At 39.4% G+C, this 72,089-nt stretch overlaps 1 long non-coding RNA gene across 1 annotated transcript; it reads left to right on the top strand.

Annotated features, from left to right (window-relative positions):
* Window positions 1-40,603: 40,603 nt before the first annotated feature.
* On the top strand, window positions 40,604-51,269 carry LOC116866741. The gene is made up of 3 exons (XR_004382452.1): window positions 40,604-40,710; window positions 42,878-43,054; window positions 50,829-51,269. It is a non-coding gene; the product is annotated as an uncharacterized LOC116866741 (long non-coding RNA).
* The last annotated feature ends 20,820 nt before the right edge of the window (window positions 51,270-72,089 follow it).

The following is a 72,089-nucleotide window of genomic DNA, read 5'->3' as shown; positions in this document are numbered from 1 at the left end:
CCTATCCACATAGTCAAACTTCATTGGCACCCAAGAGTCCTGTGTTTTTCCACCAAAATCCTGGCTTAATTTTTAAACCTCTCATCTCTTAAAGCGAACCCCACAACTGTTAAGAGAGCCATCAGCTTATGAGTGATCTACAGCTTCCCACGATAAGGCACAGGGGCACCTGCCTACTTACACACAACTGCCTGATCATCTCCCGGAACCTGGCTCATCCCATGTGAGTGGAAGCCCCAGTATGGGTTTGAGTCAATGGGGAGAGGCCTGTAGAGAGACTGTCCAGTTGTCCTAGGCTTCGCTTCTGTACTGCACTGTGGGCTGGGGAAGCAGGAAGACCATAATCTCGAGAGCTGGAGTTGAAGGTGAAGGGGGTGACATGGGGTAAGGGTGGGAAAAGAAATCCTGCCCTGAATGGGTGGCCTATAGCTCAAGCCAAGAATTAGGGTGGGCAAGTCAGGGATGAATAAAAGTCAAGGACAAGGTGGTTGCCAGTTGAGTGTGGGTGTGGAATTGCGGGGGCCTGGGGGTGGGGTGGGGGAGGCAGGTGGGGCTGGTTGGCTGCTTCAGAAGGAGAGGCTGAGGAGGAGTCCGGGCTGTGAGATTTTATTAGGAACCAGCATCTGTGAAAGAGAAGGAAGGAAGCCAGATTGGGCAGGGGAAGAAGTCACAGTGTGATGCAGGTCTGATAAAACCCTGACTAGCTCACTGGGAAGTTCTGGAGTGAATCCTGCCCACCAGCATTGGCCCTGTTAGGCAGAAATGTCTTGGTCTTTATACCCTGCCTCATTTAGTGGATACAGGCTGCCCTGGGAAGGGTGTGACCTTGGGTGGCATGGACTTCTACAGTTGAGGCAGACCCTGAAGGCACTGAGAACTGCAGGCTGTGTGCTGACCATGCTTCCCACAACTGGACCAGCAGTCTTTCCTGAAAGGGAGTCTGGGTGCGCATGTCCATGACGACCCTTGGCTGCTGTAGGAGGAACAGAAAATGAAGGGGAAACTTCTATTTTAAATTAGGTGTGATTTCAGATTTAGGAGACCCAGATCTGGTACAGATCCTGGTGCAGACTTGCTGCTGATTAGTTGTGTGACCCCAGGCCCGTCTTTGCCTCGCCCCAGACTCCTCCTTCCCACCTGCAAAAGTGAGAGAGCCCAGTAGGAGTTGGAGCCAACCTTCAAGCAAGGCACTCCCCAGCTCAAAGTTACCTGGGCTAGGCAGACTTTTCTGCCTCCTATGGTGGGTTGAATTAAGCATTTTTGCTTTTGGTTGGGGATATTTGTCACTGGCTGTTCAAAGTAAACTAGAATACCCCCTGGAGAATAATGTTTTAAATGGAACCACAGAAAATTTACTCTGACTGTTAAGTGGCTAAAGAACAGAGAATCCCTAGGGAGTGATCAGACGCCACTTGTCACACTTGGAAAAGATTTAGCCTTTCCATTAATGGGAAAGGGTGTAGAGTTGTGGTTAATAACTGCAGTGTGCCGTCCTTAGCATTTACTGACAACGTTTTTGTGTCTTTCCTGTCCTTTGGATTTTACTTCCTTCCTGAAAACCTGTCACTGGCCTCTTTTGTGTCTTGTAAGCATCAACTTTAAATTGCACATTTGACGTGGAAGGCTTGTTTTTTTTTTAACCGAATGGATTATCTGTAGCTTTCCATTATTCTTATCTCCTGTTCCTGAGGTAATTAAAAGATGGCTGTGCCATTGAGTGATTTCAAGCGCTTCATCCCTTTATCTACAGTTTTTATCTTCCTCTGTGTGGCTGAATATCCTCTTTCCTCTAGCTGAAGAAACGTTGGCATCTTCACTATTTCTGGCAGATTGCTGGTGGGAAGGATGGCAGGTCATCCTGGGACCTGTGAGTTCTCTGGGCAGTCAGGTTGAAATGAGGTTGAGGTGGGAGCTTTGGCTGGCATCCTAGAACATTCTGTCCCCTGTCTCCCCTGAGAACAGGTGGAAGATAAAGGGGAAACCAAGGACTTTGGGAAATGGAAGTCTCTGCAGCATGTGGAGTTCTGCTGGGGAGAGATTCAGGGAGCTGAGATTCCTGCCAGGTTGGGGAGAGTAGAAAAAGTCTCTTTTGGTGGAAGGGCCACCTCTAGTGCTGCTGGTCTTCAGTGATGGGAGGGGAGAAAGGAAGCCAAAAGTGGGGGCATGTCCAGTTGATAATTGTCATCTGTATGTTAATCCTAGGTTTCCTGGAGGTGAGTTGCAGGCTGGATTTTGAGGAAGAGGAATGTAGACTAATAAAAGGGAGTCAGGCAAATGACATAAAGAAATACCAGTCGCAGGACCCAGCAGTCACTCATATATGTTGGAAAATGTACCTTAGCAGTCAGCAAAGCCCAAGGGGGCACAGAACATGGATGAAATAGGACAACCATTCTGACTGTAATCAGAAGTCCTTTCTCTCCATTTTCTGCCAGGAATCTGAGAGGTTGAAGTGGGAACCACTTGAGGTTCTTGAACCAATGGGAACATACATTTGAAGCGTGATTCTAGCAGTCTCTTGGGAATGGACTGCATGTGGAAAAGACTGATGGGTAGCGGAGTGGCACACAAGGGAAAGTGGTAGAACATAGCTAGGAGAAAAGGGAAGGGGAGGTGCTGCACGAATGTGTCCACTCTTGCTTAATGTCATCAATACCTTCAAAGCTGGACCTCAAACCCTGGTAATATCCCAAAGAGCTCCGTAATGAACCATATCCAATTTCACTGCCCTGACACTAATTGAGTCCATTAATAATGTGATTTGGACTCTTCTATGGGCTTCCTACCTTCCTGCCTCAACTCCTTCTTCTGATTATGACTTCTTCACAATGTCTGGAGCAGTCTTCCTAAAATACAGCTGTGATTTCTCCCCTCTGGCTGACAACCTCTTCACATCTCCCCCACCCCTTCAAGTGTGGCTGATTTCCTTAGCAAGCACTAAGCCCTCCAGATTACTTTTTTCTTCTTAGGTCCTGTATGCTTTATCCCCCTAGTCTTACAGAAAGTCACAATTTTAATTTTGCTGCTTCTGTGTCCTAATTTATAGCTTGTCCTCTGGATTAGAACCCCCTTTTTCCTCCCTCCCTCCAACCTCAGCTATAGAACTCTTACCATCCCTAAGGGCAAGTTCTTATGATACTTTTTTTTTAAAGATTTTATTTATTTATTTGACAGAGAGATCACAAGGAGGCAGAGAGGCAAGCAGAGAGAGAGGGAGGAAGCAGGCTCCCTGCTGAGCAGAGAGCCCGATGCGGGGCTTGATCCCAGGACCTTGAGATCATGACCTGAGCTGAAGGGAGAGGCTTTAACCCACTGAGCCACCCAGGCGCCCCAGTTCTTATGATACTTTATTCAAACAGCTGACCAACTTCTCTGGGCAGAATTCGTTTTCTTTTTTCGCTCCTCTGTTGCCATAGCACTATTTTTGCATGTAGCCCAGTTTGCTTTGTTTATTGGTTCTTTTCTCTCTCCTTCACGAAGTGCTGGTAATTAAGGACAGGGCTGGTATCTGATTGATCTCTGTATGCCACACAGTATCTGGGGTCTCTGGGACAAATCATTATAACTGTTACTACTCTCTGCCTTGAAACTTTAGCATCATTTATTTTTGTCCTACATGCTATTCGTCTTGGGGACCAAGGTCCCTTCCACAAAGTCCTGATTCTCCACAGGGCCAATGCTACTATGTTTCCAGTGTTCCCTTGTATGTATGATAAGAGATTATATCTTTAGCCTCACATGGTAGCCCACCAGGGTCAGAAGGGATGAATCACTGGACAAGGACCCTATCCCCAATATGCAGATGTTAAAAATGGACATCGGTAACTGCTTCTCAATGGGATTAAGGATAACAATAAATTTATGGGCAAACAAGCACTTACAAATAAAAGTTTAAACCTCAAGATAAAACATTTAGATGATCCTTTGCTCATCATTTGATTTTTGGGTGCTGTTGAAAGTATTCACCTCTATTTATCATCTATAACGTTAGAATTCGGGATCCTCAGGAGAATTGTCTGACCCCCTCTGGAGAGTGTGAGGGGTGGACAGAAGTTAGGGGGCTGGCCCAAGGTCACAGAGCTAGTGGGTGTTGCACTATATACATGACACAGCATTAACCCAAATACAGAAAGAAGGAAGTTCTGATCGAAGCTAGCAGTGCTAACGTCAAGATTTCCTTCCCAAACAGTTAGATCTGGCGTCTTCTCAACAGGTTATTAAGTTGATTGCTGAGGCCATGGCTATTGATTAAATGGGTCACTTGACTCACCTGTACCTCTTTCCAAACTGACACAACTATTTAGACTCAGGCTTTGGGGTATCATGACGCAGCTAGCTTACAAAGCTGCTGCCACGGATGACAGCAGTGTGAAAAGGCATGGCCAGGAAGACATAAGCTCTCCTGTTGAGCCCGCTTGAAGAGTTGTTGAAAGGTGAAGAGGTAGTGGGTTCGAAATGCACTCATCAGCTCCCAACAGAGAGTAAGCATTTAATGAATGTCACCCACTGTTCTGTTTTTTCACTCCACATTCCAGAACTGTAGTGTGAACTACTTTTCTATCATCTCAGAATATGGAGCTGGAAGAAACTTTTGAGATCTAGTTTAACCTATTCAAAGAGGAATTCCTAGCAGATGGTCTAGAATAGAGTCTTGCTATCCATTGAATCAGACCTATTGCATTTTAATAGGATTTTTAAAATAGGAGATCCAGTTAAAACAGTCTAGACACCCTTGAGCAGGACAGCGGTTCTAACTACTCCCCCACTGGTTGGCTTTGTTAGTTCCTCCTTATGCTGAGTCTAAGTCTTCCTCTAGTGATGTGTACCCCTTTGGTTAGGGTTTGGCCTTTTGGTACCACACAAACATGGTCTTCCCTGCTTTCTTCAAGGGCAATCTTTCAGTTATTTGGCGACAACCATCATCTTTCCCCTGAGTCATTTTTCTGCCTAAAGGAGGCTGATCCCTTCAGTTGTTCATCATGACCCATGACTTCCTGAGCCTTCACAATCTTCCTTCCCTTCCTTTGGATAATTTTTAGGTCCATAATTAATGCAGAGCCACCTTCCTAAAAGGATTAGAAGTGGTTTGTGATGACATCAGTTAAAAAATGCTATAAGGTTAGGTTTTATTCCTATATTAAAGGGAAACCAGGATAAAGGGAAATGAGGAAAACAATATGAGAGCTCTAAGGACTAAAGCAGCTGATGTAACCCAGCATAGAATTTGGCTCTGGGCATCCGAACAGCAAAAGTAAAAACAAAAGGACAATAAATTGTGGTTACTTATTGTTAGAAAAGAAGGAAGCATACAGAACTCTCTTGGGAGATGTGTTTTTTTAAACTGAAAACTTCTTACCCAAGCCTTTTCTTTCTAAAGTAACTTAATTTTGGAATAACTTTAGATTTACAGAAAAGTTGCAGAGGTAGTAGTGTTCCTGCAGTCTCCTCACTCAATTTATCCCAACTTTCACATTTTATATAATCATGGTACATTTGCCCAAAGTAAGGAATTAACATTGGTACTGTGGACCTTAAAAGTAAAACAGCCAGTTATTTTATCAGGAAAATGGGTTTATTTGGGACTAGTAGAGGAATTGCAATTTGGGACAATCAATCTACAGTAAAAGCAGGGAGTTGGGAGGGGTAATTATAAACAAAAAGTCCATTGGGATAGACTAGAAGTTTGAAATGTAGTGACTTTTCTTTGGCTGAGTTGTGACAGTTTCTCACTCTTTTTGCTGGTCAAGGAAAAAGTCTTCTTTCATTCTGTTGGGGTAGTAAAGTAGCAGCTGAATATCGGTTGAAGATTTTGCCCAGAAAGAGGATAGTAGCTGATCCAATAAGGACAAATGACCAGTACCTCCAGACTCAGCCATAATGCTGTCAGAGATGGAGCAAATAAAAGATGTCAAGGGATCATTTAACTCACATGGTTGGCTATTTTGATTATTACTGTCAAATTCTAGAATTGTTATCTCCTTTTAGGAGAAAGAAGTTACAGCACAATATTTTTCTAAGAAATCTGGACCCAAGAAATGAATAGTGGCAGAGGAACTAAGGGGAAGAAGGTGGATATCTCTCAAAGGGCATAAACCAAAGGGAATAAGTTCAGAGACAGGACCCTGTTGAGGTTTATTAGAGAACTCCAGTTTTTGGGCCATTTTAGTACTCCAGTGCAGGGGTTGCTTTGTAGAAGTTAGGTTGAGCATCAGGAGTATAGCTCCAGTGTCAGTAAGACACCAAGAGATAAGAGAGAGATTAATTCCCAATCTGGAGATTTGTTTCTCCACGTTGATTAAGAGGGAAGATTGGGAAAAGCTCTTGTTGTTCCTCAAATTTCATCATTGGGAATTAGGAGGATGTTGGAAAGGCTGGTTAGAGGGTTGAAGGCTCCTCTTTTTCCCAGTGTCCTGGAAGTTTTGCAATAATGGTGGAGATGATGAGGTTTTTGGCTTTATTTGGGGTCTCCATTTGCCAGAATTGAAAATTAAGAATTTTGGGGTCTCCCTTTTAGTTGAATCATCTAGGGTGTGGGTGGGGTGATTTGTCAAATTAACTAAATCTGGAGTGGATATAATTTCCTATTCTATCCTGGTCCTTTTAACTAAAAGACAAAGATCCTGGTTTAGCCTCTCAATAGACAGAGACCTAAGCTTCCACAGGGAATTAAACATTGAAAGGAAGACTAGATTTGTAATTGTCATGAAAGCTTCATCAGGCTTTTGTGTCCAAGCCTGAATTTTGTTTCAATCAAGGCTTAGGGCAAGGTACTGTTAATTGCTTGCTGGAGATTTCTGGCAAGTGTTCTAGCAATTTGCCAAAAGTTAGGGGTCATTTTCTTTAAATCCCTTTGAGGATATTCCCACTGGGGCTAATTTCATCTGATGTTTGGCCTGACCCTTACAAACAAGCATGTAGACTAATTAATATACTCTAAGAAACCATGTTGGTAAGTTTGACTATGCTGAATTCTTCAGCAAACCTGTGGGAGTCCTTAGTTACTTTTGGACACTCTTGATGACTTACAGTTCAGCTTTAGTCGAGGGAGCACAAGTTTGGGATTTATTTGGATCCTCAGAAGACTTAACTCTAAAGGAACAGGTTTTAATGGGTTCAGGAAAGGAGGAAGCCGGGCGAATTTTGGAGGAAAAGGGAAGTTTGGTGAAAGGATTAGAATGAAGGAGTGGGGTTATAGAAGAAGTGGGACAGTGCAGAGGAAACAGAGAAAGTGGCATCAGAGATGGGGTGTGAGTACAGGATGACTGCTGCAAGGGAAGGGGAAAGGCCTCAGGAGCCATTTTGATGATGACTACTTCTTCTTCTCCTCTCCCTCCTCCCCATCCCCATCTTCCTCCTCCTCCTCCTTCTTCTTCCTCTTCTTAGCATTTATTTATTTATTTTATATATAGAGAGAACAGGAGTAGCAGCGAAGGGAGAGGAAGAGAGAGAATCTCAAGCAGACTATGCATTGAATATGGAGCCCAACACAGGGCTCTATCTCAGGGCCCTGAGATCATGTCTGGAGCCAAAATCAAGAGTCAGGTGTTTAACCAACTGAATCACCCAGGTCCCCCTTGACTTCTTTTGATTATTTATTTGTCTCAGTTAATTTAGAAATAGCATTTTGCAAAGAGGCAATTTAGAATCCTGAAAATATTTGGGCTCCTCAATGTACCAATAAAAATAGGCATCCCTTTCAGTGTGTGTATGTGTGTTTAATTTTGGAGCTTTCTAATTTAATTTTGAGAAAAACAAGTTTGGGGAGATCAAAAGTTCCCCATAATGGTCATTTAAGTTCTAAATCATCTTTAGCCAAGTTGGTCTATTTAGTTAAGTATGAACATGAGGAGGGACCATTGTTTTCAAACATAAAGCTGGTCAATGCCCTGAAGGGAGATGCCCTCAGAGCATTTAGATGACTGGGATTTTCTCTAGGGTTTCCCAGGAAATTATGTTTTTCTCTAGAGCAAAAGAAAAACTAAACAGCCTGGTTCCGAGGGAGTGAAGCCAAATATCAGCATAGTTCCCACAGGAACAGCCTGATTCCAAAGAAGTAAGGCCAGTGTGAAATGAGTACTCACAAAAAAGACAACACCCTTAATTCCCCACCCTCCTCTGCCCCCAAAACAGGTCCCAAAATAAAGCCTGGAGAGCTTAGATGCGAAGAGGTCAGGGCTTGAATTCAGAAGAAAAATTATCCTCAAATTCAAGAGTCTATGAGAAGGAAGTGAACTCAGTGGGCTCAGTGGATACTGCCACCTGTTTGCTCACTGGCCTCAGAGTTGTTGGGGGATCTTCTCTGTAGGCTCTAATACCATTATTTGGTAAAAGCAAAACATCCAGCTGTTTTACCAGCAAAATGGGTTTACTTGGGAATAGCAGAGGAATTGCAATCCAGGAAAAGCAAGCTATAGCAAAAGCCATGGGCAAGTTCAAAGAACAAAAGAGGATGTCCTTCTATAGAGGAAATGGGGATGTTGGGAGGGGCTGCTATAAACAAAAAATTCTTTGACATAAACTAGGAGCTTGAAGTATAGCAGCTTCTCATTGGCTGAGTTGTGAGAGTTCTTCATTGGCTGGGCTATTGCCAGGCAAGGAGAAAATCTTCCTTCCTCCTGTGGGATAGCAAAACATAGACCTCCTCCTGTTGAGACTGCAAAGGGCTGCAACATGTGGAAAGGTGTGAGAGCTCCCCTTCCTGGCCTCTTGACTCCATTTTATTTGTTTATTTATTTATTTAAAAAAATTTTAAATTTTTTAATAAACATAGAATGTATTATTAGCCCCAGGGGTACAGGTCTGTGAATTGCCTGGTTTACACACTTCACAGCACTCACCATAGCACATACCCTCCCCAATGTCCACAACCTCATCACCTTCTCCCTACCCAACTCCCCCTGGTCACCCTCAGTTTGTTTTGTGACAGTAAGAGTCTCTTATGGTTTGTCTCCCTCCCGATCCCATCTTGTTTCATTTATTCTTTTCCTAACCCCCTTAGCCCCCCATGTTGCATCTCCACTTCCTCATATCAGGGAGATCATATGATAGTTGTCTTTCTCCAATTGACTTATTTCGCTAAGCATAATACCCTCTAGTTCCATCTACGTCTTGACTCCATTTTAAATGAGATTTCCTATATTCATTTTCACAGTACATAACTATTAACTAAACTCCAGAGTTTGTTTGGGTTTCACCAGTTTTCCTAACTAGTATCTTTTTGTTGTTGTTGTTCTGTTTCAATCTTGAATATCACATTGAATTTGGGGATCTGGTTTCTCTAGTCTTCTCTGGTTCATGAATTTCTCAGGCTTCATACAGGGTTTTTATTGTTGTCGTTGTTACTAGAAAAGTTGAATAATTTCCTTAATAACAAGATTTTAATAAAAAGCAGAATCACATTTCATATAACACCTCTTGTAATGATGTTCAATAATAGTTGATGTTAAAACACTTAAGTGCACTTCAGTGAAGATGATTCTGTAGCTCAGGTTAATGGGTGCCAAGTAGAAAGACTTTTGCTGGTTTGACCTGAACAATAGGTAGACTGAAGTTAGCTGTGGATGACTCTAAGCCTTCTTTAAACATCACATCTCTTAACAAGACTTTCTAAAAGAGTCAGAATATGTGATTCAAGATTATATTCTCTGACAACGGGCTGCAGTGGTGGTGTCTATACTACTGAATCCTCATCTTTTGAAAAATCAGAGAATAATATGGTAGCTTTTCATCATGCTGATATAAAATCTATCCTATTGGTTAAGTTTTAAAATTCACTCTATGCTGCTTTTCTTTCTCTCCTTCAGACTTAGGAAATGAATATTCTCTTCCAAAGTGTTTTTTTTTTTTTTCCAAGTTGCTTTCACCTCAGCATGAGTGAACAATGAGAATTAATGCCAAATCTAATTCCCTGTAGGAGACAGGTCATGGAAATTATATGGTGGTGATGTGGCAGTTGTTAATCAGGCTGGAAAAAAAGGGTTTCAAGAATAATGTACTGTAATGGACTGGAAAATGTGGAATATTCAGAGAAACTGACACTGTGGTCTGGTTGAAGGAATCCTCTGGCAAAGCAGCCAAGTGTTTTTGCCGGAGTGAGAGTCATTCACTGCTGATAGCATGTATTGGCTTACTTCACATGGTTTGTTATAGAATTTTGTGAGTTTGACAATATGAATGAGTTCTTCTGGTCTAGATGAACAAATGTCAAGTATTGGATATGCAGTCTGGTTTCATTTTGGCCAAAATATTCATATGCAGAAACTGGAGTAATATTCCAATCTCAAATGGCTCTTGAAATCTAATATTACATGTAAAATAATAGAAAATTCTTTATTATCATGTGAGTTGTACATTAAATACATTGATTTAATTCATTAAGTAATTGTTTTAGTCCTGTAGGGCTGCTATAATAAAATATCATAGACTGCATGGCTTATAAACAACAGAAATTTATTTTTCACAGTCCTGGAAGTTAGAAGTCCAAGATCAAGGCACAAGGAGATTCAGTGTCTTGTGAGAAAAGGTTTCCAGGTTAATAGGTAACAGTCTTGCTGTGTCCTCATATGGCCGTAGGGGCAAGGAAACTCAATGGGATCTCTCTAATAATGGTACTAATCCCATTCATGAGTATTCTGCCTTCATGACCTAATCCCTTCCCAAAGGCCCCACCTTCTAATGTTATTACACTGGGGATTAGGTTTCAAATATATGAATTTTGGGGGGCACAAAAATTTGATCTATAGCAGTAATCATGGAACATTTGTGGGAGGATTGTTAAAAAAAAAAAATAGAGGGGCGCCTGGGTGGCTTAGTCAGTTAAATGTCTGCCTTTGGCTCAGGTCATGACCTGAGGGTCCTGGGACTGAGCCCCACATCGGTCCCCTTGGCTCAGCTGGGAGTCTGCTTCTCCCTCTCCCTCAGCCTGTTTCCCCCAAATTGTGCTTTCTCTCTCTGAAATAAATAAATAAAATCTTTAAAAAGAAGTAGAAATTTCAGTCAGTTGGAAACTGTTTAGCTCAACAAATAATATTTTGTGGACATATCAAGTGGCCAGCATTATGCTAGGCACTGGAAATACATAAATGAATAAGACAAAGTCCTCCATCTTGAGGAGCTAACGGTTTAGAAGGAGACAGTGCAACTGAAGTTCAATACGGTATGAGGGAAACATGATGAGAGGGGCATTTACGAAGTGCTGTGAGAGTACTCATGAAGAATATTCAAGCCAAACTGGAGGTTTATGGACAGCTTCTTAGAGGTGATACCAGAGCTAATCTTGAGATAAAAGAAAACTTGGAAGTGAGATGTAACAGCATCAGTAAGACTACATTGGTGTTGGAACTACAAGCAGTTCTTTCCTATTCAGGTGTAAAATATGTATCTGTAATTGGTGGAATGAAACTAGAGCTTGCACCTTGTCTGTGGCTGATGGAATATCACGAAGGGTTCCATCAGGGTGTGTTTTTATGTGTTAGACAAATGTCTCTGGAGACCATTTGAAAGATAAATTCCATGGAAATAAGACGGGATGCAGAGGACTCTGGAAAGATGTTGGCTGGAGTGCACTTTTATGACCGCTTGTCCCCTTCTCTCTGCTGGGATCATCAACTAATAAGAAAATTGTGTTTCACTTCTGGAGCCTGGAGGGGAATCCCAAACACATCTGGAGCCCTGAGTATGGGAAAAAGTATGGGTAGGGACACTATTATTTGCAATATTGGAGAAAAGCTGAAGGGCTTGTGAGAAAGCCAGACTTTCTAGCTAAGGCAAAGCCTGAGCCCACTGATCCAAAGGGCTTAGACTTCTGGTTCCATTAATCCTTGTCTTCTTCAAAGGGAACTTCTTTCCTGGTTGAACTGTTTTCTCCCCACATAGTTGTGTGAGGACTCTACCTCCTGTAGTTTCTGAGAAATTGGGTACCTCCTCAGGTGCCTCAATCAAGAGGTGCCTGGGTGGCTCAGTCAGTTGAGCATTTGACTCTTGATTTTGGCTCAGGTCATGGTCTCAGGGTGGTGAGATCAAGCCCTGAGTCAGGCTCCGTGTTGAGCAGGGAGTCTGCTTGAGATTCTTTCTTTCCCTCTCCCTTTGCCCCTCCCTCTGCTCACACACACACTCTCTCTCTCCCTCTCTCTCTAAATAAATAAATCTTAAAAATTTTTTTAAATTTATTTTTTATTTTAGAAACAAGGAGAATGCCTGATAAAGAATGTATGTATGTAGTGTTCAGTGATTTGCATATAACACCCAGTGCTCATTATAACATATGCCCTCCTTAAAAGATGTCCCGGCATGCCAGGCCATTTGACTCAGCCATGTAGAAGAACTGGTTCCTTCCTAAGCAGCCAGCTCCCCACTGCCGGCAAGAGCCCAATATCCTAACCTGCATTAAGTGATGCAAATAGACAAGGAAAGCCCCTAAATTACTTAAGGGGCTTAGTAGCTTGAAGACAAATCTGACCAAAGCCTGACGTGGTTCTGATTAAAACTTAGGAAGAAACAAGAGATTTAAAGAAATTATATAAGTCTTATGGAGATATTAGACTATATTGCAAAGGAATGTTCAAAGAGCCAAAAAAAAGTTCCTGGAATGATAAAATTATTCTAAACTGAAGAAAGTGAACAGAATACCTGAAAAAATGGAAAAACATGATTGATTTCATAATCTGAAAGATCAAAAGGGGAACCAGATCTATAGATTATTGTGATCCCTGCTCAGCTGTCACGTGATTAATAGGGATTTTTTTTCAAAGGGAAAAATAGTGGGCCATATTATTCATATGTTTTTTACAAATTTATAAACCCATTTACGATTTTAACTGACACCTTACTGCATTATTGTTCACCTTCTCAAAGGATGTATATGGGTGGTATTTTGTGATTTCATCTCTTATAACATTTCAGTGAATAGATTTCAGTTCTTCTAGGTCTATATATTTACATGTCATTGGTATGTTATTATATACATTTGTTGAGTTTTTTTTTGCATTCATCATAGTTAGTTTTTTTAAAAAAGATTTTATTTATTTATTTGACAGAGAGAGAGATCACAAGTAGTCAGAGAGGCAGGCAGAGAGAGAGGGGGAAGCAGGCTCCCTGATGAGCAGAGAACCCGATGTGGGGCTCGATCCTAGGACCCTGAGATCATGACCTGAGCCGAAGGCAGAGGCCTAACCCACTGAGTCACCCAGGAGCCCCCATCATAGTTAATTTGTATTGTAGTGTCTGGAAAACTGGTGGAGTGAAGAATAGGAGAACATTTTATATCAAAACCAGTTGGAAACAGTAAAACCAACATTCAAAGGAGTATTTGTACTTTAAAATATGTTGTATTTTCCTAGCTTACCAAGAAGGATGGATGGCTTGGAAGTGGTTCAATGAAGCATCAAAATAGAAGTGAAAACAATAATGTAAACACTACAATTCAAATGTAGAATGTACTAGAACAAGTAAAACTGCACAATTTGTTAGAAGAGAGGTGCAAATAAGAAGTATGACAATAAATTAGAAATTGGATTTTGTTGGGCAGGTAATCCATTTCCCCCCGGTCTTTAATATGTTGTCTGCTATGAAACTTTGTCAAGTAGTGCTATAGAGCCACTAAAATTCTTGCAAATGAAAATTAGAAACTTCTTTAGTAAACCTCCAACTGATTGATTTTGATGCAAAAGACAGAAGAGAGACCAAATCTAGAGGCATCTTTCAGAAATGCAATCATAGCAAAAAAAAAAAAGTATTACATTTAAAAAATATATTTTTATTAACATATAATGTATTATTTGCCCCAGGGATACAGGTCTGTGAATTGTCAGGCTTACATACTTCACAGCACTCACCATAGCACACATCCTCCCCGATGTCCATAACCCAACCACCCTCTCCCTACCCTGGTATTAGTCACATTTTTTTTTTTTTTAAGATTCCATCTATTTATTTGACAGAGAGATCACAAGCAGGAGGGGGTGGGGGTGTGAAGCAGGCTCCCGCCAAGCAGAGAGCCCAGGACCCTGAGATTGTGACCTGAGCAGAAGGCAGAGGTCCAACCCATTGAGCCACCCAGGCGCCCCAGTTACATTTTTGATGGGACACTTGTAAAACCAGCCAAAAGCTGATGATAAATATGCCGGGAGAGAAAGCATACCAAGTTATTGAAAAATTCATTTTAAAAAATCCTGCTGTTGAAAAAATTGATGCTGTTGGACATCAGAGGCAATGTGAAAAAGCAATTACCATCATGTATGGTTGGATGAAACTACTGATGTATAGAGTATGAAATAGCTCTTGGTATAGGTGTGATATACACATAAGGGAGAAGTGCTTTGAGACTTCTTGTCATCTGAAAAACACATGCTGCAGAGGAGATTTTTCATTCCATAGCTAATTAGTTCATGAGTGATGGTTTAGATTGGAAATGAAATATTGAGACCTTCTCTGAACATACTTAAGTAGGTGTAAAGCAAGAAGGGGCATTCATTGCTTGCAAAGAAAAGGGTTTGCTTGGTAATGTCATCCACACATTGCCCTATTCACTGAGAACAGCTGGTGGCCAAGTGTTTGCATCCTGTGTTAAGCATGTCTTTCATTTTCTGTTTGCTGATGCTTTGACATCTCAGGCCTTGCTAACACTGGAGGGACCATCCCTCCCAGGGCTAGCCAGTTCCTTGAGATAGAAAATGACTCCCCTGTGACCATGACTTTCAGATGCAAACCAACCAATCCAAGTCCTTACTCTCAACCACCTCGCTTACTAGGCTCTCACACCTTGGGGGCACTATACACCTGCTAACCACTCCAGGACCAGCTAGCAGACAACTAGGGATAGTCCCTATCCCCAGAGCCTGATGAAATTATTCTAGCTAGCCAATCCTGCCTGGTTTACCCTGCCTTACCTCTTCCTTCCCATGCAAGCCACAATAAAGGCTCTTGCCACATTCCCCTCCCTGCCTTACCTTTGCTGCATAACCAACCCTGGTGCTTCTTCATCTTCCCCCACTCTCCCTGTAACTGTATAATAGTCTGTCTTTTCAATGGCAGTTTTCTCCTGATCTGTTGGCTTCACCATACCTGAATAATCATAAAGCCTACATTTTCAAACACAACTTGACCTTGATTCAAGGTTAATAGAAATAGTGAAAGTGGTAAATCCATCCAAATTATGCCCACTGGCAGCATATCTTTTTAATGTGCTATGTCAAGAAATGGGCTTCTAGTACAAGAGTTTTTCCACACTGAAGTACCCTAGCTGTCAGAAAGCAGCTTTCAAGAGCTTTTGAAATCAGGAATAAAATAAAAATATTTCTTCAGGACACTGATAATGTCATAAACTCCATTTCTAAGACTTCAAGTGTTTTGCTCAACTGTGTTTCTCTGCAATGTATTTATTGTCTTTAAAGCCTGAGCCTATTGCCTAAGGGCTGAATGATCATGAATTTTAATATTGAGGATAAGATATCAGAATGTGTCCGTGATGCAAATAGCTCAGTTGCAGAAATTTTGTCTTTTTTCCAGCACTTGGTGATTTTCTTCTCAGGGAGAAAGAAATCAATGACATATTATTGGGCATATTTTTAAAATTACCTCCAAGGGTTGCAATGGAGCATGAAAAGCTACTTTCCAAAGAGTAGATTAGGAATCCATTCAGCACCAATTCCCAAGCTGAGAGTCATTCCTCCAGCTTTTGAGTGTGATGTGCTTATTGACTTAGCATCTGATGGAGAGCTGAAAGACTTCAGTGAGTCATCTCTTCATGATTTTTGTGTCCCTATTCAACCCAAATATCTAGCACTATCTGACAGAGCCAAACTCTTGCTGCCATGCTCAATAACATCATTGAAACTTAGAATTTTATAATTGGGTGGGAATAGAGAGAAGAAACCAATTAGATATAGAATATGGTGGCACCAAACCAAAAAGTCATCAAACCAAAAAGTGAAAGATTTCAAGTCGTTATCCTTTTCAATTGATCTGAAGAAACAGTATTGATTTTAAAGGTTTAATTTTTATTATTAAAATTATGATGACTCTCTTTAGAAATGATCTCAAATTTGGTGCATTAAGTAGTATGTGGATTCCCAAAGTCAGAGAAATCCTGATTTAGTGTAACAGCTCCTTAAAGAATTGCTCTTCCATTCCTTACTGGGTTAAGTACATTTCCTTATTCCCCTAGAATCATTTCTCTTTCAGGTGGGCCTGTATTAGGGTTCTCCAGAGAAACAGAACAAATAGATTGATTATTTATTTATTTATTTATTTAGGAATTGCTCACATGATTATGGAGGCCCAGAAGCACCTAGATCTACAGTCTGAAGGCCTGAGAACCAGGAGAGTCAGTGGTGTAAATTCCAATCTGAGTCTAAAGGCAGGAGAAGGCTGACAGCCCAGCATGAAGACCATTAGATAGAGAGAAAGCTGATTCTATCTTACTCAGCGGTTTGTTCCATTCAGGCCCTCAGTGGATTAGATGAGACCCACCACATTGGGGAGGGCAATCTGCCTTACTCAGTCTGCTGATTCAGATGCTAATTTTACCCCATACACCCTCACAGACAAATTTAGAATAATATTTAACCAAATATCAGGGTACCCCATGACTCAGTCAGGTTGACACATAAAATCAAGCATCACAAGGTCCTCAGCCCTCCTGAACAGAGTATTATGTGTGGCCATTCCATTAGTCTGCCACAGAAGATATGATGGAATGCAGCAGGGAATAGAGCTTAAATTTTCTTTCCAAGAGGCACCACAGCCCATATAATTCCTGTACTAATAGGCTTCTGTCATGACTGTGCCATCAGCTTCTTAGGTATGTCCAGAACCGAGATGTTTCTGGATTTCTCCTTCTCAGGAAAGACTTATATATCAAAGTGCTTGATTGTAATCAATAGAAATTGATTCTGATTGATGTTAATGGCAAAGTCACCTATTAAAATGATATTGGGAAGGGAATTCTTGTGTACTATTGGTGGGAATGTAAATTGGTGTAGTGACTATGGAAAGCAGTATGGAGGTTTCTCAAAAAATTAAAAATAGATTTACCATATGATTCAGCAATTCTACTTCTGGGTATTTATCAAAAGAAAACAGTCACTAGCTCAAAAAGATACTGCACTTCCATGTTCATTGCAGCATTATTTATAGCAGCCAAGACATGAAAACAACCTAATGTCCATCAATGCATGAATGGATAAAGAAGATTTGATATATATATATATATATATATATATATATAGAGAGAGAGAGAGAGAGAGAGAGAGAGAGAGAATGGAATATTATTCAGCCATAAGAAGGAGGTCCTGCCATTTCTGAAAACATGGATGCAACTTGAGGGCATTATGCTAAGTGAAATAATTCAGACAGAGCCAGACAGTACTATTTGATCTCACTTGCATGTGGAATCTGAAAAACAAACCAACCAGAAGTCACAGATAGAGAGCAGGTGGTAGTTGTCAGAGGCAAAGGTTTGGGGTTGGGGTGGGGGAAATGAGTAAAGGTTGTTGAAAGGTACAAACTTCCAGTTATAAGATAAATAAGTCCTGGGGATGTAATCTACTGCATAGTGACTATTAATTAATAATGTATTATTATTTGAACATACTGCTAAGACAGTAGATCATAAAAGTTCTCATCACAAGAAAAAATCATAATTATGTATGGTGTTGGATGTTAACTAAACTTATTATGGTGATCATTTTGTAATATATATATAAATAATATATACATACATATATATATATATATATATATAATCATAATGTTGTATACCTAAAACTAATATGTCAGTTATATATCAATGAATAAAGAAAAGAAAATATAAATAATAAAATAATAATTCTAAAAGAATGATACTGGGTAGCTCAGAGAAGCCCTGGGCAAGGAAGGGCTTAGAAAACTAGGCTTGTAGGCTACAGAACCAGGAGTCATGATCAAAATTATGCCTTAGATCTATTTGTGACTATCACTGCTGACTTACCATCAAGCACTCATATGTAGGTAATGCTACTAACACTTTTGACAACGGACAGAGCAATAGGACTGCTGCCATGTGGTTCAGGAGCTCTATTGATGCAATGCCTCTGTCTCCAGACAGAATTCCCCTTGGTTTTTACTTCTTTGCAAAGTGCCTCTGGCTCAAAGTTTGGTGCAGATGCTTCAGATTGGTAGAGTCTAGATTCTGTGCCCGTGACTATTGCGGGCAGGGGGGTGGGTCCTGGGAAGTAAATTTATGGAATTTTCGAAATGCTACTAAAATGGCAGTTGGGTTCTGGCTTCTACCAGAAACCACAATATGGCAAATGTTTTGAGTATGGCTAATATAATGAGGACAACATAGAGTAGTAGTTAAGGGTGTGGACTCTGGGGTCAAACCCTCCAGGTACAAATTCAGGGTCTGCCACTTACAAAGGGTATGGCTTTGGTTAAATGATATAACATCCCTCTGACTGAGTTACCTTCATCTGTAAAAGGTGGAGACTAGTAGAACATACCTCATAAGGTTGCCATGAAGATTTTATCAGTTAATATAGGTAAAACATTTGAAACAGTGTCTGATATATGATAAGCACTTAATGAATGGTAACTATAAAGATTGGGAGTTCAAATGCTATGTGGCTAAAAAGTTGAATGTCCATCAGGGTCCACGAGTTTTGTTGTCCAGGATCACATACACACACCCTTCTTCCTATATTTATATTTCCAAAGGTAAATTTAAGACCTCCAGGCTCACATAATACAGCAATAGTACAAGAGAAAATGCATCCGTCAAAGAGGATTGACTCAAATACTCATCAGTGATCACATCTAGTTCTATTACAGGATCTTGGGATAAGAGCCATTCTTATAGTCTATCCACTATTAATCCTATATAGTTGGCAAGGAAAAGGGAGAGGGACACCAGGATAAATTAATTAAAGCACAGTAATGTTTATTTGACATGTCAGAGTAGAAGATATGGAGAGATGTCATAGTTCTTGTTTCTAAATTACTCATGAAGCTGTGGTTGATAGTTAGGACTATCCTTCTATTGCACCATCCACTCTTTCTTCTCTTTGTTGTTGGCCTGCTAGCACTTCAGTTGATTGGGACTTGTCAATCAGCAGACTGACCTAAATCTTCATTCCTGAGAGCCTAAAATTTTGGTAGCCTGTTTAGGGTAGCTCTGGTCCTCCATTAACTTAAACCACTGTACATATGTATTAGGATGATTTGTCTGCAAGTGCTAGAAAACCCACTTAAGTGGCTTACAAGAAGATGACGTTCACTCATTCAGTCATTTGAAAAGTGTTGATTGCATGCTAACTGTATAGTAGGTACCCATCCAAGTGCCAAGGATTAGCAATGAACAAAATTTCCTGCCTTCATGAAAAATTCTGGTTGGAGGAGGTTGGAAGGAAGAAAATAAACCAATAAATTATATATATAGGTTATTAAGTAGTGATAAGTGCCAGGGAGAAAAACAAAGCAGGTAGGTATTTTAATAGTTATTTAATAGTTATTTTTATTTCCTATTTTTAGTAGTGTGGTCAAGGAAAGATTCCTTGATTAGGTGACATGTGAACAGAGACCTGGAGGCAATGAGGGAATGAATTATATGAATATCTGGGGGAAGGGTGAGTTAGACTATTCTGACAATCTCTGGTTCTGAAAATAACTGGAAATGTTGAATTAATTTTTTAATATAAACTTCTCATTTTAAAATAGTTTTAGGCTTACAGAAAAATTGCCAAGCTAGGACACAGAGTTTCTGTTTACCCCCATCCAGTTTCCCTTATTGTTATTATCTTTCATAAGAATTGTACATTTGCCAAAACTAGGAATCCAGCATTGACACATTACTATTAAATAAACTGTAGATATTTTTCAGGTCTCATCATTTGTCTTAAACTAATATCCTCTTTCTGTTCCAGGATCCAATCCAGGGTACTACATTGCATTTAGTTCTTATGTCTCTTTCTGATCTTGTCTCCACCTGTTCAGGTTGGTTTAACAGATTACTATAGACTGGGTAACATAACATAGATAACAGAAATTAATTTTCACTGTTCTGGAGGCTGGGGTTTCCAAGGTGAAGGCACTGGCAGATTTAATGTCTCATTAGGACCCAGTTCCTTGTCCATAGACAGCTGACTTTTTGCTGTGTCCCCACATGGTGGAAAGGGAAGGGAGCTCTGTGGGGTCTCTTTTGTAATGGTGCTAATCCCATTCATGAAGGCTCTACTCACCACCTAGTCACCTCCCAAAGACCCCATCTTCTAGTACTATCTCTATGGGGGTTAGGATTTCAGCATATGAATTTGGGGGATTTGTAAAAGTCTTCCTTTGTTTTTCATCACCTTGACAGTTTTGAGGAATACTGGTTAGGTATTTTGCAGAATGCTGCTCAATTTGATTTTGTCTGATGTTCTTGTTACAATTAGGCTGGGTTATTGGTTTTGGGAAAGCATACCAAAGAGGTAAACCATTCTTCTTGTCCTATCATATCACAGGGTACACAATATCAACATGATTTATCTCTGGTGATGTTAACCTTGATCAAGGTAATGTCTACCAGGTTTCTTCAGTATTGATTTGCCTTTCTCATCCCCCTTTCCACACTTTGATCTTTGGACTCAAATTGTATATACAGTCCAAAGTGGGTTCCAGGAGGTGGGGGCAAAGATTACAATGGTTGATTAAACTCCACCTCTTGAAAGGGGTATCATCTAAATAAATTATTTGGAATTCTTCTGTAAGGAAGACTTGCTTCTTCTTTCCCATTTATTTATTTATGAAATGACTTACCTTTTTGTTTTGGGTTTATAAATTTTATTTTACTTTTTCAGTGTTCCGAGATTCATTGTTTATGCACCACACTCAGTGTTCCATGCAATATGTGCCCTCCTTAATACTCACCGCCAGTCTCACCTAACCGCCTACCCCACTCCCCTCCAGAACCCTCAGTTTGTTTCTCAAAGTCCACAGTCTCTCATGGTTCCTTTCCCCGTCCGATTTCCCCCAACTAGCTTTACTTATTTTTAAAAAAGATTTTTAAAATCTCTCTCTTTTTAAAGAGAGAAAGACAGCTAGTGAGAGAGAGCATAAACTGGAGTGGGAGAAGCAGGCTCATCACTGAGGAGCGAGCCCAGATTGAGCTCAATCCCAGGCTCAATCCCAGGACCCTTGGATCATGACCTGAGCTGAAAACAGATGCTTAACCAACAGAGCCACCCAGGCAACCCTGAAATAATTTACTTTAGATTATAATGCAGTACTATGATTGCTTTAGCTTTGGCCAACTGCTCAGACTTTGGCCATTGGGAGCTCCTTCAGCTTGGCTCTTATGACCCTTTGACATGTCCTCTTCTCTTATTTTTTGAACATTTCTTACTTTTTGGCACAAAAAGCACAAGATACTCCAGATTCATCTGGTGTTTTCCTTGCCTCAGCCTTAGAATAAGCCATTTCACTAGGAATTCTGGTTCCTTTTAATGGAGAATGGTATTTAGGAAGCAAGATTTGGTGCTGGGTGACCTTGTTTCTAGTTGGATGTTACTGCTTTTGGGCTCTTCCACAGACAGAGCCAGGAAATGTATGTATATATACTAGCTCATGTGTGCACATGTAATCATTTCTATATGTGTAGTATGTATCTGTATCTGTAATAAGGTTGATACGAGTTCATACCAATGTCTTCAACTTTAATCCAGTATCTTTATTCTAGTTTTCCTTTCTAATCTGTAACTTCTCTATGCAACAACAAGAAACCCAGCTTCCAGTGGCTTGATCCAGTCCTACATTTACTGCTTTCCTCTGATGGAGCTGGGCTCACCCAAGGTCACTTGCTAGGTGGTTCAGAGAATGTCTTGTTCATAGGCACTTCAGCCCTCATGGCCTCCTGGGGCTCCATGTCTGGTGTTTTATTCCTCAAAAAGAAATGTTATGTACTAAATGAGGTTTTGCCTCATGACTTTGGGGCTGCTGCTAAGATTCTCCACCTTGGGAGAATAATGCTGTGGTAAACATTGGCCTATCAAGTGCTTAATTTAAAATTTTAAATAGCTAATATAGTCATATGGTTCAAATACAAAAGTATAGGTACACAGTGGAAAATCTTGCTCCCACCTAGGCTTGCAGCCATCCAGTTCCCTGCGATCTTTGTTATCAGTTTCTTATGTGTTCTTCTGGAGATAGATGACTTTCTTTCCAACACAAATGACAATTACTATCCTATATGCACTGTTCTGCACCTGCTTTTGAAATTTTTCTTTTCTTAAAGTCCTAAATTGAGAGATATTTCATTCTTTTTTAATAGTCACACAGGATATCATTGTATGGGCATATCATACTTTATTTAACTAATCTTTATTGATTGTCATTTAGGTGGTTTCCAATCTTGTGCTTTGGAAATGCAGCTGCAATGAATAATCTTGTACAAGTGACATTTTGTGTATATGAATACATTTGTATGATAAATTCCTAGAAGTGGAATTAGTCAACAGATATTACATGAGTAATGTGTATGTATATAACTGAATGGATATAGATAGATAGCTATATATATCTCAAAATTACTCATATCTATATATGAGTAATATATTTAGTCCAATTGCCCTCCAGGGAAGTAGTTTGAATTTATGCTCCCATCAGCATGTATATGAGAGTGCCTGCCTACATAGCCTTGCCACACTTTGTGTTATCAAAGTTTTTGATCTCTTCCAATCTGTTGGATAAAAAATGGTTTCTGATAACCACAGAAAGACTTGTATAAGAATGTACATAGTAGTCTTACTCATAACAGTAAAAACCACATGTATCAGTTTAAAAAGGCTATGAAAGTCATGTAGCTCCCAGAAGACCATCTTCCCCAGTGTCTACCTCAGAGAGGGCTGTGGAGGAGAAGGGGCAGGGAAATTTCTCTCAGAGGCCAGGACAAGAGGTCACAGAGGACAATGGACAAGGAGGATCATTCTAAGGCAGAACCAGGGATTTCTAGGTTAGCAGAAGACACTCTTCTGCCAGTGAGTGTCTGTTCTATTCATCTTCAGGGGAATATGGCACATGTGATGGACCAGTGACTGCTTTATATTTTCCATTTCCTCTTTTCAGGAAAATGTTATTCACTTATCCTATTCCTTCTTTATCACTATTTTATTTGGTGAATTCAATAAGGTGTTTTTAGCTTATAGGTCATAAGACCTTGAGAAAGCACATTTGGGTCTAAGATCCTAGACTTGGACCCAGTAACTGGATCAGATATTTGGAAGGTGATTGGTCTTATGTATAGACTGTAGCAGACATTGTTAGATCCTTGATAAACATTTACTCCACTTCCCTTTGGCACTTTCTTTATTGCTTACAGAGCTCTAATTTTGTTGAGGAGGTTGGGGGAATGGGGGAGATTACCCAACTGTAAATATGAGTCATGATGGGTTCACTTTAGTCCAGAGAACTTCAGGGAAAAGTTTGGCTTTCCTAATAAATAGAACAGATACACTGGTGCAGTCCTTTCCCTCTTTCTCCACCTAGATGCAGACAAGATGCCTAGAGCTACAATAGCTACCTTGTGACAATGAGGTGATGAGTAAGGATGATGGGGCAGAACATGATGAAGAAACCTGGGTCTTTGGTCTCACTGGAGTTCTATATTAGCACTGTAATTCTTTTTTTTTTTTTTAATTTTATTTATTTGACAGAAAGAGAGCACAAGCAGGGGAGCAGCAGAGGGAAAGGGAGAAACAGGCTCTCCCCTGAGCAGGGAGCCTAGTGTGGGACTCGATTCCAGTACCCTGGGATCATGACTCAAGCCAAAGGCTGATGCTTAACTGACTGAGCCACGCAGGCACCCATTCCTGTAATTTTTGTTTCCAGATTTGTTTTTATATGATATAATTAAAACCTTTATTGTTTAAGCTACTATTGATATGGTTATTCTCTAACTTCCAGCTGAAAGCTTTCTTAATGGATACACATGGACTGCTTAAGTCCCATTCATTAGCAATAGTGGGATTTTTTTTTTTTTTTTTTTTTTTTTTTTACTGTCTTAGGTTCTGACCATTTCAGATAACCAACCCCTCAGAGTCTTCTCCTGGTTTCCCGGATGGCCTATTGCCCAAACCACCCTGCTTCTTGTGTCAGTTGTCAAGAACTGTGAAAGATGTGAGATTTTGCTTACTTGCAAGCTAATAAGTCAGCTTGCCCATGGATGCTGGCAGAGGACATGAGACCTCTGGGTCAGAGACAAGGACTACTACTCACTGCGATGGCAATATCCAGAATATCAACATTTATACTAATTCTTAAGCCTCAATTCTCATAGGATAATGTAAAGAGATCCAGATGATATCTGCAAAAACAGTGGGATACACTTCAAGAAAGGAATCCCAACTTTAAATAAACTGAATCTTTTATAATGGATGTGAGCCTGCCTAACTTTTGCCCTGGAGGGAGGCATTGTCTTCATCATACCAGACAATAACAAATCTGCCCTGCCTTCTGCTCCTGAGGAAGACCCTATGTTTTCCAAGGCTGTTGACTATACAAACATCCTTGAACAAAAGTCTGTATTGAGTCAGAATCTCTGCTCTAAGACATGCAAAAATAAGGGAGAGCCATGAACAATTGTGTCTTGTCATCATTATACATTCTTAGTTACAAGTTGACTCTGGCTGGTGTCAGCAGGAAAATAAACTTGTTAAAATGATATAAGATACAGTCACTTTAGAGGACTAGGTATATGACAATATCTCGTAGACTTGGAAATGTTCATATGGTATGACCAAGCAATTTTACTCCTAGAACTATATCCTCTGGGAACCTTTGTACATCCACACCAGGAGATATATACAAGAGGGTCTGTAGGAGTATTATTTATATTAGCATAAAATTAGAATAACTTACATGTCTGCTTATAGGGGGATATATAAATTGTGGTATATTCATTGAGGGAAGTTCTATAGGGTCACAGCAGCACAAATGAATGAATATCGAATAAATATTGAATGAATATATATACAAATATATATAGTCCTGGTAGAATTCCATAATCACAACACTGAGTGAAAAAAAGCCAGTTGCAGAAAGACATATATAGTAAGATACCATTTATATAAAGTTAATATATAAGATGATCACTCTCTAGTGCTTAGGGCTACATACATATGTAGTTAAATATTAAAGATGCATGAGATTGCTAATACCAACTGAGAGCAGTGTCTTTTCCTCCCTGGGGAAAACCAAGTGGGATTTAACTGAATTGTCAAAGTTTTACTTTTAAGGTATTACATTTTGCTCTCTAAATTAAAATTTTATAAGAAATATATTGGTTAGTTCACTGGAGTGGTAGAGGCATACAGACGTAGGCTCAGAGTCTGCCAGGCCAAGACCGAGACCAAGGGCTAAAACCCCAGTATGTCCCAGTACAGAGCTGGCCTGAGGAGGGCACCACTGGGGGCCTGTTGAGCACCGGGCTATCTATTGCAGCATCAGAACCATTGGCTCTGGACACAGGCAGCCGCCACTAGCCCTGTACCACTCCTACTCTAGAATTTCAATCTTGTTTCGTTTTCAGACAGAATCATCTGTGGTCTTTACCTCACTTGCTCCTGTTTTAAAGTCTAGAGTGAGTATACCTGATTGACAGAGCTTGGCTATATTTCCATGTTCTAGTTGCATGGGAGGCTAAAGAGATTACCAGCTGGCACTTTCAGCCTCCATAGTGGGAGGTACACTCTGCTTCTCACTAAAATTTGTAAAGTTGGGAATTCCCTAAAAGTTGGATGAAGGTTCTTATTCTGGATGATCCAAAAGTCAAAATGTCCATGAGAAAGCTTTAAAACAAGTGGTCAGGTAGAGTTAGTTTAAAAAAAAAAAAAGCATCCTAGGAGAGGAAAATAGAAGAAATGAAAATATTTAAGTGGTGTTTTTCTAGAACATAAAAAATAGTAGGATTTTATTAATTAAAATAAATTTAAAAATAGTAGGATTTTATTAATTAGCATTAATAGTCTAAATTTTGCCTGGTTATAAGGAGTACTGAAATCTCAACTTCTCTGTTTTTTCTGATTAGTCATCATCATTTTTTTTTTTTTTTAACCCAAGTGATCTTCCCATTAGACAACAGTCTCTTTAAAGTCAAGGACCATTCCTTACCTTGGAGAGACACCATGTTTGCTATGGAAAGTCTATTGGCATTCAGGTCAGATGGAATTAGCTTGAATCCTGGGCCTACTGATTAGTAAATGATAGTGGTTGTGTAAGGCAGCCTCCTCTCTGTGACGTGGCATTCTTGTGAATAAAAGGGAGATTGCACCACTTTTCTATTTGGTAAATACTATACCCAGTATAGGTAGGATTAGAGAGTAGACGTTCAGTAAGTGTTTCCTTCACTACCTTATGTTTAGGCCCTTTCTGTTCCTCCTCAGGTCCTTCACGGGGCTTAGGGAGCATTTGACTGGTGTTTGTGAAATGAATGAACTTAGCTTCATCACATCTGTAGATGTGTTTCTAGCCTTTCCTGCCATATTTGAGCTGATTTCTATAGCAATTTTGGTAACTTGGTGTAGTACCCTTTTTTCATGACAGTCTTGAGGAGATTATAACATGGAAAAAGGACTTCACTGATGCTACTTTTTCCTCATTCACTAAATCGTTCATTTGACAAATGAAATACCAGATATATGACAGGCTCTAGGGATGAATTACATGAATCTCACCATCATGAAATGTGGGTTATAACAGGAGAGTTGGGCTTGTGAATTGCTATTGTGTAACAGTAAGAGTTAAGCAGTAGAGTTAAGCAGAGACAATGAGCAGCTCTCATGGCCATCTATCTTAGGAGTTCAACAGATGCCATTTATTTATTTATTTATTTATTTATTTATTTATGAATGATTTTACTTATTTATTAGAGAGAGAGAGACAGTAAGAGAGGGAACACAAACAGGGGAAGCAGGAGCTGGAGAATCAGGCTTCCTGCTGAGCAGGGAGCCTGATGTAGGGCTCGGGTCCCAGGACCTGAGCTGAAGGCAGATGCTTAATGACTGAGCCACCCAAGTGCCCCAACAGATTCCATTTTATTCCATTATTAGGCCATATAATTCTTAGGGTTTTTTCCAAAAACATGGGTGATCAGATAATGATGTTTAGTTTAATTATTTAATCAGAATATTTTTAGAAGATGACATCCCTATATACGCTTTATCAACATGCTCAAGCCACAACTTTCACTTTACTTCTGTTTACCTGTCTCCTGCTCTTGAGTAGAAATTAGTCAGGTCCCATCTCAAATTTCCTGCTTCACCTAGTTTCAAAAAGCTCTATTCCCTGAGTTTCATCTTGGCTTCTTCCTACTGAGAAAGATCATGAGTGTAACAGTTTCCACTGAGAACTAATTATGAAGATGGCAGTGAAATTACTATATCAACAGTCTCATTAATGCAATCACTTGAGATAAACCGGATGGAAATTAGTGAAGGCTGTAACGTAGCAGGGGATTGGCCCACCGGAAGCATGGGAGGGATTGCTGAGCCCATCTGGTTTCAAAATCTGATGCTCAGTCCCGAGGAGGAGGGTGGAAAGAAGGGAGACATTGGACTTTCAGTGAGACTTTAGCTCTTGAAAAGAGGAGAAGCCGTGGAATACTAAACAGTTTAAATGAAAGAATTAAAGCAAATGCATCGACAAAGCTCAAAACCATTGTGGAAAGAAGAAAGCTAGTTGAAGAATAATGTAAAAGATTTTCAAGTCTACCAAGCAATGCTTTATGATACTTACATGTGTGTACCCAAGTAAGAAAACTATCAAATACACATAGAAATGACACATTCTGAGTTCAAGACCGTAGGTAATTCTGGGAGGAAAGAAGGACTCAAGTATTATCATGCTTTAATTATATTTAATTAAAAATATCAGGGCCCCTGGGAGGCTCAGTTAGTTAAGCGGCTGCCTTTGGCTCAGGTCATGATTCAAGATCCTGGGATTGAACCCTGCTGCTCAGTGGAGACCCTTCTTCTCCCTCTGCCTGCCACTCTGTCTACTTGCACTCTCTCTCTCTCTGTCAAATAAATAAATAAAATCTTTAAAAAATATCAAAGATTTGAAGCAAACTGAAGAAAAATGCATGAGGACAGAAGCTCTGCCACCCTATGTATATGGTCAAGGTGACTTAGGGAAAAGTGAATGGAATTGGATGGAGTGGGCAGTGGCGGTGGTTGTGGGGTGGTGGGCATAAATCTGAGTCTTTTCTCTGTTATGGTGAGATTGTGAGACCTCAGATGAATTTCTTCAATGAATTTCTTCAAGCCTTCTTTTTGTGGAATGGAGAAAATCATACTTAGCCATAACTTCTTTGAAGTGTTTCTGTGAACATCCTTTACTCAATGTATATGAATACATCCTGAAGAATGTTGCAAATTCTCCAAATGAGGGATTTTTAGCAACCAGTTAGAGCTTTAGAGTATATTATGGTTAAACCAGGAAAAGACTGAGGTTAGCAACTGGTCTATTTATCAGTAATACAAGGTTTAGATATAGGAAACAGAGTACTTCAAAAAATGTGGGGGAAAACCTAACAATCATTGAAGAAAAATAACCCTAAAACTCCACCCTATGTTCCACATTCCCACCCACTCACCATCTTTATGGTTTTCCCATCTCTATCCACATTAGTGCTCATTGGAACCTTCCAGAAGGTGTGTATATGCTCACTGTTGTGTATATGTTCACATATACATACATATATATGCTTGGGCATACCCTTGGCTAAAAGGGCAGAAGGCAGGTGGGAAAGAACATCTGACATTGAAGTGAAATGACCTGATATTACCTGCAGCTAATTACCTGCTCTTGCTCAAGAGTATGAATACTTGTACAAGGTTCACTTGGATGCATAAGGCCTAGGGCTCTCTGTCCAAGCTTTCCCACTAGGGTAGCTTACTGGAGGCTTGGAGTGCACACAGTTATACTTTAGTGATTTTCACCGCAGTCTTTCCTTGAAAGATCGTCACTTCAGTGATATACTTGTCACCAAGGATTTTGACTAAAGATTTTGGGCTAAAAGAACTTCTGACATGGTTGTTTTCTCTATTAGTTTTTGTGTGTGTGTGTGTGTGTTTTTTTTTTTTTTTTTTTTTGCATTTGTCTCCACATGTCTGTCTCTGGCTGACTTTTACTGTTCTTTTTATTTCCTTCTAAGTCTTACCTGTCATTCATTCCCCACACCCCTTATTTCTCCTCCAAGCCCTTTGCTGCTACTATGCATACTGTACCTTACTTTCTTGGATGTCTTTTCTCTTTTCTCTGTCTTTTTTTTTTCCTTGTGTTGGTGGCTCTTTCTCTCTTTTGTTTTCTTATTTTGTGTTTTTCTGAATGTCATCTGATGCCAATTGTTTGTGGACCCCAGACTACTCTTTAGGCTTGATGGCTTGGAAGTCTTTCTCTGTTGAAATGTTACTCATATTCAAACCAATTAATACTGTTTTCCTGTTGTTCTGCAGGAACACATTTTGTCTTGAGCGTGCCAGGAAAAAGCAAATATGAGTCACCATTCATTTTCTTCTGAATGCACGATGGTTCTCCTAACTTTTACAAGACACCAAGAGTGAGAGAAGTTTGTTGTACTGAGTATCTTTCCCCCTTGAGATTATGCTGAGCCATGGCTGAGGAAGTGACTTTCAGGGAAGCAGATCCCAAGAAGGAGTTACTGGGCGAGCAATATGACCTTTCCGTTCAGACATGATTATATTTTTGGGAACTCAGAGAGCCGTTCAGCAGAGAGAAAAATCCTCATTTCAGCATGAGCATGTCCCTGCAGATGGTATCAGGAAGGAAAAGAAGCAACAACAGAAAAAAAATGGTTTAATTTTTCTGAGGTCCTGGGTGGTAACTTGTTCAGCCTGTATTTATTACACTGGAATTGTGAAGTGAAGATTGAATTTTCTTGGGCTCCTGGAACGATTTAGCAAGCCACCCTCCACCCCCTCCGAACTGACAAAAGCATGGACCAAGGCACTGAAGAATGAAACAGGTACCTTAAGGCAGCTTTCAATGAGTGGAGTGTGGAATTCAAGGCAGCAAGGAAGAGCCTCTGCTTCTCAACTGGGTCTTAGATTTTTTTGGTCAGTCTTGGCTCAAGGCATAGAAGCGTCAACTGCCAATTCACACCCAGATGTCACTCTAGGTTTTAACATCAGAGTTGTGTCCAAGGCAGTGGTAAAACATTATTCTGATCAGTTCACACCCATACACGTACACACAGTATGGGTCATGCAGCCATGAGTAGAGATGCAACCTTACACACATACCCTGTACAGAATGTAGACAGATTTACCCTCTCTTTGGAAGTGGCCTTGCCCTCAGGCCATGTCCTACGGGCTTTGATCTGGTGCTTGCTGCTTCTTGCCAACATGCCTAATGAGGCCAAGTAGCTACATTGTGCCTCCAGATCCTTACAGCCCCGTTGTATAGCTTCTGACCCATTCTCTTAGTTTCTTCATTGCTCTTTTCTGCTGCTCTTGTCCCACTTAAAAAAAAAAAAAGAACCTGCCTCTTCCCATTCAATCAAAGAGCAACTTTATTGTTTCAAACACAGAGATATACATACAGAATAATACAATGAAAACCCACATACTCATTATCGAGCTTCATCAAATCTCTATATAAGCTATATTTGCAGGAGAATTCTTTACAAGAAATTGCATGTTATAGATATAATGGAGGCCTCTTGTATACCTTTCTCAGATCTTTTCCTCTCCCTCCCTCTCTTCCCAGAGGGGATCATACTCATGAATTCAGCCTTCATCATCTCCATCTATGTTTTTATATTTTTGCCACATATGCTATGTACCCATAAACATTATAACGCATTATTTTTCCTGTTGTAAAAGTTTATACAAATGATATCTTGTTGGAAATGTCACACAGTATCTTGGTTCTCTTGCTTAAAATTGTTTCTGGGATTTATTCAGAGTTGATAGATGTAATTCTAGTGCTTTCATTTTTAAATGCCAGATGGTGTTGCAATATTGAAACATAACATAATTTACCCATTCATTCTTCTGTGGGTGGCCATTAGGTTATTTCCATTTTTTTTGGACTATTTCATACAATCAACATTCTTATACATGTTCTTTTGTGCACATATGTTAGAGTTTCTTTAGGGCATTTATAGGTTTTTAAACTTGCAGATCAAAGAGTACGCACATTTTCAGCTGGGCTAGATAATGTCAGATGGCTCCCCGAAGTCATAACAATTTATACTCCTCTATGTAGTATATGGTGTTTCTTGGCTTTCTTTTTCTTTACTAACCACTTCATCCTCAGATTTTACATGTTTTGCCAATCTGATGGGTGGAGGGCATTTCACTGTTGTTTTGTTTTGCATTTTCCTCATTGCTGGATTTGTTATATGTCTGTGTGTCTGTTGCTACCGGGATTTCCTCTACTGGGATCTGCCGATCATACTCTGCCCAGTTTTCCTATTGGATGTGATTAGCACCTTCCCTCTGAAAAAGAGAAAAGCAGCCCCTGACATCCAGGTGCTGGTCTAGTACTATTAGCGAGGCCTGGTATTCTCCTGTTGAATATACTGATTTCACACAATGCCACTCTGGGACCATGATGGGTCAAGATGAAAACAAGAGAACTCTGTACTCATGTCTGAACACAGACAATGCATGAACATTGTTCAAGCCACAAAAATACAATCCCCAACCCCCATGCCCAGTAGTAGGCAGAAATCTAAGTTCCCTCACTCAGGGGCAGAATTCCCAGGCCCTGGTGTACACACACTTCCCTGTAGTTATCAACAAACACTAACCTAGGTATTGTAAAAGGATTTTACGGATGTGATAAAAGGCCCAAATCAGGGACACTGTGGTGGCTCAGTTGGGTAAGCATCTGCCTTTGGCTCAGGTCATGATCCCTGGGATTGAGTTCCTCATCGGGCTCCTTGCTCAGCGAGGAGTCTGCTTCTCTCTCTGCCCGCTGCTCCCCTGCTTGTGCTTGCTTGCTCTCTCTCTCTCTGACAAATAAATAAATAAAATCTTAAAAAAATTAATAAAGTCCCAAATCAGTGACCTTAAAATGGAGACTATTTGTGTCCCAAATGAATCCTATGAAACTTTTACTTATTTATTATAAAAATTTTTAAAAAAGATTTTATTTATTTGACAGAAGAAGACTCCCTGATGACTAGAAACCCTCAATGAGGGCTCAATCCCAGGATCCTGGGATCATGACCCAAGCCAAAGACAGATGCTTAACTGAGTGAGTCATCCAGGCACCCTCTACGAAACTTTTAAAAGCAGAGGGTTTTCTCTGGCTGACTATGGATGAGAAAGCCAGGGACACACTGGCCTAGAAGAAAGCAAACATCAGTGCTGGGAACTGCTTATGAAAACTGCACATGGCAGGATGCAGGGAGCCTCAGGGTCTGAAAGCCATCCCTGCCAGCAGCTAGAGGGAAAATGGGACCCGAGTTCTTTAGCTGCAAGACAATGGATTCTGGGGCACCTGGGTGGCTCAGTGGGTTAAAGCCTCTGCCTTCGGCTCAGGTCATGATCCCAGTGTCCTGGGATCGAGCCTCACATCGGGCTCTCTGCTTGGCGGGGAGCCTGCTTCCTCCTCTCTCTCTCTCTGCCTGCCTCTCTGCCTACTTGTGATCTCTGTCTGTCAAATAAATGAATAAAATCTTTAAAAAAAAAAAAAGACAATGGATTCTGCCAATAGCCAGTGAGCAGCAAGGAAAAGCGTGAGCCTTCAAAGAGGATGACAGCCCTTACGTGCTGAGACCCTGCACCATCACACCTGTGTTCTCACCTACAGAAACTGATCATACACATGTGCTGTTCTACGTCACTAAGTTTGTGGTCATTTGTTTCAAAGCAACAGAAGACCAGTGCTCCCATCTCCCAGCTACTGGGAGTGCCTGCTGCATCCTTGCCACTGACGGCTTCAGTCTCAGTCTGTCTTCCTTCTCTTAAATAAGATTTATTAAAATACCTAGTCATAGAACTACCTCTGCTTCCTGACAGCATTCGGTCCAGAGCAAAACTTTGCTTACTTACACCTACCCCGAATCACCCAAGACAAACCCCCATCCTGTTACTAGCCTTTTCTTCCACTCTCTCACTGGGATGCCCCACAGCTCCCCATGATGTCTGTTTCCCTTCCCTGTGAGGTGTGATAAACCCAACTTGTTCAATGACAGGTGTGTTCCTGCTGTCTTTGCCTGGAGGACACTGACACCCTGAATTGGGTAGGCACCAGAGCTTCTGAAACAGCTTGGGTACTCACTAGCTATATGACCTTACTGAGTCACCTCTTTTGGGGGAATCTTAGTTTTTTCTGCTGTAGAACAAGAAGGTGGCCCTAGTTGATCTGGAGAGAAACCATGTAGTAGAGTGGAAAGACCTTGGGACTTTGATGGTTCTAGGTTTAATCTCTATTCTGCTTTTATTAGCTATGTGGCTTGGGCTACACATTCATCTTTCTGAGCCTCAGTTTCTTCATCTCTAAATTGGGATCAACAAACCAAACAGTTATAGTATGAGGATAAATTAAATGTAAGTTTCCTGGATTACACAGATGATCGCTCTAATGGCTATACTCAATTTTAAATGCACACAAACTTTATAGCAATAAAAAGTATTTTGACAATAGAGTATTCTGATGTTAACTAATTCTTGTTTTGATTACCTTAAGGTTACTGTTCTAAATGCCTCACACCAGCAGTATGTTAACAAAGATGTGGGACAGGCAGTGATATATGTATTTCTTGACACCTAAAAGAGGAATACATTTCTATCAGGACAATCTAGAAGATTCCCAGTGAATTTCCTTTTGCTTCTCTTTTCCAAAGGACTCAGCTCTTATGTTTTATGATTATATGCTATCACCTTTGTGGGTATGTATTAAAGCTGTGGTTCAATTTTTTTTTTTTTTTAATCACTAATGCCACTCACACCCATGTAAGGTATCTTACCAGGCTTTGACTCTCTGGGTTGTGGGGTCTCGTTAATCCTACATGTGCCATGCTCATTCAGGAGTTCCTTTCTCTTTCTCTTCCTAGGGACTCCCAAATAGTGTCTTGGGGCTCTCACTTCCCATTCTTTCTGGGTTGTGGCTCACTGCACTGCAGCTTGAGGCTCAGGCTTGGCCCCTGCTCCCTGGAGCTCCACCTGAGCTGTCTGCTCCCTCCATCATTTTCAGATCAAGGCCATGTTCTTGTTAGGCTTCAGTTTTGCAAATGCTTTGTATTTGTCTGAGAGGTAAGACTAACATATGGGTCTCACAGCAATGTTGCTGGGGTCCCAAGGGATGACAATGAATGTGACCCCTCTTCCTGTTCACCCAGAGTCCTTTCTCTCAGGAGATGCACTTGCCACCAAGATGTCGGGGTTCAGATGGATTTGAGGAAAAGCCACCACTGCTCCTATCCACCCCTCAGGTCTGTACCGTATCAAGTGTAGCTTATCCTATCCAACCTTGTTTAGAGTTCTCCAGAGAAACAGAACCACCAGGACAATATCTTGTTATAATAAGAAAGTGGCTCATGTGATTGTGGAAATTCAGAAGCCCCATGATCTGTAGTCAGCAAGCTGGAGACCCAGGAGAGCTGACAAGAGTATGAGTACGAAGGGCCTGGAAGGCTGAGGGTGTAAGTCTTAGTCTGAAGGCAGAACGCTGATGTCCCAGCTCAGCAGTTGGGCTAAGGTTGCAAATCGTCCCTTCCTCTCTGCTTTTTGTTCTGTTCAGTCCTCCAACAGATGGGATGAGGCAGACCCACACTGGGGAGGGCAATCTGTTATACTCAGTCTACTGATTCGAATGGTGATCTCATCCAGAAACACCCACACAGACACACCTAGAAATGCTGTTTAACCAAATATCTGGTCACCCTGTGACCCAGTCAAGGTGACACATAAAAATAATCCCCCCAAACCTCTTCTTTAGAGATGACATCTGTGTGTGCCCTTGAAATCTCTACTTCCTGGAACATCATCGCCTGCTAAGCCATCCAGTTCTCTGGACACATTTGAGTATCTCTGAATCTAAATAATCAACAATTCATTATTTTGACACATGTTTAGGGAATACCCCTATGTATCAGGTATTACTCTATGTGCTGGGGATCCAAGAGGAACAGGAGAGGTAACAATGGCTGCTGTCAGGTAGCCTACATAGTGACAGAGATAATCAATGATCAAGAACAAGAATAAATCTACAAGATGGTTACTAAGTTTGATCAATGCCAAGAAGGAAATAAATAGAGAGGGTAAAGTATAGGGGATGAGACACATGCTTAGACTGGCCAGGTGTCTTCATTTGCTTGGGCTCCTATAACAAAAACCATATACTCAGTGGCTTAAACAACAAACACTTATTTCTTACAGTTCTGGAGGCTGGAGGTTTGAGATCAGGGTGCCAGCATGGTTGGGGTCTGGTGAGGTCCCTCTTCCTGGCTTGCAGAGATGTCTTCTTGCTGTATTCTCACACAGGGGGGAGAGAGAGAGCTCTGGTCTCTTCATTGTCTTATAAATACACTAAACCCATCATGGGAGCTTCACCTGCACGACCTCATCCAAATTGTAATCTAAAGACCCTACCACCAAACCCAACAATACTGGGGCTTAGGGCCTCAATATATAAATTTGGGGGGGGGGGGCACACTTATTTAGTCCATAGCAGCAGGTAAGACTTTCCTGGGGAGGAGTCAAAGGGAGGCAGATGTAGAACAAACATGGGATTTGCAGAGTCAAGGAGGCCTTGGTCAAGGCATTTGGTTGCATTCTAGTTATTAATCTGAGGCAAATGAGTTATGTGAACTTTGTCGTAGTTAGAATAAAGCCTAGGCTGAGGTAACAAAGCAGTCCAAGGACATTTAGTGGCTTCAAAAACACTTCTTCTCTCATATTAAGGTCCAAGGTAGGTAGGTGGCCTCTGTACCATGACTTCATCCAGGAGCCCAGGCTAGTAGGTGCCATTCTCAAAAAGTGACATGGAAGTTGCACACATCACTTTCAACTACAGCCCATGGGCTGGAACGAGTCCTGTGGGCATACCTGACAGTAACAGAAACTGGGAGATGGTATCTCTAGCTGTCCAGCCATGTGTCCTGGAAAGGGGGGAGAAAATAACTGTGGGGACAACTGGCCTAGTGGAATCTGTCACATCTCATTTAGTGATGCTAGAGGAGAGTATATCACTATGAAGTTTTACATGATTTCTCTGTTAATCGATTAATTTTTTTTTGTTTGCTCCAGGAGTCATCTGTGAAAGGAAGATGTATTCTATTCTTGGAGTGAAGCCTTGGGGTAAGATTCAAGGCTGTTGATGGGGAGGGGGCTTGTCAGGAGACCGAAGCTCAGAACGCTACCCGGGGCTATAAATTAATTGAGCGGAAACAATGATTTAGTCAATTGTCATTCGAGTCAGACCATATGTCTAACACACTGTATCATCAGAGCCAAGGCATTTTGGGGGAGAATGATTATTCCCATTCATTATATGCAAAGATTTTCGACATTTCAAAATCGCTGGGTTACAAAGTTGCTGAGGCAGAACCTGCAAAAGATAGAGTAATAATTGAAAGCTACTTACGTGATATATTTTAAATGAGCTCAACCTTCTACTTCTAGGCATGTTAAGAAATCTCAAATATTGTTTTCGGCCAGAGCTAAATTTAGAGCCCCTAAGATAGATGGTTCTGTCATGCTCTCGCTCAGGTAATGTTAATGGTTTCTATTGTTTAATAAGTGCTACCACCAAGAGCCAACTGCAGGCATGAGGCTGACAGGCCCTTGTAATCATTTTACTGAAACCTCACAATAACCCTGGATAAGGTTCCTGATTTAGTAAATAACAAGATATCTAGTTAAATTTGACTTTCAGATACATAATAAATAATTTTTCATAGTAAAAGTATGTGCCCAATATTGCACAGAGCATACTGATACTAATAAAAAAATGTTATTTATCTGAAAGTCAAATTTAACTAAGTATCTTGTTATTTACTAAATCAGTAGTTTTAAAGTAGGTTCCATGTCCAGCATGGAGCCCACTGAGGAGCTTGAACTCATGACCCCAAGATGAAGACCCAAACTGAGATCAAGAGTTGGACACTCAACTGACTGAGCCACCCAGGTGCCCCAGGAAAGAGGTTTTTGAGAAGTGGCATTGAGCTGGAACTGAAAGGGTGCCTTGGCCTTCAACTGTAATCTGAAGAAAGGAAATAAAATATGTGAAAATACATAGTACTGGTCTTGGCAAGGTGGCTGTCATTCCTGAGTAAGCAATGAAGAAGGCAATGGGTCCATCTGAATTCCAAGTGGCTCCTCACTACAGGAAAAGAAGAGTCAGTGAAGAAGAGGTTATGTTTCCTATAGGGCTTTGGGAAGCAGTGAGGGTCTCTGGACACACGGATGGTGGCTGAGATGGAGGAGGACTGTAGGAAGAGTGATGTGGTAGGCAGGTAGAGAATGGTATGTATGCATACATGTGTACATATGTGTGCATGTGTGTGCACGTGTGAATGTGTGTGAGCAGAAAGAGGGAGGGAGAGAGATTGATTTTTGGAAGTTGTTATTGTGAAAAACATTTGATAAAGAGAAACTCCAAAGAGAGTTCTAGGAAGCTTTCTGTATGACATACCTTATAAAGGTATGTCTCACCTATAAGATTATTCTTTAAAAATTTGGTGTCAGATACTTGTTATTCTTGGATGAGTTGACATGCAGAGTCAGATGGCCCATTATGGTCTGATTTCCTGTATGCCTTCTAAGATTGGGCCCTGAATACTTCCTCTTTAAAAAAAAAGATTTATTTATTAGAGAGAGGGTGTGAGAGAAGGCAAGAGTGTGAGGAGTTGGTGGGGAGCAGAGGGAGTGTGAGAAAATCTAAAAGCAGACTCTTGACTGAGCTGGAGCCTGTCATGGGGCTCATTTCTAGGACCCTCAGATCATGATCTGAGCTGAAATCAAGAGTCAGTTGATTAACCACTGAGCCATCCAGACGCTCTGGGCCCTTAAAACTTTCAGTTAACTGAGATGTATTCATTTTCTTGTTTTCTCATGCTAGGTCAGGTATCTATTGCTGCGGCAGAGCACCCCAGGTCTCTGTGGGTAAAAATAACTATTTTGCTGCTTATGAATCTGTGGGTCAGGAATTTGGGCAGAGCTCAGTGAGAACAGCTCATCCATTTCATTATGTCCTTTGGAATCCCATATACCTCCCTCACATAGATGGAGCATCCATGTGGCTGTCAGCTGGGGGATCTTGGGTCTCTTTCACATGACCTCCCTCTCTTTATAATCTCTTGTTCTTAGGGGTCTCTTGCTCTATGTGTCCTCTTTCTCCGGCAGGAGAGCCCAGACTTCTTTCATGGTGGTTGTGTAAAAGGAAAAAGAGAAAGTGGAAGATGCAGGCATCTTAAGATCTAGAACCCCTCCAGTGTTCCTTCTACCACATTCAGTGGACCAAAACACATAGCAAGGCCAGCCCAGATTCAAGAGGTGAAGAAATACATACCACCTCTTGGTGGGACATGCTGACAAATGCTGTGGCCATGATTTTGAATCTACCAAACTTCCCAACAGCATCCCCAGGGGCTTCTTTCAGCATCTCTGGCACTGCCTTCCCAGGAAAAGTCTCCAGGCTCTAAAGCAGGCAGCCTCCACTTTGGAAGTTTGCTCGACAACCAGCCCACACCCTCTGCAGATGGGGCAGGACCCAAAGTAGAGACTCTGTGTTGTATCTTCATGGGTCTCCTTTCCCTTCCAGGGAAGATCTCAGTTTCCTGGAGAATGAGGACATCCACTGGGGCATGATTAAACACCAACTTCCTTCCAGTCTAGGACTTCATAAAGGAGTTTCTTAGACTTTTGCACTCTACTAAGTTTGCATAATGAACGTTATATGTGCATGTCCATCCAAAAAAACTCAACATGTGTAGGGCATTTCTCTTCTGTCATGCTGAGACTTGTTACTCCAGGTTCTCTCCGAAGACTGCCATGACGCATGCTGACAGGGTCTCCCTTCCACTGGACCTAACACTTTCCATTTGGCCGTCCTCTTGAGGGACACATTTGCCTTAGTTCTAGAGTGACTGTTTAATCCACACTGTGCCTGAGCCCTTATAGGCACCATTTGAAACCCTGAACTCACCTCAAAACAGGATCATGCTTTGTTGCATTTCCTAAGACAGCTCTCATTCCACAAAACATGAGTAAATAATGTCAGTTTTCCTCAAATTGTCCTGGAGAGATGGAGGAGATGGTTATAACATTTGCCGCATGATGAACTTTAACTTAAAAAAATCTCACTTAGTTACTTCTTTCCACCTTCCCACCCCCAGCTGTTGGTTCTTCTTAAACTACCAAGCTATCCATCTCCACCTTGTCTCTTTCCTTCTGAGCTCTGTCACCCCAGCTCCTCCCACACTGGGTCTTCCTGGGGCTTCTCTCAGGTTCTCCTTTTCTCAAGCAAAACACCTCTGTTTCTCCAGGCTGCATCCTGGCACCATCATCCCATGTAAATTGGTGAGGGACTGTAGATATGAAACAACTTTTCCCCATCTCAAATAAGTTTTTTCCTCCATGTCATTCTCACACATATTGTATGAATTTCCTATTGCTGCTGTCACATATTGCCATAAATGCATTGGCTTAAAGTAACACAGCTTTATTCTCTTACTGTTCTCCATGTCAGCAATCTGAAATGGGCCTCCTGGGGATAAAACCAAGAAAGGCTGCCTTGTTTCTGGAGGCTCTAGGGGAGAATCTGTTTCCTTCCTTTTCCAGAGTCTAGAGACTAGCAGCATTCTTTGGCTCCTTTATCTTGAAAGTGTAACATCTTCAAGTCTCCCTCTGACCCTGATGCTCTTGTTTCACTCTTACGTGGAATCTTGTGATTCCATTAGGTACACAGGGATGATCCAAAACAGTCTCTTTATCTCAACACCCTTAATCTCATGACACCTGCAAAAGTCTGTTTTTCTATGTGACACAACATGGTCCCAGGTTCTGGAGGTTAGGATGTGGATATCTTTTGGGGGCATTATTCTGTCTATCACAGACATGCTATACATTCACTAATATATGCATAAAGATTTTTGAAAATGCATCAGAAAGGTACTACTAACAGTAGTTAGCTGCTGGGCTGGCAACTGAGAAGGGAGGGAGATTTTACTTACTTTGTATATTTCTATAATGCTTAAACTTTTCCCAGGTGCTTGTTTTATAGGTGTATATGTGTGTAATATATATAATGTACTATATATTATATGTGTTTATACATGTGTCATACATAATATAGATAATATATGCCATTGTACATATGATCTATACTATGTATGTATATAAGATATATTATACATGTATATTTGTTTCTTAGGGTTGCCTCCAAAGTACCACAAATTGGGTGACTTGAAACAACAAAAATGTATTTTCTCACAGCTCGGGAGGCTGGTGGTCTGAAATCAAGGTGTCAGTGAGGCCACATTCTCTCTGAAAACTGTAAAGGAGAATCCCTCCTTGCCTCTTCTGGTTTCTTGTCATTTCCTGCAAGCCCTTGCTTTCCTTAGCTTGTAGATACATCAGCTACTCTGTGTCTATCATCACATAGCTCTCTGCTCCTTGTGTGTCCCTTCACATTGTCTTCCTTCTGTGAGTGCTTGCGTTCAACATTCCTCTATTTCGAGAGGACACCTGTGCCCTGGATAAGAGGCCCATGCTACTCCAGTATCCAGTAAGTACTTCATCTTAATTGACAAGTACAATGACACTCTTTCCAAATAAGATAACATTGTGAGGTACTGGGGTGTTAGGACTTCCACGTATCTTTTTTGGGGGATACAATTCAACCCCTAGCTATATACACATTATGTAATCCACATGTAGTATTATTTATATTTAATGCAAACCTTATATATTCTTGTGTTATATAATACATATACAATGCTACTTATGTATACACACATATACCTATATATGAAATAAATTTCATGGTGTATTTGGGAAATGAGAACAGTAGTCATGAGCACACAATGTATATAGTTGGAGGAGAAATCTGAAAGCCAAAGTTACAGAGGGATCTTCAAGTCTCTCTGGATTTCTATTCCATAACTTGAAGAAAGGCCTTGATTATTGTTCTCCTTAAATAGAAGAGATTGTCAAAGTTCCACTTGTAATTTGTCAGTATACCTTCTAAATAATATATTTTGCAAGGTTTATGCTTTCTGCCTCTAGAAATAATACGTATTATTGAAAAAAATTAGAAAATTCAGAAAACCATATAGTAGAAGGAAATCACCCATAATCTTACTACCTTGAGATAGCCACTCCTAATGTTATATAATAAAATGTTAATGATGAAGTATTTGAAAATACAAAATATTTGTCAATATATATGGGTTATGACACATGATAATAAGATGAACACTTGTGAGCCCACCATCCAGCTTAACAACTAGAAGAACATTATCAACAGTCCTCAAGGGCCTGGAAACTTCTGGTGGCTTCTCGCCACACCCAGCTCCCACCCAGCTGGCCACACACCAGCTTCTCTGCACACCACTGCCCCAAGACACAGCCGTGAACATATGTATGAAGTCTAAACACGATTTTGTTTAGTTTATGTTTAGATTTGGTTGTTTTGAGCTGCATAACTAATGTGCCATAAGTCGGCTGGCCCTTTGCTCCAGAAGCAGACATTATCTTTGTTACACTGGACAGGAAGCAGAACTGACTAGATCTGGAGGGAGGCACTCCCAGATCTTCCAAGACTTTTCACTAGGCAAACATCCTTGAAAAAATATTCGAGCACCAAGAGCTGTCATCATCTTTCCCACAAGACACACAAGACTGTGGGAAACCCACAGATAAGTGTTTTTCCTTTTTTTTTTCCCTACCTTTTAAAAAATTATTAACATATAATGTATTATTTGTCTCCGGGGTACAGGTGATAAGTGTCTTTCAACAGAACTTTACCAGCAGACAAGGCAGGAGGTAAGGCGTCTGTGCTCAGGGAGTGGACGTTTTAGTACAGAAACAGGGCAGAAGTACACACATGAAACAGGTTATCTTTAGTGCTTTTAAGGCGGTAAACAGGTTGTGGAGATAGAGACGAACACAAGGAATGGTGTGCTTAGATGGCAACATCAGGCAGGCTTCTCTCAGGAGGCTCCATCAAGGCTGAGAGGCGGAGCATACCAGTTGCAGCAAGCACATTTAGGGCAGAGGGAACAGCCTCCTGTTCCTGAGTTCCTCCATTCCTCTGAGTCCTGAGTGGGGACTCAGAGGCAGAAAGGAGCTTGGTGTGGCCACCAGAGAGGCCAGTGTACATGGTGGACTGTGAGCTGGGGAAAAAGGGGCAGAAGGCCTTGAAGCCATGGAGGGAAGTTTGGATTTTAAGAGCACACAGAAGGGTTTTTTTTTTTTTTTTTTAAGATTTTATTTATTTATTTGACAGACAGAGATTACAAGTAGGCAAGAGAGGCAGGCAGGAAGAGAGAGGAGGAAGCAGGCTCTCTGTGGAGCCGCGAGCCGGATGTGGGGCTCAATCCCAGGACCCTGGGATCATGACCTGAGCCGAAGGCAGAGGCTTTAACCCACTGAGCCACCCAGGCGCCCTGCACAGAAGGATTTTGAACAGAGGTGTGAGTGGGTCTGATTTGCATTTTTACCAGGCTCACTTGGCTACTGTCACAGAAGGGCTTAGGAGGGACTTCTTTGAACATCGACAGGTCCTTATCATTTCTGATTGAATTTTTAACTTATTAGCCCCATCTGACATCAAATGGGCTTTGACTTAGGTATTCCCAGAATTAAAACTGACTTTTAAATTTCATCACTGACATTTTCTGCTGCTACTGATATAAGTACATCACTTTGACTTATTTCTCTTTTATACTCAGACATTTGTGTGTACTCGTTCAGGTTAGTCCAGCAAGGCTCATGAATCCCAGTGTAACGTCCTTCAGGAAGGAAGAAAAAGGAAATACCAGATGAGCAATTTAGACTTCCTGCAGCATGTGGGCCTCCAATCACAAGGAATGCTACATGACTTTCACCCCGCGAGCTGTATCAAGCAGGTACCTATGGGGAAAAAGGCCAATGATTTAGTTCTTTGAAATAGAGCATTTTCAAGTGGACATGCTTGACTCCTATGCATTTGCTCTGAGGGTTTGGTTTGAGCTTGGTCTGCAGGACTTGTGACCCCCCCCCCCCCGCCCCCGCCAACGGTGTGGATGAGGGTGAACAAGTAGTCACCAGGGGCCAGTTCCAAGCTGGGGATTTCTTTGAGGGCTCACAATGCATTCAAAATATGTACAGATTTTCACACTTTGTGCTATAACATAGACTTTTTTTTTTTTTTTGAGAAAGAGAGAGAGAAAGTCTGTGCATATGGGGGTGGTGAGGGGCCACCAAATACCTTCTGAAGACTCTTTTTGTTTTTGGAAAAGTGGTCTATAGATAGAGTGAACTGGAGTTCTTGGCCATCGTCTTCCTCATTTGTTACAGCTTTTCTGCTTTGTCCAGGCCCCTCTTTGCACAACTTGTTCCCATCTCGGGATCATTGGTACTAAAAGAATGTATTAGTTAGAGTTCTCCAGAGAAATAGAAACAGAACATCTCTGTCTCTCATCTATTTACCATGTCTGTCTATCTATCTATCTATCTATCTAATCTATCTATCTATCTATCTATCATCTATCATCTATCATCATCATCTATCTACCTATCTATCTATCCAACCATCTGTCTAGATTTACTCTAAGGAATTGGCTGATGTGAGTGCAGTGGCTGGCAGGTCTAAAACCTGTGGGGTAGGCTGGTAGGCTGGAGATTCAGTAAGAGTTGATGTTGCAGTCTTGAATCTGAATTACACAGGGCAGCAGGCTGGATTTCCATGCTGCAATATTGGGAAAAATTGCTCTGGAAAACTTGGTTTTGCTCTTGAGACCTTTGACCTTTGACTGATTGGATGAGGCCCACCCACATTATGGAGGATAATCTAGTTTTACTCAAAGACTACTGACTTAAATGCAATCAATCTAATAACTAGACAGATTGGGAAGATGGCAGAGGAGTAGGGGACCCTAGTTTTGTCTGGTTTTTGGAATTCAGCTAGATAGCTATCACATAATTCTGAACACCTATGAACTCAACTGGAGACCTAAGAAAAGAATTGCTACAACTCTACGAATAGAAAAGCGACCACTTCTTGCAAGGTAGGAGGTGTGAAGAAGTGGATCCGAGGTGATATACCAGAAGATAAACTGTATGGGTAGGGAACTGCCTTAAGCCAGTTACCAGAGAGTGATACAGAAACAGAGCATGCAAAATTGGAATTTTTAAAAGCCTGCTCCAGTGGGGGATGTCCCTGCCTGAAAGGTGTTCAGGTGGAGAAGTAGGGTGGAACCCCAGGTGGGGTGGTGTGGTCTCAGGATCCCCTGGGTCACAAAAAGAATGGAGGTGCCTGAGTGCAGCAGAGTTCACAAACATCAGAGCGGAGAAGCCAGCTGCAAACAGGAAGACCAGCTAAAGATTTCCATAAACTGTGAACCCCTTCATGATTGGGTGACTGCTCCCCAAGCAGAGGCCCAGCAAGTGACAGAACCCTGGTGAGACCTTCCCTCCCCCAGGAGGAGTGGCACGGGTGTGTGCCATAAGAGTTTGTAAAGTTTGGGGACTTGAAATGAATTGCAAACTGGAGTTAAAACACTTGGTCATAGGCAGAGTGGGGATGGAAACCATGGAGACGAGTGATTGACTGAGAGCACACTGAGGAGTGGGGGGAGCCTTCAACTCCAGGGCTAGAGGTGGGGCGCAGCCATTTTCAACCCCCATATTGGCTCTGGATTTGTTTACACTGAGTCTGGCCCCCTGGGAAGGTTCGTGCTATCTCACCCAGGGAAAGACAGCTGAGAATCAGTGCAGCAACAGGCCCTTTCCCCAGAAGACCAGCAGGGACTTCCAGCTAATACCACGTTTACCAAACACACAGAAATACAAACTTCAGCACTAGGAGAAAATAGTATATAGAATTTGTGTTTTCCTCATGATTCTTTAGTCTTTCAGTTTAAATTTTTTTCTTTTTCAACAAATTTCTTGTTTTATCAATTCCTTAAGTCTTTTTAAATTTTCATTTTTATATTTATATTTATGTTTTATTTCTATATATTTTACATTTTTGGCTTCCTCTCAGTTTATTCAATTTTATTTTTGTGAAAGTTTTTCTTTCTTTACAATTTTGGGATCTAGTTTCTTCTAACAGACCAAAATACACCCAGGATCTAGTGTATAGCTCTGTTTTATTCACCTGTTTGATTATATTCTCTCTCTCTCTCTCTTTTTGGTTTCTGGTCTCTTGTAATTTGTTTAGTGTATATTCTTCTGAGGTTGTTGTTGCTATTTTTGTATTTTGCCCTCTGGTTCATTCCTTCTTCTCTGAACAGAATGACAAGATGGAAGCACTCAGTCCAAAAAAGAAAACAAGAGGCAGTATTCACTGCTAGAGACCTAATCAGTATGGATATAAGATGTCAGAACTAGAATTCAGAATAACAATTATAAAGATACTAGCTAGGCTTCAAAAAAGCATAGAAGACATTAGAGAATCTCTTTATGGAGAAATAAAAGAACTAAAATCTAATCAGATCAAAACAAAAAAGGCTATTAATGAGATGTAATAAAAAAACGGAGGCTCTAACTGCTAGGATAAATGGGACAGAAGAGAAAATTAGTGATATACATAACAAAATCATGGAAAATTTAAAAAAAAACTGAGAAAGAGGTAAACAATAACTGGATCATGAGGGGGGAATTCGAGAGATAAATGAAACCATAAAGTGAAATAATATTAGAATAATTGGGGTCCCAGAGGAAGGGGGGGGCAAAAAGTATATTTGAGCAAATTATAGCTAAGAACTTTCCTAATCTGGGGAAGGAAATAGGCATTCATGTCTAGGAGTCCCAGAGAACCCCCCCTCAAAATCAATAAAAATAGGTCAACACCTTGACATATAATAATGAAACTTGCAAATTTCAGAGACAAAGAGAAAATTCTGAAAGCAGCTTGGGACAAGAGATCCTTAACCTACAAGGGTAGAAGCACAAGACTAGTGGCAGACCTATCCATAGATACCTGATAGGCCAGAAAGGACAGGCAAGATATATTCAAGGTGCTTAATGAGAAAAATATGCAGCCAAGAATACTTTATCCAGCAAGGCTGTCATTCAGAATAGAAGGAGCAATAAAGAGCTTCCAGGACAAACAGAAACTAAAAGAATTTGTGATCAATGCCAGCCCTGCAAAAAATATTAAATGGGCTCCTTTAAGTGAAAAGAGAGCTCAAAAGTAACATAGACCAGAGAGGAACAGACAGTACACAGAAACAGTGTGACTCTAAAGGTAATACAATGGCACTAAAGTCAAATCTTTCAATAGTTACTCTGAATGTAAATGGGCTAAATGCTCTAATAAAAAGACACAGGGTACCAGATTAGATAAAAAAGCAGGACTCATCAATATGTTGTCTGCAAGAGATTCATTTTAGACCCAAAGACACCTCCAGATTAAGTGAGAGGGTGAGAACCATTTATCATGCTAACAGACATCAAAAGAAAGCTGGTGTAACAATCCTTATACCAACCATATCAGGTTTTAAACTGAAGACTATAATAAGAGATGAAGAAGGACACTATATCATAATTAAAGGGTCTATCCAACAAGAAGATCTAACAATTGTAAATATTTATGTCTCTAACATGAGATCAGCCAATTTTATAAACCAATCAATAACAAAATTAAAGAAACACATTGAGAATAATATAAAAATAGTAGGGGACTTTAACACCCCACTCACAGCAATGGACAAATCATTTAAGCAGAAGATCAACAAGGAAACAAGGGCTTTGAATGACACACAAGACCAGATGGACTTCATAGGTATATTCGGAACATTCCATCCTAAAGCAACAGAATACACATTCTTCTCAAGTGCACTTGGAAAATTCTCCAGAATAGATCACATCCTGGGTCACAAATCAGATCTCAATTGGTACCAAAAGATTGGGATCATTCCCTGAGTATTTTCAGACTACAATCCTTTGAAGCTTGAACTCAGTCATAAGAGGAAATTTGGAAGGAACACAAATATATAGGTTAAAGAGCATCCTACTAAAGAATGAATGAGTCAACCAGGAAATTAAAAAAGAATTAAAAAATTAATGGAAACACATGAAAATGAAAAAAACAACAGTTCAAAACCTTTGGGATGCAGCAAAGGTGGTCCTAAGAAGGAATTAATATGGCAGTTCAAGCCTTTCTCAAGAAACAAGAAAAGTCTCAAATACACAACCTAACCTTTCTCCTAAAGGACCTAGAGAAAGAACAACAAATAAAGCTTAAACTCAGCAGAAGAAGAGAATTAATAGTGATTAGAACAGAAATCAATGAAATAGAAAACAAAAGAACAGTAGAATGATCAATGAAACTAGGAGCTTATTCTTTTAAAGAACTAATAATATCAATAAACCTCTAGCCAGGCTTATCAAAAAGAGAGGAGAAAGGACCCAAATAAATAAAATCATGAGTGGAAGAAGAGAGATTACAACCAACACCAAAGAAATACAATTATGTGATCATATTATGAGCAACTATATGCCAACAAATTAAGCAATCTAGAAGAAATGGATACATTCCAAGAAACATATAAACTATAAAAACAGGAACAGGAAGAAATAGAAAACCTGAACAGACTGAAAACCAGCAAGCAAATTGAAGCAGTAATCAAAAATGTCCTACAAACAAGAGTCCAGGGCCAGATGGCTTCCCAGGGAAATTATAACAAACATTTAAAGAAGAATTAATACCTATTCTTCTAGCTGTTTCAAAAACTAGAAATGGAAGGAAAACTTCCAAACTCTTGCTATGAGACCAGCATTACCTTGATCCCAAAACCAGACAAAGATCCCACCAGAAAGGAGTTACAGACTAATATTCCTGATGAACATGGATGCAAAAATTCACATCAAGATACTAGCCAATAGGATCCAATAGTGCATTAAAAGGATTATTCACCATGACCAAGTAGGATTTATTCTTGAGCTGCACATGTGGTTCAACATCCTCAAATCAATCAATGTGATACCCTACATTAATAAAAGAAATGGCAAGAACCATATGATCCTCTCAATAGGTACAGAAAAATTATTTGACAAAGTACAGCATCCTTTCTTGATTAAAACTCTCCACAGTGTAGGGATGGAGGGAACATACCTCAATATCATAAAAATCATACACAAAAAGCCCACAACGAATTTCATTCTCAATGGGGAAAAACTGAGAGCTTTGCCCCTAAGGTCAGGAACACGACAGTGATGTTCACTATCACCACTGCTGTTCAACATAATACTAGAAGTCCTAGTCTCAGCAACCAGCCAACAAAAGGAAATAAAAGACATACCAATCAGCAAAGAAGTCAAACTCGCACTCTTTGCAGATGACATGAAACTCTATGTGGGAAACTCTATGTGGGAAAGACTCTACCTCCAAATTGCTAAAACTCATATAAAAATTCAGCAAATTCATAAGATATAAAGTCAATATGCAGAAATCAGTTGCATTTCTATACACTAACAATGAGACAGAAGAAAGAGAAATTAAGGAATCAATCTAATTTACAATTGCACCAAAAACCATAAGACACCTAGCAATAAAGCTAACCAAAGTGGCCAAGGTCTGTACTCTGAAAATTATAGAACATTCAAGAAAGAAATGGAGGAAGACATAAAGAAATGGAAAAATGTTCTATGCTCATGGATTGGAAGAACAAATGTTGCTAAAATGTCTATGCTACCTAGAGCAATCTACACATTCAGTGCAATCCCTATCAAAATATCATCAACATTTTTCACAGAGCTGGAACAAATAATCCTAAAATTTGTATGGGACCAGAAAAGACCCTGAATCTCCAGGAGAATGTTGAAAAAGAAAACCAAAGCTGGTGACATCACAATTCCAGACTGCAAGCTCTATTACAAAGCTGTAATCATAAAGACAGTATGGTACTGGCACAAAAACAGATACATAGATCAATGGAACAGAATAGAGTCCCCAGAATGGATCCTCTACTCTATGATCAATTAATCTTTAAATGAAATGAAATGAAATTTATTTTTTATATATTTAATATATTAAATATATTATAATTAATTAATTTAATAATCAAATTAATTATCAATTAATAATTTATTTACATATGTGCTTAACTAATTAATATATTTACTCAATTAATTTAATTAATATATTAATATAGTAAATATATAAATATATTATTTATATTTTTTAATATAATGTATTTTTATCCCCAGGGGTACAGGTCTGTGAATCACCAGGTTTACACACTTCACAGCACATACCCTCCCCAATGTCCATAACCCCACCGCCCTCTCCTGACCCCCCTCCCCTCAGCAACCCTCAGTTTGTTTTATGAGATTAAGAGTCACTTATGGTTTACATGATCAACTAATCTTTGACAAAGCAGTAAAGAATATCCAGTGGAAAAAAAGATAGTCTCTTTCAACAAATGATGTTGGGAAAACTGGATAGCCACATGCAGAAGAATGGAATGGGACCATTTTCTTACACCGTATGCAAAAATAAACTAAAAATGGATGAAAGACCTAAATGTGAAACAGAATCCATTGAAATCCTAGAGAACAACCTCTTTGATCTCAGTTGCCGAAACTTCTTGCTAGACATGTCTCCAAAGGCAAGGGAAACAAAGGCAAAGATGAACTATTGGGACTTCATCAAGATAAAAAACATTTTCACAGCAAAGGAAACAGTCAACAAAACCAAAAGACAACCTACAGAATGGGAGAAGATATTTGCAAATGTTTTATCAGATAAAGTACTATTATCCAAAATCTCTAAAGAACTTATTAAACTCAACACCAAAAGAACAAATAATCCAGTCAAGAAATGGGCAGAAGACATGAACAGACTTTTCTCCAAAGAAGACATTCAGATGGCCAACAGATACATGAAAAAGTGCTCCACATCACTTGGCATCAGGGAAGTACAAATCAAACCCACAATGAGATACCACTTCACACCAGTCAGATGGTTAAAACTGACAAGTTAGGAATCAATAAAACATTTCTCTGCATTGAGGATGCAGAGAAAGGGGAACCCTCCTACACTGTTGGTGGGAATGCAAGCTGGTACAGCCACTCTGTAAAACAGTATGGAGGTTCCTCAGAAAGTTAAACATAGAGCTATCCTATGACCCAGCAATTGCACTACCAAGTATTTACCCCAAAGATACAAATGTAGTGATCCGAAGGGGCACCTGTACCGCCATGTTTGTAGCAGCAATGTCCCCAGTAGCCAAACTGTGGAAAGAGCCCAGATGTCCATCAACAGATGAATGGGTAAAGAAGTTGTGGTCTATATATACAATGGAATATCAATCAACCATCAGAAAGGTGTAATCTTGTCATTTACAACAACATGGGTGGAACTAGAGAGTATTATGCTAAGCAAAATAATTCAGAGAAAGACAATTATCATATGATTTCACTCATATATGGAATTTAAGAAACAAAACAGAGGACCATAGGGAAAGGGAGAGAAAAATAATAGATGACAAAATCAGAGACAGAGACAAACCAAAAGAGTCTCTTAATCATAGGAACCTAAGGGTTCCTGGAGGGGAGGGGAGTGAAGGGTGGGGTAACAAGGTGATGGGCATTAAGGAGGATATGTGACGTGATGAGCACTGTGTGTTATATACAACTGATGAATCACTGAACTCTACCTCTGAAACTAATCATACACTCTTTTTTAATTAACAGAATTTAAATTAAAAAGAAAAAAAGAAAGAACTACACTGAAACATCTGGGGACCAGAGCCTACCAGATTAATACATGAAGTTCATTACCACAAGGAGAATGTGGCACACTCTTACAGCAGGTTCGTTGCCACTATCCATATGAGTCCTCTTCCCCACCTACTACCAACAATTTTGCTAAAGTTTGGCTGATTCCTTACTTTCTTTTCTCCTTCCAAAATAATTATGGGGCACTCTCTTTGGCTCTCACACTTCGTCTGCCACCTCACCTCCTCAGCCTACCACCTACAAAGCTCTGAGGTTGCTCTAAGGTAAATCAGATCATTTTGAATACTTCTGTTTGCTACACCTATTCAAACTTCTCCAGTTAACTCTTTAGGAAACCTGGACTGTCCAAATAATCTTCTCAAAGTTTGTTCAGACACCAAAAAAGGCAAAGAAAGTTAGTGTTCATTCTTATGTTTATAGTTATTATGATTAATACATCATGATTAATATGATTAATTATATATTATAATTTATATATTATAATAGTCATATAATATATTAATTAGATATTAATATATAATAATTTATATATTATGTAATGTATACTAATTATTAATTATGATTATTATTATGATTAATAGTGGATGAAAAATTATGATACATAGAATCATGCATTCATGTATATTTGTGAGTGTTCTATGGAACTGCTCTTTTAATCAGTATATATAGTATATTTATATTTATGCCAATTCTTGCACATATTTTTCTTGTAAATATTTAGAGACCTATTTTATAGATGGTATGTCTTTGCTTTCCTTGTATATTAATGTACCAAATCAACTTCCACTTATAATATGTTTTCTACATGGAAAATATAATCTGATTTATGATGATATTTATGAAATAGTTTTTCAAAACTCATTTTAGCCATCATGGGGGTGTCTAGTACACTTTTACCTCTGAACTTTTACCTCTCTGTGTTAGTCTACTTGAGACTTAGCCACCTTCCACTTCACTGAAGGCCAGTACCCGGTTACCTCTGGTATTAGCTTAAGAGAAAGTAATACATATATCTTTACTAAGTATCTAGCCCGAGGATCAGATTTAATCCATAAAAATGGAATGCTGGCCTTCTAAGAAGAGATTTGTACTTTTCTTCTTGCAGAAGGAAGCCTTAAGCTAACATCCCTATACATTTTAAAATGAAAAAGAGACTTCAAACAAATCCTCTAACTCATCTTTTAGGAAAAAGCCCCAAGGTCCTTGTTTACTAATTTATTTTGAAAGGAACTTTCCATCAAGTGGAAGCAGTTTTGTGCATATTCTGAGTCATGGGGATTGTGAAGCAGTGCAGGGTGATCCCTGAGCAAAGGGAATAATCATTCAATGATATGGGGGTTCAGGGGGTTTGAGTCACATGGAGCTTGGAAAGAGGTGTTGCTGTAGTCCAGGAAGCCTTCAGAGAGAAATTAATCTGTCCTTGAATAGGTACACTTGGTGAACATGGAGAGAAGGGGAGGGGAACAAAAGCAAGAGCAAGGGCTTGAGTATGGCTGGAGAGAGCCACATTGATGATTGATGGCAGTATCCTCATTTTGCCTATGGAGAAATTAAGGCTTAAATATCTTGGTCCAGAGCCAACTTGGAATTCTTGGCCCTGAGTCAAGCCAAGTAAAAATTCAGAGTCAGAATTTAGGTTCTCAAGATCCCCTTACCTCTACACAAGGAAACAAAATATCTGGGAAGACTCTTCTTCTTACAGTTAGGTGTTTTACTTATGTTTCTTCCTTTCAAAATATTTTTTTGGGGTGGGGGAGAGGTGAGGGTTCTGTGGAACAGAAGTAAGGGAGAAACTCAGTCTAGAATTTTGGACTTTGGAGAACAGAGTTATGTTTGCTCAGGACTCCTGAGACAGTGTCCCCTGGAGCCTTTAGTCAGAGGACCTACAGAGGGAGGGCAGGATTCCAACATAAGGAGGGAAACACAGAGCTTGAGGAATGGGGAAGTATCCCTCCTGTACCCTTCCTGTGTTCTGCCTCTATGAAAGTTGGTAAATCTACTACTCAAAAGATGGTGAGGGACTCTTACACTTATGGCAAAGGAGTAGTTAAAATAGCGGCTGTTGTTGCCCTGTGTGTATTGGGAGAACTCCTTGCTTTTACATTTAAAAATTTAAGCAAGTTTAGGGATGCCTGGGTGGCTCAGTTGGTTAAACATTCGACTCTTGATTTTGCTCAGGTCAAGATCTCAGGGTCATGAAATTGGGCCCTATATATGACTCTGCACTGGGTGTGGAGCCTGCTCAAAATTCTCTCTCCCTCATCCTCTGCCTCCCCACCCCCACCCTGTGTGTGCTCTCTCTCTCTCTCAAAAAAATTTTTAAGCAAGTTTACAGATTAAAGAACTTAATAAATAAATGAGACATTTTCTTTCGATTGCTCCAGTTTCATCATGGGTCTGTCAGTGCTGGTTGATTAATGTTCACATAGACACAACCTCTGTGGAGGTAATCACGTGTCCTGCTTTTATCACTTGGTATTTTTCAAACACATTTCTGTGTATTAAAATCATTTATCTATTTGACATTATTTGCAGCTTCAGGGTAGTCCAGCATATTGATATTGTCATTTCCTGCATGATTTCTCTAATTTTGGTGGGGGTGGGGAGTAAGGAGTGAGGAGTGGCAGTAAATGCTGAGGGGGGATATTTGAATTATTTCCGAACTTTCAGCTTTCTATATGAAACCATTGTGAACCTTTTTGTGCAAACTATCTTTTATCTATCTTTTTTCTTTTGAATTTTCTTGGAGGCTCTTCCCCAAAGTGGAACTGCTGGGTCAATACAATACTTTTATAGTACTTACTAGACAGTTTGGAAATATTTTGCAAAAATGGTCATCGCCCCCCTTTGCCCTTCCTCCAATGATAGAAATTCCTATCCTGCATGAAGATTCCCATGTTCAGTATTTGGAACTTCCTTCCTTCTATCACAGAAAAACAGGAAGCCTGGGTTGTAGTCTCTACCATTTAGCTCTGTATTTTGTCTAAATCCTTAAATTTTTTCTATGTTCACCCCTTCTATTTTAACTGAAAATCAAGTAAGAATCAGATGAAAATGTATGTAAAAGCATCAAGCAATCGACAAGTGAAGGTAGTGTCAGTTTACCTGGGGGATATATAATCTTGAAGATTAGGAAAGGCAAGCAATCATATGCCTTGCAGGGGTAAGGCACTTCTAACCCTCACTTCTTTTAATCCAGTTTCATTGGATTCTTATTTGACCTTGTGAGGTAGGAGCCCACCTTTAATACATGAAGAAACTAGGATCCAGAGACAGTGGGTCATCTCTCCAAGTCACCGAGCTAGGAAATAGCAGACACAGAATTATAAACCAGGTTGATTTGATTCTGAGAACAGGCTACATCCAGGTTAGGATCCTCTGGGACCCTTTGCTGTATAACACTAGCTAACAATAAATTTAAAAAGTTTTAAATGAAAGAAGATATATGTATTAATGTATTAATTAGGTATATGTATTAATTTGCTAGAGTACCATGACAATGTACCATTGACTCGGTGGATTAAACAACAGAAATTTATTTTCTCACTGTTCTGGAAGCTGGAAGTCTGAGATCAAGGTGTCAACAGTGTTGGTTTCTCCCAAGGCCTCTCTCCTTGGGTTTTGGTGTCTGTCTTCTCCCTTTGTCCTCACATGATGTTTCCTCTGTATGTCTGTGTCTTAATATCCTCTTCTTATAAGGACACCAGTCATATGGGCCCCCGACAGGGCCCACTCTAATGATCTCATTTTAACTTAGGTTACATGTTCAAAGACAAATTTCCAAATACAATCCCATTCTGAGGTCCCAGGGATTAGGATTTCAACATAAGAATTTGGAGGGGACAAAATTCATCCCACAACTGTAGGTAGAATGAATTAATGCCTAGCTTCAGTCAATTTTAGTCAATGAAATTGTGTACATTGAATTTATCTAAACCAGGACTACTTTATAATTACATACTACATTGGATTTATAGTGAATTTACAGATTGGAAACACCATGCCATTTTGAGCCTCATTTAACAATGCTGTGAGGGATATAGGAGAGATGTTATTAATCTTCTGAAGAAACTGAGGTTTAGAGATTTCATATGACTCATTCATGGACAGATTAAGTTGGATGTAGTTTTTTTGTATTCTTGAAATAAAAAGGAAAACTTGGTGCTTGCATATGAAGATAAAAAATATTGAACCATTTAGGAGAATGCTGTTCTATATACCTTAGACAAATTATTAAAGACATGGAATAATAACAGTTTTACAATTTTAGGAAAACTATTCTCTGTGATTCTACTCCAGCTATAATTATTTTCAGTTTTGTGTATTATTTTTAGTCTTAGCGTGTATATTTACATACTTGCAATTATTGTGTATATCATCTGTATTCTGTTGTCACTGCATTTTTCGGTTTTACTTTTTATTTTGGTAAAATTACAGAATCACATGAAGTTGTAAATAATACAGAGAAATTCCATGTTCCCTTTACTCTGTTCCCCCACTGGTCACATCTTATAAAAATCTAGTACAATATAACAACCAAGGTATTTGCATTGAGATACTTAAGATACAGAACATTTTATTACCACAAGGATCCCTCTTGGTGTTCTTTGAAAGCCACTGCCATCTCCACTAATCTGATCTATAATTTTGATTCTATAATTGGATTTGATTCTAATATTTTGTTGTTTCAAGATTGCTGTATAAATTGGCCCATGAAGTATATAACATTTTGGTCTATCCTTTTTTTTTTTGTTGCACAGGTACATGTGTTTCTCTGGAATTGATAGAGTATGTGTATCTTTATTTATACTATGTAATATAAAATAACAAATTTTTTTTCAAACCTGTTATACCAATTTATATTCCTACTGGCAATATGATTTTCTATTGCTCCATATTTTATAACCCTTCATATTTATCCTCTTAATTCTAATTTTTGTCTATCAGCTGGGGGTGCAGTGGGTTCCCACAGTGACTTAATTAAAACTTCTTTGATTTTTAATGAAACTCAGCATCTCTTTTCATATGATTATTGGTCTTTTGGATTTCCTGTTTTTCTGTGAAGAATTTGTGTAGTTCTTTTTAATAGGTTTGCCTGTCTTTTCAAGATTTCAACAAGAGGTTGTCCACTTGCTCCAACATCAATTGTTAAAAATATTATTCCTCCCTTGGATTGCTAGGTGGTCTATCTTGATATATGTTCCATGGGTACTTGAATAGAATGCATATTCTGTTGTTTGATGGACAATTTTACTATTGATTAGATCCTATTGACTGATGGTATGTTATTTTCTCTCCTTATTGATTTTCCTGTATAGCTATTCTATGCATTGTTAACATCTCCAAATATAATTGTGGATTCATTTATTTCAATTTTACCACTTTTAGCTTTATGTATTTTGTTTTGTATGTTCTTCTTGATAGACTGACCCTTATGTCATTATGTAACATCTCTGTCTCTACTAACTTTCTTGCTTTGAATTCTATTTTATCTGATATTAATATAGCCACTCCTGCTTTCTTTTGATTAATGTTTGTGTTATATATCTTTTCCCAGCTTTCTACTTTCAACCTGCTTGCTTCATTATATTTGAAATGTTTCTTTTTTTTTTTTAATTAACATGTAATGTATTATTAGCCCCAGGGCTACAGATTTGTGAATCGTCAGGCTTACACACTTCACAGTACTCACCATAGCATGTACCCTTCCCAATGTCCATAACCCAACCACCCTCTCCCAACAACCCCCCGACTCCGGCAACCCTCAGTTTGTTTTGTGAGATTAAGAGTCTCTTATGGTTTGTCTCCCTCCCAATCCCAACTTGTTTCATTTTTTTTCTTCCCTACCCTCCAAGCCCTCCACTTTGCCTCTCAAATTCCTCATACCAGGGAGATCATATGATAATTTTCTTTCTCTGATTGACTTATGAAATGTTTCTCTAGTTATCACTAGTTGGGTCATTTTTTCTAATTTATTCTGCCAGTCCTGTCTTTTGATTGGTTGTCTAAACCATTTATATTTAATATAATCACTGAGATATTAGGTCTTAACTTTTTCATTTTATTTTTTGTTCTCTTTGTTTCTTTTTTTTCTCTCTGCTTTCTTTTTTCTTCCTATATGTGTATCACTTGGACATTTTTTAGAGTTTTATTTTTACGTATCTATATTGTTTTTAGTGTTTATATATAATACACAATTTACCACAGTCTTCTGCTATCAACACATACCAGTTCAAGTAAACTGTAGAAACCTTAGCTCTCTTAATTTTCCTTTATTCTTTCTGTTTACAATAGAATTGTTTTTAGTATTTCCTTTATATACATGTAGAATCACACCTGATAATTTTATTATTTTTGTTCCAACCATCAAATATAATTTAGAAAACTTAAGAAGAGAAGGAATGTCTCTATTACCAATATTTTGGTTTATTATGATTTTTCTTGCTTCCTAGTGTTCCAAGGGTTCTTTATTGTTCCCTTTCTATTTAGAAAACTTCCTTTAGCCATGAGAAATCCACTGTAATTTGAAATGTTTTCCCTTTACAGACAAGGTGTCATTTTTTTTCTCACTGTTTTCAAGATTTATTCTTCAAATTTTAGAAATTTGATTATGATGTGTCTTCATATAGATTTCTTAAAATTTATTTTGTTTGGGATTTGCTAAGTTTCTTGAATTTGTAGGCTTATGTCTTTTGCCAAATTTGGTAAGTTTTCAGCCATTATTTCTTCAAATAGTTTTTTAACCCAGCCCTTTTACTTCTCTCCTCCTGGAACTTCAATGACAAAAATGTTAGATCTTTTGTTCTAGTTCCACATTTTACTGAGGCTCTGTTCTTTTTTTTTTTTTTTTCCTCTAGTCTATTTTTCTTTGATGTTCAGACTGGGGGATTTCTATTGTTCTATATTCAAGTTCACTGATTCTTTTCTGTTTCTCCATTCTGTTGTTGAATCCATCTATTGAGTTCCCCCTGCCCAGCCTTAGTGAGGTATAGTTGACAATTTAAAATTATATATGTGTAAGGTGTACAACCTGATGATTTGATATATGTATATATCATGAAATATTCCACCACAATCAGGGTACTTAACATATTCTTTAACTTTTTCATCTCCTTTCTTTTCTTTTGATGATGAGAACACTGAAGATATACCCTGTTAGCAAATTTCAAGTATAAAATACAATATTAACTATAGTCATATTGTTGTACATTAGATCTACAGAACTTACTCATTTTGCAAAACTGACACTTTGTATCTCCTGACCAACATCTCCTCATTTCCCCTCCCCTCAACCCCTGATAATAACCATTCTCTTCTTTGTTTCTATGAACTTGACTATTTTAGAAGTCCACATGTACGTGAGACCATGCAGTATGTGTTTTTATGTGTCTAGCTTAATTTACTTAACAGAATGTCCTCCAGGTTCATCCGTGATATCACAGATGGCAGGATTTCCTTTTTTTTAAAGGCTGAATTTTATCTGTCTGTCATCTATCTATCTACCAATCATCTATCTATTATCTATCACCTATCTATCTAATATATGTATAATAATGATCATATATATAATATCATATATACAAAATCTTTTCTTTATCCATTTATTTGTTAACAGACATTTAGGTTTTTTTTTTTTTTTATTCATATCTTGGCTATTGTCAGAATGTTTCCATGAAAATGGGAGTCCAGATATCTCTTTGAGATACAAATTTTATTCCTTTTGGATATATACACAGAAGTAAGATTGCTGGATCATATCATAGATCTATTTTTTAAATTTTCTTGAGGAGCCTCCATATTGCTTTTCATAGTATCCATACAAATTTACATTCACATTAACAGTACAGAAAGATTCCCTTTTCATCAACACTGCCTCATCAACACTGGTTATCTCATCAACAGCCTCATCAACACTGGTTATCTTTCAATTTTTCTAATGATAGCCATTCTAACAGGTATGCCATGATATCTCATTTTGGTTTTAACTTGTGTTTCCCTGATGATTAGTGAAACTGAGCACCTTTTCATATACCTGTTGGCCATTTGTATATCTCCTTTTGAGAAGTATCTACTCAAATTCTTTGCCCATTTTTTAAAGTTGGGTTATGTTATTATTGTTATCATTATTATTATTATTATTTTGCTTTTGAGGTGTATGAGTTCTTTATTTATTCTGGATATTAAACCCTTGTCAGATATATAGTTTGCAAATATTTTCTTTCCTATCCCATAGTTTTCCTTTTTACTCTGTTGATTGTTTTCTTTGCTGTGTAAAAGCTTTTTAGTTTAATGTAATGCTATTTGTCTGTTTTTAGTTTTGTTGCCTGTGCTTTTGTGTTATATCCAAAAGATTATTGGACAGACTAGTATCAAAAAGTTTTCCCCGATATTTTCTTCTAGTTGTTTTGCAGTTTCAGGTCACATGTTTAAGTCTTTAATCCAGTTTGAGTTGATTTTCATATATGTTTTGAGATAAGAGTTCAATATCATTCTTCTGCATGTAGATATCCAGTTTCACAATACAATTTATTTTTATTTTTATTAATATATAGTGTATTATTTGCCCCATGGTACAGGTCTGTGAATCATCAGGCTTACACATTTCACAGCACTCAACATAGCACATATCCTTCCCAATGTCCATAACCCAGCCACCCTATCCCTACCCCCCACACCACAGCAACCCTCAGTTTGTTTCATGAGATTAAAAGTCTCCAGTGGTTTTTCTCCCTCCTGATCCCACCTTGTTTCATTTTTTTCCTTCCCTACCCCCACTCTGCTTCTCAAATTCCTTATATCAGAGAGATCATATGATAATTTTCTTTCTCTGATTGACTTATTTCACTCAATATAATACCCTCTAGTTCCATCCACATCATTGCAAATGACAAGATTTCATTACTTTTGATGGCTACATAGTATTCCATTGTATATATATAAACCACATCTTCTTTATCCATTCATCTGTTGGTGGACATCTAGGTTCTTTCCATAGTTTGACTATTGTGGACATTGCTGTTGTAAACATTTGGGTGTATGTGCCCCTTCTGATCACTACATTTGTATCTTTAGGGTAAATACACAGTAGTGTGCTTGCTGGGTCATAGGGTAGCTCTATTTTCAATTTCCTGAGGAACCTCCATGCTGTTTTCCAGAGTGGCTACATCAGCTTGCATTCCCACCAACAGTGTAGAAGGGTTCCCCTTTCTCCACATCCTTGCCAACATCTGTCATTTCTTGACTTGTTAATTCTAGCCATTCTGACTGGCGTGAGGTGGTATCTCATTGTGGTTTTGATTTGTATTTCTCTGATGCTGAGTGATGTGGAGCACTTTTTCATGTGTCTGTTGGCCATCTGGATGTTTTCTTTGTAGAAATGTCTGTTTATGTCTTCTGCCCATTTCTTGATTGGGTTATTTTTTCTTGGGGTGTTGAGTTTGATAAGTTCTTTATATATTTTGGATACTAGCCCTTTATCTGATATATCATTTGCAAATATCTTCTCCCATTCTGTCAGTTGTCTTTTGGTTTTGTTGACTATTTCCTTTGCTGTGCAAAAGTTTTTGGTTTTGATGAAGTCCCAGTAGTTCATTTTTGCCCTTGCTTCCCTAAGACAAGTGATTTTTGATGGAAACCTTCATTTGGTTATTATGTTATGAGACTGAATCTTTATAAGCCTTCTGTTTTTGTTGCCTTCCTCTGATGCTACTCTATTAGGTGAAGGGGAGATGTTGCTTCGCTATTGTCAGGTAGAGGTAAAAGTCTACATTTTCCTCTCTGAGCTTCTGATGATACGTCAGTGGAGATTACATCATTACTACTGGAGAGATGTATAAGCTGTATCTTCCTACTAGACTTCCACTGATACTAACTTGGCCATGAGAGGCAAGAATGTCTGTTACTGCTCACCAGGTGGTCTTCACAGACAGTTTTGATGTGGGAACTGGTTTTGTTTTTGCTTTATGATGACGAAAGTCTTGATTCTCCACCAGGATATCCCTGATAGCATTCCAGATGGAATAGTTGGGGTGTCTCTTTACTACCAGGTAGGAGCAGAAGTTCAGGCTCCCAGAGTAGTCTCTACTGACATTACAGGAATGGGGTCATGGTGGTTAACATCATTAACACCTGGCAATGTCAAATGCCCCAGTCAGTACTCAGCCTACTCTGAAACTACAGTTGGAAGGTACATGTTGGAGTGCCTTGTAACAGCCTGGCAAGGTAGAAATCTAGGCTCTCCACTTGGCCTTTGATGACATGGGTGGGAGTGGGGCCACACTCTTTTAAATGGGGTGTTTGGCTGGAGAAGAGTGATTGTTGTCTAAATGTTTTCTATCTTACTAGGATGCTCTTTTTCTGGTCCTTTATTAAAGAGAGCATGCTTTTGTTTGGGCTTTTTTGTCTGCACTCATTTGTGTTTCCAAGTTGACAGCTTCTTAGCTCCAGGTCTGTAGTATATGAGGCAAAAAGAAAACCCAGGGAGTTCACCACTAGTTTTCTTGGGAACAAAAGTCCGTATGTGTTTGGCCATCTTCTCTCCACCTTTCAGGGTCTTCTTCTTCTTCTTTTTTTTCCCTTTCATATATAATGTTCAGAATTTTAGTTCTGAACTTTAGTTCTGAACTTAGTAGGAAAGATAGGGAAAAGTATGTCTTCTTCCTCTTTCCAGAAGTAGAAATCTGCACTGCAGATTATGTCACACAATGGCTTATTTTTTCAACATTTTCTTCATGACCCAAACTTTTCTATATATGAGGTCTGCCCCTGGACATTTCAAAAGTTGAAGTCTGTTCACTATTTATTTTTTTATCGGCTTCTAAGTAATTCCTTACATTTTATACACTTTCAAAGCACTTTCATAACACATTTACCTCTCTAGCTTTGTACACTTTCTTTAGCATAAAATTTCTTTCCCCATGTGACCAAATTCCTCCCACTTGGTAGAATGTCACCTCTATCTAAATTAGTGTCTCTCTTCTGAGCTTCTGTGTTGGATCTGTACCTGTGTTTTAGCATCCACACCATCTCCTCACTTTGTGTTTTTGTATTTCACATTTCCCCTTCTAGATAACATATTCCTTGAAGGTAGAGACAACTGTGCCTTTTCATCTTTCTATGACCTGTGTACTTACTGGTTAAACATAGAAATATCTCATTATATTATAGAAATGAATTAATCATCTTATTTGATCCACTACCTTATGTGCTGTGAGGTGGACAAGATTTACTATCTTCCCTATCAAGGGGGTTTCTACATACCCCCCTTTATGTATATATTTGGCTTTGGGAAAATGTGGTAGAATTCAAGGATCAGGCCCTTTGGAATCATACAATTTTGCCTTCTAAGCTGGCCTCCTCTCTTACTCTGACCTCAAGTCCCTCAATCTCTTAGAACCTCCCTTTTCTCATATGTAGAATGTGAACAATAACACCTACCTCTCAAGATTGTCCAGAGAGTTAAATAAAAATATTATTTCTTTTTTCATGCCTATTCACTTTATTTTTTGTTACTTTATTTTTATTTTGTGCCTTTGCACTAAATAATATGCCTTCACTTGAGAGTTTTATGTAAGGCCTTAAAAAAAATATTCTTAGGGGTGCCTGGGTGGCTCAGTGGGTTAAAGCCTCTGCCTTCAGCTCAGGTCATAATCTCAGGGTCCTGGGATCGAGCCCCACATTGGGCTCTCTGCTTGGTGGGGAGCCTGTTTCCTCCTCTCTCTCTGCCTCCTTGTGATCTCTGTCAAATAATAATAATAAAAAAAACATTCTTTACTCATTATTTGCTCCCACCTCCACTTGCCCCCACATCCCTTGGAGTAAAAAATGCTGAGTTTTGGGACTCCTAAGCAACACCTAAGAGGTTCCTGAGCCTCAGAGATAAGGCCAAATCTTTCTGTATGCTCCCAGAGGGAGAGAGAATAATAGGCTCTTATACAATGTCACTGTTAAAATGATGCATTGTAGAATGAATCTCCCCGTTATTCTAAGTGAAAGAACAATATATCTCTTTGGCTTTCTTTCTAAGTGTCCTCTACCTTATTCAGATATCCTTATCAGTGTATCAATACTTTTTTTACAGTAGAAAATGGGATCAAAGTGAAGGTCTGATTCCCTGAGTGACATTAATTTGTTGCATGTCATGGAATAGTAAATGATTTAATTTTTATTTTATTATCAGAATGCCCATAAGATAAATTCTTTGGATGTAAGGCTGACTGTCTATGGGTTTCTAAGTTGTTTGACCTTGAGCATAGTTCTGGCTGAAATACACTCAAGATATAAAAATCTACCTACCCTCAGTACCCTGTACACTCTCTCAGGAAAGGATCTGTAATTCATATCCACAGGCAGATCAATACTGCTATGTCTTCAGCTGTGCACATTTTTTACACAGTGATTGTACCCATAGCACTTATGCCTGGGGGAAAGCCCTGTTATTTCAACTGTTTCTTTGGCCAGTTGAGGAACATAAATCTGTATATTTCATAATCAGTCAAGGATATATTCTGATGCAGAAGGTGGGAGGGTGTGTTGGTGTCCTGGGGCTGCTGTAACAAATTACCACAAGCTTGATAGCTTGTAGTGGCTCTGATAGCTTGATAGCTCTGAAGACCAGAAGTCTGGAATCTCTCTTGCTCCTCTAGGAGCCCAAGCAGAATCCATTCCCTGCCTCTTCCTGCATTCTTGGGCTTGTGGCTGCCTCACTCCAGTCTCTGCTTCCATCTTCAAGTCATCCTGTCCTCTATGTGTGTCTTCTCTTCTGTCACAAATCTCCCTCTGCTTCTTTCTTATAAAAATACCTGTGGTTGGATTTAGGGCCCATCTGAATAATCCTCATTTCAAGATCTTTAATACACCTGCAAAACTCTATGTTCCAAATAAGGTCATATTCACAGGTTCCAGATTTGATGTAGCTATCTTTTGGAGGGGTACTGTGTTAGCCTACCACAGAGGATTAAGAATGATTTTGAGTTGGATATCTTGCAGGTATTTTCTCATTAGTTCCATGCCTTGATGTTTGGGATGCAGAAAGATCTTTGTAGACTGACATACTAAATTGTTCCTGGGAAAGTACACAAATAGTTATTTGTGTATATAAGTACTATAATTCTGATTATTTCTTCAGTTCTAATAGTGAAATCTCACAAATTCTAAATATTTTGTAATGTGTGTGATTTCTAGGGTCCTTACTGTTAAAGGGTGGGGTAGAGAGCAGGAGTGGAAAGAGCAAAATGTCCAGCTGAGATGCAGGCTCAGTGACAGCTTTGGTCAATCCCACAGAGATCTCTAGAGCTAGGAAAGCCTTCAGAGTTGTCCCAAGTTGGGCCCAGATGGCCAGATCTTTATACTCTGATTGGCTGGTCATTGGATGTGAGCTGCCCTGGGAAGTGATGTGATCTTAGAGAAGATAGCTCTCTGCAGCTGAGGCAGTCCCTTAAGGGGCTGACAGCTAAAGGCTATCAGTGGCTGCAGATCTGGTTGGTGTTTTAGTGTCTACTATAGTCCATCATGCTGTTTGGATTTACTTTTCCATCTTTGTTCTGGGAGCAGCTACTCCAGGGTGCCAGTATAGTTTTGCTCCTGCGGGAAATTTATAAGGGGAATATTTCTGGGATGAACTACAACACTACCTCTGAGCTGGCCTCGGGGCTACACTGACACTCATCATCTCCCTCTTCTACTCTCCATTCTGGATTCCTTTCAAACTTGGCTAGCACTTTTGCTGGTCCCAGTGGCTAACCTAGTGGCATAACATGGACTCTCATCTCTGAGGGGGTCTGAGCCCCTCTCCGTCTGGGATTCCTGGACTTGTCCATTTTCTCTTTATTCATTTTTCAAGTTTTTATTTAAATTCTATTTATTTATCATACAGTGTAATATTAGTTTCAGGTGTAGAATTTAGTGATTCATCACTTACATCAACACCCAGTACTCATCATAGCCAGTGACCTCCTTAATCCCCATCACTCATTTAACCAATCCCTCTCCACCTACCTTCCAGTAACCTTCAGTTTGTTCTCTATAGTTAAGAATCTATTTTCTGGTTTGCCCCTATTTTTTTCTTTTTCCCCCTATATTCAATTTTGTTTCTACAATGAGTGAAATCATTTGGTATTTGTCTTTCTCTGACTGATTTGTTTTGCTTAGCATAATAAGCTCTAGCTCCATCCACATTGTTGCAAGTGTCAAGATTTCCTTCTTTTTGATGACTGAGTAATATGTGTGTGTGTGTGTGTGTGTGTGTGTGTGTGTGTGTGTGTGTACTTCTTTATCCATTCATTAGTTGAGGGGCATTTGGGTTCTTTCCATAGTTTGGCTATTGTTAATAAGGCTGCTATAAACATCAGGATGCATATATCCCTTTGAGTGAGCATTTTTGTATCCTTTGGGTAAGTACCTAGTAGTGCAATTGCTGGATCATAGGGTAGCTCTATTTTTTAATGTTTTGAAGAAGAGCACCATGCTGTTTTCCAGAGTGGCTGCACCAGTTTGCATTCTCACCAACAGTGTAAGAGGCTTCCTCTTTATTCATGTCCTTACCAACATCTGTTGTTTCCTGTGCTTTTGATTTTAGCCATTCTGACAGGTGTGAGATGATAGCTCATTTTAGTTTTGATTTGCATTTCTCCAATGATGCAGGATGTTGGACATCTTTTCATGTGTCTGTTGGCCATCTGTTGGCCAACAGACATTTGGAAAATGTCTGTTCATGTCTTCTGGGCATTTTTTAACTGGATTGTTTGTTTTTTGGATGTTGAGTTCTATAAGTTCTTTGTATGTTTTGGATACTAACCCTCTGTCAGTTATGTCATTTGCAAATATCTTCCACTCTGAAGGTTGCCTTTTAGTTTTGTTGATTGTTTCCATCACTGTGCAGAAGCTTTTTATTTTGATGAAATCCCAGTAGTTTATTTTTGTTTTTGTTTCTCTTGCCTGTGGAGACATATCAGTAGGAAGTTGCTATGGCTGATGTCAAAGAGATTACTGCTTGTGTTCTCCTCTAGGATTTTGATGGTTTCCTGTCTCATATTTAGATCTTTCATCCATTTTGGTCCAGTTTTTTTCTTTTGCATTTGCTGTTCAGTTTTCCCAATACCATTTATTGAAGAGATTATCTTTTTTCCATTGAATATTTTTTTCTGCTTTGTCAAAGATTAGTTGACCATATACTTGTGGGTCTATTTTCTATTCTATTCTATTGATCTAGGTGTCTGTTTTTGTGTTGGTATCATAATGTCTTGATCACTGGAGCTTTATAATATAGGTTGAAGTCTGGAATCGTGATGCCTCCAGCTTTGTTTTTCTTTTCCAAGATTGTTTTGGCTACTTGGATTCTTTTATTGTTCCATACGAATTTTAGGATTGTTTGTTTTAGATTAGTGAAAAATGCTGGTGGTATTTTGATAAGGATTGCATTAACTATGTAGATTGCTTTGGGTGATATGGAGATTTTAACAATACCTTTTCTTTCTATTCCTGATCATGGAATGTTTTTCTATTTCCTTGTGTCATCTTCAATTTCTTTCACCAGTGTTTTATAGTTTCAGAGTACAGATTTTTACCATTCCTATGTATCTTATGGTTTTTGGTACAACTGTAAATGAGATTGATTCCTTAGTTTCTCTTTCTGCTGCTTCATTGTTGGTGTATAGAAATGCAACAGATTTCTGTATGTTGATTTTGTGTCCTACAACTTTACTGAATTCATGTATCAGTTCTAGCAATTTTTTTGTGGAGTCTTTTGGGTTTTCCACATAGAGCATCATGTCATCTGTAAATAGTGAAAATTTGACTTCTTCCTTGCCAATTTGGATGCTTTTTATTTCTTTTTGTTGTCTGATGGCTAAGGTTAGGACTTCCAGTACTTCCATAGTACTTTCAGTACTATGTTAAATCAGGGGTGAGAGTAGATATCCTGTCTTGTTCCTGACCACCAAGGAAAAGCACTCTGTTATTCCCCATTGAGGATGATATTTGGTATGGCTTTTCATATATGACCTTAATGATGTTGAGATATGTTCCCTCTATCCCTACTTTGTTGAGGTTTTTTTGTTTGTTTTGTTTTGTTTTGTTTTTAATCAAGAATGTATGTTATACTTTATCAAATGCTTTAACTACATCTATTGAGAGGATCATATGGAATTATCCTTTCTTTTATTAATGTGGTGTATCACCTTGATTAATTTGCAAATACTGAACCACCCTTGCAACCCAGGAATAAATCCCACTTGACTGGGGTGAATGATTCTTTTAATGTACTATTACATTTGATTTGCTAGTATTTTCTTGAGAATTTTTACATCCATGTTCATTGGGATATTGGCTTGTAGTTTTCTTTTTTTAGTGGAGTCTTTCTCTGGTTTTGGAATCAGGGTAATGTTGGCTTCATAGAATGAGTTTGGAATTTTTCCTTCCATTTCTATTTTTTGGAAAAATTTGAAAAGAGTAGATAGTAATTCCTTTTTTTTTTTTTTTTTTTTAAGATTTTTATTTATTTATTTGACAGACAGTGATCACTAGTAGGCAGAGAAGCAGGCAGAGAGAGAGAGGGAAGCAGGCTCCCCATGGGGCAGAGAGCCCAATGTGGGGCTCAATCCCAGGAGCCTGGGATCATGACCTGAGCTGAAGACAGAGGCTCTAACCCACTGAACCACCCAGGTGCCCCTAGATAGTAATTCTTCTTTAAATGTTTGGTAGAATTCCCTTAGGAAGCCATATGGCCCTGGACTTTTATTGTTGGGAGATTTTTGATTACTGATGCAATTTTGTTGCTGGTTATCAGTCTGTTCAGGTTTTCTATTTCTTCCTGTTTCATTTTTGATAGTTTATATGTTTCTAGGAATGCAGCCATTTCTTCCATATTGCCCAATTTTTTGGTGTATATTTTTTCATAATATTCTCTTATAATTGTTTGTATTTCTGTGGCATTGGTGTTATTTCTCTGGTCTCATTAGTGGTTTTATTTATTTGGGTTCTTTCCCTTTTCTTTTTGATCAATCTGGCTAGGGGTTTATCACTTTTACTAATTCTTTTCAAAGAACTAGCACTGGTTTGATTGATCTGTTCTATTTTTTATTTATTTCTATATCATTTATTTCTGCTCTAATCTTTATTATTTTCCTCTTTCTGCTAACCTGAAGTTTCACTTGTTATTCTTTTTCTAGCTCCTTTAGTTGTAATGTTAGGTTATTTATTTGAGATTTTTATTGCTTCTTGAAGTAGGCCTGTATTGCTACATGCTTCCCTCTTAGACTGCTTTTGCTGTATCCCAAAGTTTTTGGACTTTTGTTTTTTTTATTTTCATGTATTTTTTTTCTTCTTTAGTTTCCTGGCTGACTAATTCAAACTTTAGTAGGATATTCATTAACCTTCATGTATTTGTAGTCTTTTCAAATTTTTTTCTTGTGGTTAACATTGTTTCATAGTGTTGTGGTCTGAAAATATGCATGGTATGATCTCAATCTTTTTGTACTTGTTGAGGCCTGAATTGTGATCTAGTATGTGATCTATTCTGGAGAATGTCCCATTGGCACTTAAAAAGAATGCGTATTCTGTTGCTTTAGGATCAAATGCTCTGAATATACCTGTTAAGTCCATCTGATTCAGTGTGTCATTCAAAGATGTTTAAGTGGGGTGTTAAAGTTCCTACTATTATTGTATTATTATCAAGTTCTTTTTTTTTTTTTAATTATTTGACAGACAGAGATCACAAGTAGGCAGAGAGGCAGGCAGAGAGAGAGGGGGAAGCAGGCTCCCTGCTGAGCAGAGAGCCCAATGTGGGACTCGATTCCAGGACCCTGAGATCATGACCCGAGTCGCCGAGTCGGTGGCAGAGGATTTTACCCACGAAGCCACCCAGGTGCCCCTATCAATGTGTTCTTTTATGTTTGTTATTAATTGCTTTATATATTTGGGTGCTCCCCAGTTGGGGGCATACATATTTATAATTATTAGATCTTCTTGTTAGATAGACCCCTTTATTATGATATAGTGCCCTTCTTTATCTCTTGTTACAATCTTTGTTTTAAAATCTAGTTTGTGTGATGTAAGTATTGCTACTCTGGCTTTCTTTTGATGTCCATTTGCATGGTAAAGTTTTCTCCATCTCCTCACTCTCAATCTGCAGGTGCCTTTAGGTCTAAAATGAGTCTAAATTGATGAGTCTTGTTTTTTTGTATTTTTTGTTTGTTTGTTTTATTCATTTTGACACTCTATGTATTTTGATTGGAGCATGTAGTCCATTTACATGCAGGGTGATTATTGATAGGTATTAATTTAGTACCACTGAATTACCTGTAAAGCCATTGTTTCTGGAGATTTTCTCTGTTCCTTTCTAGTCTTTGTGACTTTTGGTCTTTCTTTCCCACTCAAAGAGTCCTCTTTAATATTTCTTGCAGGGCTGGTGTGGTGGTTATAAACCCCTTTAGTTTTGTTTGTCTGGGATACTCTTTCTCTCTCCTTCTATTCTGAATGATAGCCTTGCTGGATAAAGTATTCTTAGCTGCAGATTGTTCCCATTCAGCACATTGAATATATCATGCCACTAACTTCTGGCCTGTCAGGTTTCTGTGGAGAGTTCTGTGGCTAGCCTTATTGGTCTTCCCTTGTAAGTTAGGGATTTCTTTTGTCTTGCTGCATTTAGGATTTTTTCTTTATCTCTATGTTTTGCAAATTGAGCTACAATATGTCTTGGTGTTAGCCTGCTCTTGTTGATTTTGATGGGAGCTCTCTGTGCTTCCTGGATTTGGAAGTCTGTTTCCTTCCCCAAATTGGGGAAGTTTCACTTATAATTTCCTCAGATAAACCTTCTGCCCCCTTTTCTTTCTCTTGTTCTTCTGTGACTCCTATGATACAAATGTAATTATGTTTCATGGAGTCAATGAGTTCCCTAAATCTTCTTTTATGATCCAAAATTTTTCTTACCTTCTTTTGATTAATGACAATCTTTTCCTTCCTTCCTTCCTTCCTTCCTTCCTTCCTTCCTTCCTTCCTTCCAGATTTTGTTTATTTGTAAGAGAGAGAGCACAAGCAGGGGGAGCAGCAGGCTGAAGGAGAAGCTGGCAGAGGGAGAAGTAGTCTCCCCACTGAGCAAGGAGCCTGATGTGAAACTCAATCCCAGGACCCTGGGATCATGACCTAAGCAGAAGGCAGACAGTTAACAATTGAGCCTCTCAGTATCCCCAGCTTCATTATTTTCCAGAATTTTATCTTCTATATCACTTATTCATTCATCTGCTTCTTCTATCTTTGTGGTCATTCATTATATCCAGCTGGTTTTAAATCTCGGTTATTATATTTTTCATTTCAGCCTGATTGGTTTTTAGGTCTTTTTTCTCTGTAGCAAGAGTATTCCTGATGTGTTCTATGCTTTTTTTCAAGTCCAGTTAGTATCTTTATGATTATTGCTTTAAATTCTGAATCAGACATATTACTTATATCTATTTTGATTAGATCTCTGGCCATGACCTTTTCTTGTTCTTTCTTTTGGGATGAATTCCTCTGTCATGGCATTTTGTCTAGATTTCTGTCTTCTCTGTGTTAGGAAAGCTTGTTATGTTTCTTGCTCCTGAGAGTAATGGTGTTATGAAGAAGAGGTGATATACTGTTCTGGGCCTGGTGCTTCAGAAAGGGTCTCTAGTGTGTGCTGTGTGCACTCTGCTGCTGTGTTATGGCTGCATTATGGTTGCTCTTTCCCTCAAATCAGTTCTCTGCAGAGTTTCTCCTGGCCTGTAGTGGCGAATATTTGGAGCTTGGCCAGAGTGTGATGAGTTTTAACTAGGTGTGCTCTTGTCTGCTTGATAAAAGAGACCTGGTGCTATTTCCACAAGATCTGAGGCTTTACAGAACTCTCTGTGGTGCGTGTGGGGGTTTGCACTGGTCTTCTGAGGGAGGGGTCTGTGCATTTGCTCTCAGCACACTTGTCCAAGAAAAGCGGCACCTGCAAAGTGCAGGGTATGAGACTTGGTGTGAGCAGATTAGGTAGCCAGTTTTTGGCACTGTGCTGTTTACCGAGGTTAGTTTATGTTGAGGAGTTGGGGAGGAAAATGGAACCAACCAGTTTCTTTGTCCCTAGAAAGGGAAGTTCGTGCTCACTGCTGTCAGGGAAGCCCTCCCAGAAGAACAAATAATTTCCCTTCATGTGTCCTAGGTGTTTTTCAGATTGCTCTTTTCACACTGCCTGTGTCCAGATTGCTTGCTTGCCTGGAGTAGCACAGTGTACTTTGGGTTCTACCCTGGGCAGGGTGCCTGAGTTTTAAAACTCCAAACTTTAGTGACCAGTGTGGTGGGGACCTGTCCTGGTCTTCTGGGGTAGGGTCTTCTGCACTGGGATTGATGCAGATTTTACCCAGAAAAGGAAATGCCCAGAGTGCAGGAGTGTGGGGTTTGGAGCAAAGCACACTGAAGAGCCAAAGTCCAGGTTAGCTGCCCCCCCAGGTTAGCAGGTGTCTCAGGGCCTATGATGAGGGAAGAGAGAGATAAATGGTGCTCACTCATTCCTTTGTTCTTGGAGAAGCAATGCTACCTCACTCAGATGTGTTCCAGGAACGGGAACTGTCTCTCCCACTGTGACTCAGGTGATCCTCACACTGTGCCTTCTGCCTTCTCTATAGGAGCACTGCAGTGTCCTTGGGCCTCTATACCAGCCATATGGTGGACCTCTAAATCTCCAGTCTTGGGGTTGCTGATGGCAAAACTCATGAAAAAAAAAACCTCTTGTTTTCCTAGTTAATGGCTTTGGGGGAAGTGTTTTCCTTTTTTTATCCTTTTGTGTGCTCCTCTCGCTGTCTCTTGCCTTTCTCTATGACAAGGACTCCTTCCCCTCCACATCACCCGTCATCCATTTTCCCCCCAAACCCTAACTCTGCACCTCCTACCTTCCATGATGTGACCTCCTCTCTCTCTTTAGTTGTACAATTTGCTCTGTCAGTCTTCAGTTCAATTTCTTAGGTATTCAGAATGATTCGATATTTATCTAGCTGTGTTCAGGGGATGAGGCAAGCCTAGGGTCCTCCTATTATTCTGCCATCCTAGTTCCCAACCACACTTGTCCATTTTCTATGCAGGCTGAAAAAGGGAGTGCTGAGAGGCACCAAAATGGATCCTTCCTCCCTACATTTTGTTACTGCAGACACATAGTATCAGTTAGCCTGCCAGACCAAAACCAGATAAGAACACCAGAAAAAAAAAAATTACAGGCTAATATCTCTGATGAAT

Source organism: Lontra canadensis, unplaced genomic scaffold (assembly GCF_010015895.1).
Source record: "Lontra canadensis isolate GAN:19392208 unplaced genomic scaffold, GSC_riverotter_1.0 scaffold10, whole genome shotgun sequence".
NCBI lineage: Eukaryota > Metazoa > Chordata > Mammalia > Carnivora > Mustelidae > Lontra > Lontra canadensis.
Note: the sequence above shows the minus strand (reverse complement) of the source record. Positions and strands in the feature narration are given on the sequence as shown.